We start from the raw sequence: 72089 nt of genomic DNA, 5'->3' as shown, positions 1-72089 counted from the left end.
ATACGGAAGACATGGTTATGAAGATGAAGCTATTGATCCTTGCGAACAAAGTGAATAAAGTAGAAGTAGTTTTCTACTTCCAGTACCTCTCAATGAACTCTACTATCAAAATAGGCATGTAGTTTTCGTGAGTTTCAATTGGTATGGAAGTAGGGACTATTCTTACGTTATATAGCTAGGGTTTCAACCAATTTCTCCCTATTATCGGAAAGGATATCAACCCAAACCATATCTAATTAATCAAAGTCCCATCATGACTCTTACTCCTTGTATTTATTTAATAAAGGTCTATAATTGATCGCATTTAATTAGGACTCCAATATGTTTATTTCCTTAAGACACCGAGAGTCCTAGAGAATTTCATTAACTTGATTGTCCAAGTTAATTATTCCCTCATTTATTCTCGGCATAATTCATTGTCATTCACAAAATGATTTTACAAACGTGTCACACTTATAGGTATATTAATATATATATATATATATATATATTATAATTTAAGTAAAATAATAATATCATATGACGGTAATCATAATACACTAAAAACGTCTAAATCAAGAAGAATGTTCGAGGAATCCTGGGCTATAAAATGGAGCCAATAATAACCTACATCGAAATTTTTGTTATTTTTGTAATTAATTCATTGTGAAAACCTGACTAGACGAGCAAGAGGACCACTGATGCATGGAGAAGAAAAGGTCCAAGTTCTTGGGTCAACCATTTCAAGCTCTACAAGTCTTGTATATCTCCTTCTTCAATATAATTCCCTTGCCGCCCAAATCAATCTCATTGACAAAAATTATATTATAGCTAGTAGTACACTCTAGAATCTCCAGCCAAACGCGTATAAAATACTTTTCTAATTATGAGAAGTACTAACTTTTTTAGAAAGACTATGTAGGAATATTTGTGTTAGAAGACTATATTTAATATACGAAAAGAAAAAAATATATATATGAACAGAGAGATCCAAACTTCGGACTTTAGATGACTCTCTCATTGGAGAACAAAGAAAGATTAAAATTTGAGTGAAAGAGAACCATACAATATTTTAATTAACCAATCTAATTTAGATTTACGTTAAGAAATATTACAAAACTATTAGATTTATCTTTTTGTGATTAACCACAAGCTATTAATAAGTAGAGATGTGAAAGAAGCCAATAATTAGTAAAAGTTTATGGTAATGCAATGAAAATCAGTGGTACATAGTTTCGTCTCGTGGAAGTCACTTCGGCCTCTGTCCCCACTGGCCAGAAAATGAATGACCTCTCTCCATCTATTTTGCTTTCAAATAATTAATAAGAAAACAAATGAAAATGACTTGAAAACTTTAAGTTTTAACGATAAGGACAAAATAAAAGGTAAAGTGAATAGTACCATGATTAACTTTTTAGTGTAAAAATATGGTTTTTCGTTAAAATAAACAGTACTATGAGCTTTTCGTTAAAGTTCCATAATTTAATTACTTCACTCACCAGAAATACAATAACCCTAAAAATTAACATTTAGTAACTTTTTATTTAAACTTTTCTTTGTGACTCCTCTTTTGTTTCTTTTATACAACATAAGTAACTGAAATAATTGGGTTTTGGTTCTTGACCCTTATATAGTATACGTATTGTGTTTAGAAAGATACTCCAATTCATCATATATATGAGTTACACTGGCCGTTTCGTTAAGAGGGTTATTTTTCTTTGTCATTATATTAATCTTGCAAAAGAAGAAATGTTACCCTATATGATTGGATGAACTGAAAAGTCAAATGTTACCCTATACAATTGGATGAACTGAAAAGTCCTCCCACATGGTGGGTTTTTGGGGCGGGGGGCGCAACAAGTTCTGGAACCCTACTCTTTCTCTTTTAGTATGTGAACTGCAAAGGGATTAAGGGTCAAACTGCCAACTGCATGTCTCAAGCACAAGGCATTGGAAAGTCTGCGTAGTTTGTGGTACCTTGCATTTGAATTGTCTGAGTTTTTTTTTTTTTTTTTTTGACCTTCGACATGTCTAATTAATGTCTTGGGGAAGAAGAGGAGAACCAGGCATCATGGCCCATAGGCCGCAGGAGGTGCCTTTGTTGAAGGGACCGAAGGTTCATGTCCTAAAACTCTTGGAACCAATCAAGTCAAATAACATCCGATTCTAATTTTCTTTTGACATCGGGTTATATTCTAAACTACTTTAACTTATGTAAAGAATGCTCGAGCGAAACATCTAATTATTATAATCTATTGATTTATTAAGTGTTCAATAATAAGAAAACAAATTTATCATTTGATTCAAATATAAAGAGACCGACAAGACAAACTAACCTATTCTGATTTGGATGCTAAATGACATTGGATAGCATTCAGAAGTTGAATCTATGTAAAAGTACAAATTTAAAACTAAAAACATTTCCGACCTACCGATTCGAACCAGTGACCTAGGAATAAGTAAAAGTACAAATTAAAAAAAAAAAATTCCGACCTACCGGATTCGAACCAGTGACCTAAGGATATCTGATGGATATTACCAACTACAGTCCTCCGCTCTACCAACTGAGCTAAGGTCGGCTTGTACTCATACCTTAAGTTTTAGTTTATTTATATCATTATCATGTTATTTAAATAAAACATACTGCCTGTTCTGACGATTTTTTGGGGTATCGTCATGGTTCAAATATGCTATTGTATTACTAGTTATGTACTTTTAAAGAAAAAAATTACGAAAAATATGAAAAGAAGAACAGAAGAAGTAGCAAGTTTCACAATGTGGCCATACGAAATCAAAGAAATCCCGTATGGTGAAAAAGAAAATCACTAATTTGTCATATATTCATTCCCAATACGATTAAAGTACTTAATCACATGAACATCCATACATAGTGCATGCTACTAGAAGATCAAGTTTCTATCAAATCCAACCTATACGTAAAGGGCCCAAATTAAAATAAGAACCGAAAAATAAATCCAAAAACTAGGACCGATTGATCATCAAGAAACTGCAACCTCATTTCTGTTGTTATTCATTGGCTAGGAAGAACCTGGTAGGCCTCGCCTGGAACTTTCTCCTTCTCCGAGGATCATGTTCTGAGGGATTCATTTGAAGGAGGAGGCATCCCTTTATGGCACCAGATTTTTCAACGATTGCAGGATCATTACAAATTATGACCTGTTTATGTGAATTTCTGTGCAAACTGCACCGGAAAGATCCTGGGTGTGTGGTCGGTGAACATGAACATGTACGGATTGAGGTGTGTGATTTTGGATTGGCGGTTGCTTTTTTTGAGGCCATGGAATAGCTCAACCACTAATGACTATCTTTTTTTGTGATTAAATTTTTTTTTTATATCAAAACTAATGACAGGTTTGGAGTTCGGGTCTTTTATAGAGCTTACTAGGGTTTACAATTACCTTAGTAACCTTGTCTATTTGTTATATTAGCCTATAATTTTCTTTAATCAACTGATGATATTTCAAGTAATTATAAAATGGATATCCAACAAAAACAACAACAACAACAACAACAAAGCCTTTTCCCACTAAGTGGGGTCGGCTATATGAATCCTAGAACGCCATTGCGCTCGGTTTTGTGTCATGTCCTCCGTTAGATCCAAGTACTCTAAGTCTTTTCTTAGAGTCTCTTCCAAAGTTGTCCTAGGTCTTCCTCTACCCCTTCGGCCCTGAACCTCTGTCCCGTAGTCACATCTTCAAACCAGAGCGTCAGTCGGCCTTCTTTGCACATGTTCAAAATCACCGGAGCCGATTTTCTCTCATATTTCCTACAATTTCGGCTACTCCTACTTTACCTCGGATATCCTCATTCCCAATCTTATCCTTTCTCGTGTGCCCACACATCCCACGAAGCATCCTCATCTCCGCTACACCCATTTTGTGTACGTGTTGATGCTTCACCACCCAACATTCTGTGCCATACAACATCGCTAGCCTTATTGCCGTCCTATAAAATTTTCCCTTGAGCTTCAGTGGCCTATGACGGTCACACAACACGCCGGATGCACTCTTTCCATCCAGCTCGTATTCTATGGTTGAGATCTCCATCTAATTCTCCGTTCTCTTGCAAGATAGATCCTAGGTAGCGAAAACGATCGCTTTTTGTGATCTTCGCTAGATTGCTCCGGTCATTAGTGTGGATAAGTATATAAATGGATAGAGATAGGAAAGCAAACACAAGATGTACGTGGTTCACCCAGATTGGCTACGTCCACGGAATAGAAGAGTTCTCATTAATTGTGAAGGGTTTACACAAGTACATAGGTTCAAGCTCTCATTTAGTGAGTACAAGTGAATGATTTAGTACAAATGACATTAGGAAATATTGTGGGAGAATGATCTCGTAATCACGAAACTTCTAAGTATCGGAGTGTGGTGTCGTCTTGACTTGCCTTATCTGTCTCATAGGTAGATGTGGCATCTTCTCTGGAAGTACTCTTCCTCCATCCAGGGGTGGTATCTTTAACTGGTGGAGATGCACAAGGTAATGTATCAATTTCACTTGAAGCTTACTTGTAGTTTCAGGCTTGGTCAAGCGCGATACAAACCATGTAGTAGGAGTCCCCCAAGTCGCCGAGCTAGGGGGTCTGCTGAAAGAGGTGACAGACAAGGTAAGCAATCAGAGCTCCGACTGATTATTCACCTTCTCCCCATCTTGCAGCAGCATGAAGGATAAAGAGAAGAAAAATGAGAAGAGATGATATGAGATACTTTTGCTTTTGAAGAAGTAACTTTCCACAGGCTTATTCTTGAACTGAGCTGGAGGGTTTTCTGGTTTCCTCCAGAGTATAAGGCCGACTGAAGAATTTGAGGGTCAAAACAAGTCCATCAAATCTAGAGTACGTTCCACCCTGCTGATATGGGATACTTTTGCTTTTGACAGAGTAATGAATGTATCGGCACGTGTGCTGTTACGCTTGTCTCCACATGCTTCCTTGTATCCTTCGCACTTGCCCTATCTGTTCCTCAAGTAGATGCGGAATCTTCCCTGGAAACATAAGATGTTGAAGATGAGTACTCGAGAGCAATGCCAGGTAAGTAATCAGGTAAGGGGTTCCAGGCAGTCAGTTCCTGGCTGGAAGCTTGATTCCAAGTGCTGACTGATTGCTCTCTTTCTCCTTGTCTTGCAGGTAAAAACAAGGCCAAAAGAAAAGACAGGGAAAAAGCATGATATGGGATACTCTTGCTTTTAACCCTGATGATATGAGATATTCTTGCTCTAGTATAGCTTGTTTGCAGAGGTATTATCGGGGGGAAAGAAAGCTGAATATTTCGAAAGGCTTCGTTGGGAGTGCCCTCTCAGATATGATGAAGGGTTGAGCATTTTTGCAGGTCTGCCTGTCCGTTGGGGATGGAGGTCGACATATATAGGAGTCTCCCTAACAACAAGTAGTAATGCTATTCCTTTACCCTGCTTGGTCATAGCACGGTAGTGGGAGCTGCCAGTTTCACATGTTTTAACTCTGTCAGAGCACTTTGAAAAAGTGGTATGTGGTATTTGGCTCTCGAGATTCGGAGAACGATGCCTCTTCGATTTTTGAGAAAGCAATCATGCTGGGGGTATGACTCTCGAGATTCGGAGAGCAGTGTCTCTTCGATTTTTGAGGAAGTAATCATGTTGGGAGTCTGGCTCTCGAGATTCGGAGGGCGGTGCCTCTTCGATTTTGGAGCAAGCAATCTTGTTGGGAGTGTTGTCTCGAATGTGAGTAAAGGTTGGGCATGTTTGCTAGTCTACCTTGCCACGAAGCACAAAGGTTGACACACAGGGACTTTCCAATTATCCAGCAATGGTACTGTTCCTTTACCCTCTCTTCGATTTTGAGAAAGTAGTCATGTTGGGAGTCTGGCTCTCGAGATTCAGAGGACGGTGCCTCTTCGATTTTGGAGCAAGCAATCTTATTGGGAGTGTTTTCTCGAATGTGAGTAAAGGTTGGGCATGTTTGCTAGTCTACCTTGCCACGAAGCACAGAGGTTGACACACAGGGACTTTCCAATTATCCAGCAGTGGTACTGTTCCTTTACAGTTGTGGGTAATAATATGGTAGCTAGACCTTCAAAATTTATGTGTCTAAACTTTTGTTAGTGCTGTTTCTTTGCTATTATTTTACCTTTCTTGGTCAGAGCGATGTAGTGGGAGCTGCAAGCTTCACGTGCTCAACTTTGGCAGAGAACTTTGGCAAAGTTATTTGTGGTACCCATGAGCTATTGTTGCGTGTGGGAAGTGGGTGATTGAACAGTAAGATTCATGTGCTTTCTACTTCACCAGAAGTCTTCGACAGAATGCCCATAATTTCTGCAAAACTGAGTGTGCGTGTGACAGGTGCTGACAAGGCTAGAAAAGTAGGTGCCTCTTCGATTTCTGAGATCGGCCCTCGTGGTCTCTGAGCAGCCCAACTTTTGAGAAAGCGAGCGCCTCTTCGATTGATTCGGAGAACGATGCCTCATCGATTTTTGAGAAAGCAATCATGCTGGGGGTCTGGCTCTCGAGATTCGGGGAGCAGTGTCTCTTCGATTTTTGAGAAAGTAATCATGTTGGGAGTCTGGCTCTCGAGATTCGGAGGGCGGTGCCTCTTCGATTTTGGAGCAAGCAATCTTGTTGGGAGTGTTTTCTCGAATGTGAGTAAAGGTTGGGCATGTTTGCTAGTCTACCTTGCCACGAAGCACAGAGGTTGACACACAGGGACTTTCCAATTATCCAGCAATGGTACTGTTCCTTTACCCTCTCTTCGATTTTTAAGAAAGTAGTCATGTTGGGAGTCTGGCTCTCGAGATTCGGAGGACGGTGCCTCTTCGATTTTGGAGCAAGCAATCTTATTGGGAGTGTTTTCTCGAATGTGAGTAAAGGTTGGGCATGTTTGCTAGTCTACCTTGCCACGAAGCACAGAGGTTGACACACAGGGACTTTCCAATTATCCAGCAGTGGTACTGTTCCTTTACCCTTGTGGGTAATAATATGGTAGCTAGACCTTCAAAATTTATGTGTCTAAACTTTGTTAGTGCTGTTTCTTTACTATTCTTTTACCCTTCTTGGTCAGAGCGATGTAGTGGGAGCTGCAAGCTTCACGTGCTCAACTTTGGCAAAGTTATCTGTGGTACCCATGAGCTATTGTTGCGTGTGGGAAGTGGGTGATTGAACAGTAAGATTCATGTGTTTTCTACTTCCCCAGAAGTCTTTGACAGAATGCCCATAATTTCCGCAAAACTGAGTGTGCGTGTGACAGGTGCTGACAAGGCTGGAAAAGGCTGGAAAAGTAGGTGCCTCTTCGATTTCTGAGATCGGCCCTCGTGGTCTCTGGGGAGCCCAGCTTTTGAGAAAGCAAACGCCTCTTCGATTTCTGAGATCAACCCTCGTGATCTCTAAGCAGCCCAACTTTTGAGAAAGCAAACGCCTCTTCGATTTCTGAGCAGGCGCCTCTTCGATTTCTGAAGCTTCGTCGAGTGCAGATTTTTATAGGGGCTGGCATTAAGTTCCAAAGCACACTTGAATCTCCACCAGTAGAAGCTTTATTCTTGCACTTCTAAGATCTTGATTTGTCCGACCTCTTCTCTCTTCAACACCTTTGAAAATGTCTGGCCCCTCCGACCGTCGTTTTGACTTGAACCTTGTTGAAGAGGCAGCCCCGCCTTCTCCAGACAACATATGGCGCCCATCATTCGTCTCCCCTACTGGTCCTCTTACCGTTGGGGATTCCGTGATGAAGAATGATATGACCGCTGCGGTGGTGGCCAGGAACCTTCTCACTCCCAAAGATAACAGACTACTTTCCAAACGGTCTGATGAGTTAGCTGTTAAGGATTCGCTGGCTCTCAGTGTTCAGTGTGCAGGTTCTGTGTCTAATATGGCCCAACGCCTATTTGCTCGAACCCGCCAAGTTGAATCATTGGCGGCTGAAGTGATGAGTCTCAAACAGGAGATTAGAGGGCTCAAGCATGAGAATAAACAGTTGCACCGGCTCGCACATGACTATGCTACAAACATGAAGAGGAAGTTTGACCAGATGAAGGAAACTGATGGTCAGGTTTTACTTGATCATCAGAGATTTGTGGGTTTGTTCCAAAGGCATTTATTGCCTTCGTCTTCTGGGGCTGTACCGCGTAATGAAGCTCCAAATGATCAACCTCTGATGCCTCCTCCTTCTAGGGTTCTGTCCAGTACTGAGGCTCCAAATGATCCCCCTCCGGTGCCTTCTCTTTCTGGGGCTCTACCGACTGCTGAGACTTCTGCTAAGCAACCTTTGTGAAGGCTCCCTCTTGTGTGCTTATTTTGACTCATGTATATGTACATATTTGTAGCTTATCGGGGATATCAATAAATAAGCTTTCCTTCATTTCAACGTATTGTGTTAAATACACCAAAGCCTTCTTCGCTAAGTTCTTTGAATTTTCTTTTGTTAAAGCTTGTATGTTGAAGCTTTCTGAGTGGAGCATGTAGGTTGGGGTAGTGTTCCCTTAATTTCCCGAGTGAGGAAAACTTCTCGGTTGGAGACTTGGAAAATCCAAGTCACTGAGTGGGATCGGCTATATGAATCTTAGAACGCCATTGTGCTCGATCCTGTGTCATGTCCTTCGTTAGATCTAAGTACTCTAAGTCTTTTCTTAGAGTCTCTTCCAAAGTTTTCCTAGGTCTTCCTCTACCCCTTCGGCCCTGAACCTCTGTCCCATAGTCGCATCTTCTAATCGGAACGTCAGTAGGCCTTCTTTGCACATGTCCAAACCACCGTAACCGATTTTCTCTCATCTTTCCTTCAATTTCGGCTACTCCTACTTTACCCCGGATATCCTCATTCCTAATCTTATCCTTTCTCGTGTGCCCACACATCCAAGGAAGCATCCTCATCTCCGCTACACCCATTTTGTGTACGTGTTGATGTTTCACCGCCCAACATTCTGTGCCATACAGCATCGCCGGCCTTATTGCCGTCCTATAAAATTTTCCCTTGAGCTTCAGTGGCATACGGCGGTCACACAACACGCCGGATGCACTCTTCCACTTCATCTATCCAGCTTGTATTCTATGGTTGAGATCTCCATCTAATTCTCCGTTCTTTTGCAAGATAGATCCTAGGTAACGAAAACGGTCGCTCTTTGGTATTTCTTGATCTCCGATCCTCACCCCTAACTCGTTTTGGCCTCCATTTGCACTGAACTTGCACTCCATATATTCTGTCTTTGATCGGCTTAGGCGAAGACCTTTAGATTCCAACACTTCTCTCCAAAGGTTAAGCTTTGCATTTACCCCTTCCTGAGTTTCATCTATCAACACTATATCGTCTGCGAAAAGCATACACCAAGGAATATCATCTTGAATATGTCGTGTTAACTCATCCATTACCAACGCAAAAAGGTAAGGACTTAAGGATGAGCCTTGATGTAATCCTACAGTTATGGGAAAGCTTTCGGTTTGTCCTTCATGAGTTCTTACGGCAGTCTTTGCTCCTTCATACATATCCTTTATAGCTTGGATATATGCTACTCGTACTCCTTTCTTCTCTAAAATCCTCCAAAGAATGTCTCTTGGGACCCTATCATACGCTTTTTCCAAATCTATAAAGACCATGTGTAAATCTTTTTTCCCATCTCTATATCTTTCCATCAATCTTCGTAAGAGATAGATTGCCTCCATGGTTGAGCGCCCTGGCATGAACCCGAATTGGTTGTCCGAAACCCGTGTCTCTTGCCTCAATCTATGCTCAATGACTCTCTCCCAGAGCTTCATTGTATGACTCATTAGCTTAATACCCCTATAGTTCATGCAATTTTGTACGTCGCCCTTATTCTTGTAGATAGGCACCAAAGTGCTCATTCGCCACTCATTTGGCATCTTCTTCGTTTTCAAAATCCTATTGAAAAGGTCAGTGAGCCATGTTATACCTGTCTCTCCCAAAAGTTTCCACACTTCGATTGGTATATCGTCTGGGCCTATTGCTTTTTTCTGCTTCATCTTCTTCAAAGCTACAACCACTTCTTCCTTCCGGATTCGACGATAAAAAGAGTAGTTTCTACACTCTTCTGAGTTACTCAACTCCCCTAAAGAAGCACTCATTTCATGTCCTTCATTGAAAAGATTATGAAAATAACCTCTCCATCTGTCTTTAACCGCGTTCTCTGTAGCAAGAACATTTCCATCCTCATCCTTGATGCACCTCACTTGGTTTAGGTCCCTTGTCTTCTTTTCCCTTGCTCTAGATAGTTTATAGATATCCAACTCTCCTTCTTTGGTATCTAGTCGTTTATACATATCGTCGTAAGCCGCTAACTTAGCTTCTCTGACAGCTTTCTTCGCCTCTTGCTTCGCTTTTCTATACCTTTCACCATTTTCATCAGTCCTCTCCTTGTATAAGGCTTTACAACATTCCTTCTTAGCCTTCACCTTTGTTTGTACCTCCTCATTCCACCACCAAGATTCCTTTTGGTGTGGGGCAAAGCCCTTGGACTCTCCTAATACCTCTTTTGCTACTTTTCGGATACAACTAGCCATGAAATCCCACATTTGGCTAGCTTCCCCCTCTCTATCCCACACACATTGGGTGATTACCTTCTCTTTGAAAATGGCTTGTTTTTCTTCTTTTAGATTCCACCATCTAGTCCTTGGGCACTTCCAAGTCTTGTTCTTTTGTCTTACTCTTTTGATATGTACATCCATCACCAACAAGCGATGTTGATTAGCCACGCTCTCTCCTGGTATAACTTTGCAATCCTTACAAGTTATACGATCCCCTTTCCTCATTAGAAGAAAATCTATTTGTGTTTTTGACGACCCACTCTTGTAGGTGATCACATGTTCTTCTCTCTTCTTAAAGAAGGTGTTGGCTAAGAAGAGATCATATGCCATTGCAAAATCCAAGATAGCTTCCCCATCCTCGTTTCTCTCCCCAAAACCATGGCCACCATGAAAACCTCCATAGTTGCCTGTCTCCCTGCCCACGTGTCCATTTAAATCTCCTCCTATAAATAACTTCTCCGTCTGAGCAATTCCTTGCACCAAGTCTCCAAGATCTTCCCAAAATTTCTCCTTCGAACTCGTATCCAACCCTACTTGAGGTGCGTACGCACTAATCACATTGATAAGTTCTTGTCCTATTACAATCTTGATTGCCATGATTCTATCTCCTACCCTCTTGACATCTACAACATCTTGTACCAAGGTCTTGTCCACGATGATGCCAACACCGTTTCTCGTTCTATTTGTGCCCGAATACCAAAGTTTAAACCCTGAGTTTTCTAGATCCTTTGCCTTACTACCAACCCACTTAGTTTCTTGTAGGCACATAATATTTATCCTTCTCCTCACCATAACTTCCACTACTTCCATAGATTTTCCCGTTAAGGTTCCTATATTCCACGTTCCTAAACGCATTTTGCTCTCTTGAACTCTACCCTTCTGTCCTAGCTTCTTCACCCTCCCCCGTCTAATAGGATCAAAGTACTTCTTTTGTGTGTCCCGGGTAAAGTTGATAGGAGCATATGCTCCCAAACAACTTTGAGTGGAGTCGTTCGAAAAGAAGTTTCTATGGCCCCCTTGCTCATTTAACACTGCATCCGGGTGCCGATGGAGATACAGCGACCCTTGCTCACTTATCACTGTGCTCAGGCCACACAGCGCGCCACTTACGGGTGACGCCCTAGCTTTAGCGCGATTTTGTTCTGGATTCATTTTCATAAGGATTCGACGTGATCATGGAGTGCCGGCTGTCGACTACCTGACGCCCTCCCCCTCCTCCTTTATCCGGGCTTGGGACCGGCCATGTAAGACATAGGCGGAGTTATCCAACAAAAAAAAAAAACAAGTAAAGAAAATAGATATATCGAATTTGTATGAAGTTACTTGTAAGTTGGAACTTGCAAACTACAAACCTCGGTAATTCAGTCTTATGGTTCGTCATTATCTGCATACGGCCTTTTTTTCCTAGGTGCTCATTTTGTATGGGCTTTTAGTTTAATGTTTCTATTCAGCGGGCGTGGTTATTGGCAAGAACTTATTGAATCCATCGTTTGGGCTCATAATAAATTAAAAGTTGCTCCTGCTACTCAGCCCAGAGCCTTGAGTATTGTCCAAGGACGTGCTGTAGGAGTAACTCATTATGCTTGAATATAGGCAATTTTGTTTCTCTCATTTTAATCTTTGGTACACAAATACTTTTAAAACGGTTATGGTAAAACGTAAAAAAGCATCCTAATTAAGATTATACATAGGATTATACTGTACCTTTCTAAACGCCTGCCTGTGCATGTTAACGTAGATAATTAGTTAATTTGTTGTTTACATGTCAAGAAATCTGTTAGGGCAAGCTAATTGGTTTCCTTATGTTATTCATAATGAAACCATTTCGTGGTTGTTCCCGGAATTTTGAATTGAAAGGTGTTTTTTGAAGAATATTTATGGCTATTAGTTCAAATACTTTGCTGGATCAGTCGCTGGTTACATGAGGAATACACAAGTAATATTCTCTTACCAAATATATACAAAGAGTACGGAGTACGGACACGAAATCTCTTAACACTCTTATGTTCACTTTGTATTAGAAGATACGCACTCTTAGCTTACAGCTCACGTTAAGGAGAAATTTTTCATTTTGATAGGAAAACGGGTAGTACATTACATATTTTTATATAAGTGGTAGAAAAATTTTATTTATTAACTTTTTAACTCACATTTCACACAATTTGTATAATCCCGTGTTCTGATCACACTGAGGATATGAGATTTTTTTTAAGGAAAACTAATGAAAATGACTTAAAAACTTTGAGTTTTAAGTTAACGATACTGACAAAATAAAGGGTAAAGTGAATAGTATCATGATTGACTTTTTAGTGTAAAAATATGGTTTTTCGTTAAAGTGAACAGTATCGAAAGCTTTTCGTTAAATTTTTTTTTTTTATTGGTTTATTGGCCAACGACAATGACAATAATGCACGCTATAGGCGATTGTTCAACCATGCTGCTAAATTAAAATCCTATAATACGCTAGCCAGCTGCTCTAATTGGATAAGATAAACATGATACTCTCTTAAGAACATCAAGAATAACGAATCCTAGGTTTTCAATTAAATTAAGTATACATGTTTCCAAAAAAATAAAATAAAATAATATTGTTTTGAGATGGGATTACAAAATAAGATAAACAGGCAGCAAGAGAACAAACTGTTCCCATTTGAGTCAAACTATATCCTTATATGATTATCCTGTAACGTGGATTGTGGCCAATGAACTCCACTTTCTTTTCTTATCACTCAAATAACTTCAATGATGTTGATTGACACTAAAACCTAGCTAGCAGCACTATCTGTAATTTTTTCTTTCATATATTCAACGGTTGCACTAGAAGTCTTTCATATATTCAACCTAAACGGCTGGTTTTGGATAACATATAAGGTATAAGTTATTCATTGACAATTAAGATTGGCCAGTCCCACATTATATAATTTTTGTTCTAAGAAATATGCATAAATAAAATCGATTACTTCTTATAAAAGTAGAAGTTCGGAACAAGAAGTTGTATGTAAATTGAGATTTATCCTCATTTATTGTTTATTTTGTGTTTATCCCGACCTATTTTTATTAGAGTTTGTAACTGATTATATTTTTTGTTTTTTTTTGTTTTTTTTAAACAAATGATATTATTTACACTAAGGGGAAGGGGATGAGCTTAGCATCACAATGAGCTAGCAATAATGTGGTTCAAATTCGCTTTTGGTGAGAATCGAACCTAACACCTCTCACTTACAAGCGAAATGGAATACCACTAGACCATAATACTAAGTGGCTAATGGAGATTCTAGCAATAAGTAGGTATAATATACAAAAAATTGAGGGTACATTACTCAAATGTAGATCCAAGGAAAAAGAACCAAAAAAAAAAAAGGAAGCTTTGCTTGCTTGTTCTATATGCAAATTTAAATGTTATGCGCCCTATCATGGAGTCCGGAATGCATGGGAGTTCTCGTGGAGGAGGACCTGGAATAAGTCTGAGACAGCCCCACCTCTGCAGGTTGTTCTAGCCAAACCCTAGAAGACAAAACCTTTTTGGTATAGACACGGTGTCTTCGTTCCCGGGCATAGATTACCCAGAAGATCAAGGACAACATTACAGCTGCAGATACCAAAAACAAGCCAATGTACATCCAGGCACTATGTATTCGCAAAGCGGGGCAATGATCTCTACTTATGTCCGAGAAAGCATCCCTAACAAATGTGCAGTCTATAAGATCAAGAAAGAAGGGACTGTAACGATAGAGAGCGTAGCTAACATTGACGAAGGCGGACAATTGGTCATAGTAGTTTGGAGTTAACCGACCAGGAGTTATACAAACATTCGCTGGCGAAGATTGACACACATACTTCTTCCACACCTGTTTGAGGCAATTATTACAGAAGGTAAGTCAGATTTAGACACTACGAAAAGCTATAAAGCTTATACTTTGTGTCTAGTGATTGTGTAACATGGTATCAGATGTCTGGTTGCAGCTAGGAGGTCTTGCATTCAAAACTTTTGAATAACTTGTGACACAAGCAAAGAAATCCATATATGCTTTAGCTTAGAAATGGATGCTAGCTATTAGGCTTCTTCCATTCATTACTCCTATTTTTTATTTGTACCTCTTGAGCATCTTGCATTTGAATTTCACCATCGACACACTTTCGCTCGTTGCGTTTTTCATCAAAGGGGTTGCAAAGAAGCGGCAATGGTGGGCCGGTCTGGTTGAAGTGCAAGGGACCATTAGCCGGGGAATTAGTATTTGCAATATCGGTGACAACACGGTTGAGCACAAAAACAGCATAGAAGGTTGCATCCCTAGTCCGCGACAAGGCCTCCTGGGCCATGTTTTTGTTCACACATGGAAGTATATCATCTAAGGCAGTATGAGCTGTGGGGCTCTTCTGCACCCACTCATTCATTGAAACACATGCATCTGCAAACACACTAACAATTATGCACATAGGAAATGAAGTCAGAAAACCAGAAGAACGAAAAATAAAATTAGCAAGTAATCTTACTGACATCGGTGGCAGATGAGGTGACAAAAGCTTTTAGCCTGATAACATGTCCGTTAATTATAGGGACTGGTACTGCTTTAAGCCACCTTATTCAGTGCCACTAATGTCAGTGATTATGGATGATGTTTTCTTGCAACGATTAAACAACACTTACTTATGGACAAGGAGAAATACACCACACAAAATGAATGTTCCTGTGACGAGAATCCACCCAAGAATCACCAAACTGCATCAATGTGCAAGTGTTTGTTAAAGGACAAAGACATACAAATTCTACCAAAATTTGGACATCTGGAAAATGAACACGAAACAGTTACAGGTGTATACGTCACTTACATGTATACAAGACATTCCATCCCAAAAATGGAAACCACTGCAACAATTTTAGTCCAAAAGAAGAACAGAGAGATTAATAAGGGATAATTTTAAAAGTCAATTTTTTTGGAAATTTCTACCTCAAAACGAAAAGAAAAAAAGGACTTACAAAATCCAACGAAGACCAAACAAAGCATAACAGCAGCAAGAACAATGAGAGCTAGTCTCCTGCAAAACATAGCAACAGAAAAATTAATGTTATCCAAATTATTAAGCATTGTGAGCAAAACTTGGAAGAAGTTGCAGTAGAGTTATATGGCTACATGATATCCAAGCCATCTTCTATACGTTTCGAATTCTTTTCGGTTGTATCAGAGAGTATATCGGCAGCATTTTTTATGGTTCCCATAACACCATCAATGCTCTGCTGAATGTCTGCCGGAAGAACAATGGCGTCGATACCAATCTTCTTAGCTGCATTGAGATAGTCTGACACGTTCCTGAGGTTTTCGGCAGTCCTATCTGCCTGCCCCACGACGTATCCAAGCGTGCTGCACGTGCTGCCATGGAACCTGTCCTGGCCAGTGTAGAGCACAGCACATCCCAAAATTGCCATGAGTGTGAAGAAAATGAGGATGGAGAGTGAGAGAACATATGCTACTCTAGAATAGCCATACGGCTCTTTCCGACAGCAGCAGTAGCAGAAGTAGATGAGCAACAGGCTTATCCCGAACAGCACGAACCACACAACGGCGGTGACGAAGAAGGGCGCCGCTGTGAAACCAACAGACTGCGTCATAAAACAAAACAATAATCAATGTAAAAAATTGAGCAGCAGTGTAACCAATAATCCATACGTTTAAAATTAAACAACACTATGAAAAGCATAAAGAAAGAATAGGAAACCACATTATATCGCAAAAACTGACAAAAGTTATTAATTCATGAACATTCTTGACAGAGCTCTCTCTCTATATACATCATTAACGAAATTAAAAATTTGCATATACGATATCGCGACTTACATTTAGGACTAGTTTGGAATTGCTCATGTAAAATTTTTTTTCGCTCATAAGCGCTTCTATTAGAAATGTTTTTATTAGAAACACATTGCACAGTTTATTAAACATTGTGATTCCTAAAGAAGCACGAAATCATTTTTATCATTTCAATTTTTTCTGCTAAACGCAATCAAAAACACTTTTAGTTGTCATAAAAGACTTTTAACATTTCTAGAAGCAATCTCTGCAGGTTATAAATACTAAAACCTATTTAAAAATAAACAAGATACCCCAATTAATTTTGAAACAACGACAACATGAGATAAGCAAAAGAACAAAACAATTCCAGAAATTTATTAAAATAGCAAAACAACCCTCATACCATGTTTTTTATTCATAAATTGATAGAAATTAACCCAAATAACAAAAAGAGAAAAAATGTTTCAAAAGCAAGAACTCACAGCCCAGTAATGCTTATTGCTGATATTCCAGCCACCATTGTATTTCTTGAACGCGTCGAGAGGGTCTCTCCGCCGTGTCCTCTGCTCAGCCAATAACATGACAGTCCTGTTTTCTCCATCTTTTCCTTCAAGAAACCTCCTTGCTGCTGTGTCCCATCCCACCACCCCGTGAAACCCTACGCTCCCTCTCTCGCCGCCTACCTCTACCGCTGCAAACCAAACCAAATTAAACCCAAAAAAAAATTAAACATTAAAGAACACGTAATCCCTACAATTTTTACAAGAAAATAAAAAACACGAAATCACAACCATTTCGACGAAAGTAAAAAAGCTGGGCATGAATGTCAAATGTCATGCATGGGTACCTGTTCTTCGTATGATGTCGAAAAGGTCAGGAGTACCGGAAATTAAAGGAACGAAGAGGAAAATGGAAAAACAAAGAATGGATATTTTCCATGTGTTTGATCTGAGGCATGACATTATGTTTTCGATTTTCGGTTTTTTCTATGATTTTTTTGTTGTTGACGTGAGTGCCGAACGACGTCGGATGATGATTTCCTCGACCCACTGTGGTTTTTGAGGTGGAGCTGGGGAGCGGGAGAGAGACGAGGACCAGCGTACATTTTGTGCAGAGGGAGCTATTTGTATGACGCGGTTTACACACATAACTAACTGCACATAAATTCTATGGAATGAAAAACACAGAATATATAGACTGTGCGAGAGATTAACTATTTACTATTATTTTTCAGCTGAAGTATTTGTTTTCTAAAATACAAAAAAGAAAAAAGAACAAATTCGTATGAAATACAAACAAATCCAACGGTTCACGTATCTATAACCTAGTATGGAAAAGTGATCAAATCCGTTAAACTTAAACTTGTCTTCGTGTCTAATACGAGTTTTGCACACGTAAACTTTTCAAAAGGATAATGAACAAGATTTTGAAGTAAAAAATAAGATTACATTTTTTACAAAACGGTAACGAATTTATTGAAAATTAAGGGGAAATTACAATCTTCAGTATAAGATGAATTTATTGAAAATTAAGGGGAATTACTATTCTCAGTAAGGTGATTTTACTGACAAAACACTATTATTTAGCTCAAAACATGAATTACAATAACATCTCTAGTCATGCTCTCTATTTTCAAATCAAATTTTAGCTAAAGGGACTAAAAATTTATTTTATGAGCTACCTATAAAATTTTAACGCCAACCATATTGTCTAATTTAGGGAGTCATAAACATGAATATAATGATGATGAATACGACGATGATGTTTCATTTTTTAGGCATATCCACTCGGTTTATATATTTCCATCTTTTCATAGTTTTTATGTTTTATTTTTCCAGGGTTTTTGAACGTTTAGAGTTTCATATTCTGAATGGCAATATGATCAAACCCTAATTAAACATTCTGGACTTTTCTTGTTGATAGCTCAAGGAAAACCCTAGAAAATTTGTTTCTGTTTTTGCTGAAAAAGTTATCACAGAAGTTCTAGTTGCAGCATTAATGCAAACCCTAAATGGGCCCAATCTTTATGGGGCCTAAATAAGAACTTTGTACAGAAGATGCATGAAGTTTCATTCTATAAGAATTCACCAAAAACAAATAAATATTTGCATCTCTCTATACAAAGTGAGAAGGCAAACAAGGTAAAGCTTTCAAAATCCAAAGAAATTCCCCTCCCTAATTAAGAATATCAAAATAAAATAATTTAATTAACAGGGGTAGTCACTTAGTACTACGGTCTAGTGGTATTCCTCTTCACTTGTAAGTGAGAGGTCTTAGGTTTGATTCTTGCCAAAGGCGAATTTGAACCACATTATTGCTAGCCCATTGTGAGGCTAAACCTACCCCCTCCCGTTAGTGTAGATGATATCGTTTGTTAAAAAAAAATAATTAACAGGGGTAAGCCGCTTAAAACTATGGTCTAGTAATATTCTTCTTCACTTGTAAGTGAGAGGTCTTAGGTTCGATTCTCGCCAAATGCGAATTTGAACCACATCATTATGGTTAGTCCGGTGTGAGGCTTAGCCCACTCCCTCACACCCTTAGACCTACTCCAACATTCAAAGTAAAACTCAAACTTTAGGTTCTAAACCTACCCCAACTTGCTCCAACCCTTGGGGCAATTATGAGTTTTAACCAAAACCTCTTTTCTGGGGGAAAATTTAGGCCAGGATTCCCCTCTGGATAAGTGGGGCTGGCCCACTATATATATATGTATCTTTTTTAGTTTTATATTTATAAATTCATTGAATCCAACGGATCAAATTCAACAGTAAAAAAAAATCTAAAGGTCTAAATTTAAATCTAACGGCTAAAGTACTTAAAAGAAATTTCATGTGTTTCATATTCTTTTATAGTGTTCCACGAGTTTCATGATGATGGTTTAGTGATTTTTCAATATTTATTGAAATCTAAATATTTTTAGGTAAAAATGTTCATAAATTAAATTAGGATAGTCTGCATAATTTTTTTTTTTTTAAAGAAGTTACTTTAAGAAAAAAATTATATAAATTCATTATTTAATAATCTCGGGCTAAAATTTTAACCCATAAGGGTTGGAGAAAAACAATAGTTATGGGTGAAAAATTTTAGATTTTAACCTACGGGGTTGGAGATACAATTTTTTATTTAAAAAAAAAAAGGGGGTAAAATGGTAAAATAAATCATTTTGAAAATTTTCAAGCAAAGCACCACTACGTGGGTTGATCACCTTTTTACAATTTTTTCAATAACTAAATATTAAGTCAGTTTTATCTATTTTGATGAAAAAAATACTAATATATTTGACAAAAAAATACTAATAATAAATAATAAATAAATAAAACCAATTAGCACACGCAAGGCTAATTATTCATAAAACATTTATATTAAAATAGTATTAGCACCTCATCATCATCCTTTAGTGAAAATATATTGTTGTATTAATATATATATATTAGGAGAATAATGTTTAATTGTACTACAATACTATAAAAAGTGGAAATGTTTTGCAATTGGTAGAGAGATTAGGCTAATTTGTACAATGAGTTGACCATAATTGGGTATCAATTTTAATACAGACATTATATATCTTTACTAGTTTTGTGAGTCGATAAAAGTGGCTATTTTACGGCTAAATCGATAAAAGTGGTTCCTGAGATTCCAAATCGATAAAAGTGGTCCCTGAGATATGTAAGTGGTTAACCCAATGGTACCTTCTTCCAGCCAATTTCGAAAGTCCCTGAGATTCCAAATCGATAAAAGTGGTTCCTGAGTGTGGAGCCAAAAATATTCACAGGGCGACACGTGGATTTTTGGACAAAAATGACAAAAATACCCTTGCAGTACAACGAGGTTCATACGCGCAAGCAGCGGGCAACCCTCTTTCAACCAAGACAGAAGTGCCCAAAATAGGTAACAATTCAAAGTCCATCTCATCAAATCCTTTCTACAAGGTAATTCCCAAACACATTCCTTTTAAATTATGTTAATTGGCTAATTAATGGGTTTATTGCCTAATTAACCCATTAATTGTCAATTAAACCATCCATTATATCCAAATAACTACAAAATACATCCAATTCAACCCTAAAACACCACATGGCCGGCTATCCCCATTTCAAAACCTAATCCATCACTTTTTTCTACCTTTTTCACCATTTCTTCCTTTTTATTACCCAATAAATTCAAAAACCACCAAAACATTCATCTTATGTTTAATAGCCAAATAAATTGGCTAATTAAACCTAAATTAAACCTAAAAACCCTAGCCACCTCCTATCCCTATAAATATACTCCCCTTCTCACTAAAAAGCTAATTCCAACACTTTGGCAAAAATCCCAAAATTCTCTAAACACTCTTTCTCTCTAAATTCTAACTTTGGCATCGGAGGTTCTTCGGCCAAAGCCCCCCCATTCATCGTGGGCGCGTGAGGCTCTTGGCCTTAACCTAAGGTGTTAATTGTTTTGTAGGTGCAAAATTGTCCAAGATCAAGGAGGAAGAAATTTGCATCCACAAATTGGTGCTTTCATTGAGAGTTGAAATCCATACTCGTAGAAGACTCTCGCACAAAAAGGTTTTTTCTTTATTTTCTAGTCCATTTGAATATTTTTCATACGTTCTTATTATTAGAATTTTTTACTTGCAAAGGTTCTTTGATAAAACGTATAAACAAAATATAATGGCTAGAAATTTAGAAAATTCCACAAGTGAAAATTCTAATGTTCAAGAAATGGGATTGCGGAGATCCGTGAGGCTAAATGCGACAATAAGGGGAGCGGCATCATCATCACGAGCTTCCACCATGGGAACCACCGTGGTGGCTACCTCGGTAGCCACCCGCGGCGAGGTCCATGGTGCCTTCACCACGACCACCATGGGAACCACCGCGGTGGCTACTTCGGTAGCCACTCATGGCGAGGTCCATGGAGCCTTCACCACGGCCCGGAGATCCGTGAGGCAAAATGCAACAATAAGGGGAGCGGCATCATCACCACAAGCTTCTACCATGGGAACCACCGTGGTGGCTACCTCGGTAGCTACCCGCGGCGAGGTCCATGGTGCCTTCACCACGGCCACCATGGGAACCACCGCAGTGGCTACTTCGGTAGCCACTCATGGCGAGGTCCATGGAGCCTTCACCACGGCCCGAGCCGTGCCATCCAAGGCTCACGGTACCAAGACCACGATCCAAGCCGTGCCATCTAAGTTTACGTGGACCCAAGCCCAAGCCTCGCATTCACATGCACCGCGCATTGAGCAGCATGCTCCCGTGATCCAGCCTACTCCCGTCAAGCAACCCACTCTCACGGCCCAACCTGCTCCTGCCGAGCAGCCTGCTCTCGTGACCCAGCCTGCTCCCGACGAGCAGCCCACTCCCGTGGCCCAGCCTGCTTTCGTCGAGCAGCCCACTCCGGTGGCCCAACCTGCTCCTGCCAAGCAGCCCACTCCCGTGGCCCAGCCTGCTTCTGCAAAGCAGCCTGCTCTCGTGACCCAGCCTGCTCCCGACGAGCAACCCACTCCCGTGGTCCAGCCTGCTTCCGTCAAGCAGCCCACTCATGTGGCCCAGCCTGCTCCTGCCAAGCAGCCTGCTCTCGTGACCCAGCCTGCTCCCGACGAGCAGCTCAGTCCCGTGGTTCAGCCTGCTTCCGTCGAGCAACCCACTCTCACGGCCCAACCTGCTCCTGCCGAGCAGCCTGCTCTCGTGACCCAGCCTGCTCCCGACGAGCAGCCAACTCTCACGGCCCATCATGCTCCAGTGGCTTTCCAAGCAGCCCAAGTCGACCCAAGACTATCTCAACCATCCGGACCTACCATCGAGCCGGGGGCATTCTCACCATATTTTTTCGCGGATTTGACATTTCCCAATTCAAATCTCGCGCCCGGAGTCTACCACATTTCCACTGCCCAAGGAGGCGCATTCCTTCCAAGCTCTTCCAATCCAAATGGCGAACAACACTTGTGTCGACAAGTCATAGAGTTGACGAGCGCCCTTGCACAACAGACAACTTTGGTGAATCAACTTTTGCAACGCATCGGGATCCAACGTGCCCCGGACGAGGTATCCCGAAGTAGGACAAGGGCAGACGGACATTTCCAGCAGCGTCCCGGCAAGCAGCCACGAGCCGAACGTTTGGGCAGTGTACATTCCCGTCTTAAAGCGCGAATGAGCATGCACTCTCGACTAGGCTCACGGAGGAGCATACATTCACGGTTGGGGTTATACTCAGATAGTCAACATGAACAACCTTCCGGGCAAAGTGTTTATTCGCAGCTAAGCCCACAAGGAGCGTCCTCCACCTCACATCAGAGTAGGCAGCACGACGGACGGAGAGAAGCAGTCACTCAATCCAGCTCAAGTTCAACCAGCAGCATGCGAAGAACTCGCTCGCCTACTAGGAACGCATCATATGCACTGCATCCGAGGCATAGACGAGCCAAACACATGGAAGAGCAGCCTAGACCAGCAAGTCATGACTGGGGGCAGCCGAGAGCTCCGCTACCCCAACAAAGGAAAATTCAGGAAAAAGTAGAGAGACTCTTGACCAAGCGATTGCATGATTTCCAACGCAACGAGGTCACCAACGAGGCACTACGACGGAACATAACCAACATAAGCAGGTCACCCTTCACGAAGGAGATTGAGCAGGCAGAGCCTCCACGCGAGTTCAGCATGCCATATTTCACATCTTTCAAAGGGGATGAAGACCCGGAGAGACACTTAAAACGTTACCAAAGTGCAATGATCCTTTATCGAAACAAAGATGATCTCATGTGCAAGATATTCGCCACCACTCTACAAGGCGAGGCGCAAGATTGGTTCTACACCCTGCCGTCACAATCCATCCGGAATTTCTACGAACTTTCTTTGGTTTTCACCAAAGAATATTCATCCTATCGCTCGATCAAAAAGAAGTCTGACCATTTGTTCGACGTCAAAAAGAACCCAAAGGAGTCGCTTCGCGATTATGTGAGGAGGTTCAAAGTAGAGAAGGAAAAAATAGTCGGATGCAACGACTCGATAGCTAGAGCAGCCTTCCAAAAAGGACTTCCAGCAGACCACCCGCTATTCGGAAAATTGATCATGAAAGAAGATCTAACTCTGGCAGACTCTTTTGCTTTAGCAGAGAAGCATGCACTTTGGGATGAGGCTCGCCAATGCACATTCAAGGACTTGAAGAAGTACCCGACATCACCTCCCTAGAAGCAGCGGAGGACTTATTCGCATGTTTGACGGTATCTAAAGTAGCAATAAGCTCTACCATCATGCGAAAAGAGCTGGTGGCCCGACTACCTGTATTCCACAGTTACCTGTATTCTACAGTTCAAAAGCTCTCCTCGATGTTATTAAAAATTCAAAAGCTAACTTTGGTGATAGTTGTTGCAACCCAGAAGCACAAGTTTTACTTTCAAACGCATGCAATCATCCTAATGACGTACTATTCTGCCCAATCCAAACGTGCGATGATAAAGGCGTAGACCCTGGCGGATGTAAAGTTTTCTGACAAACGCAACACTGGAAGGACACACTCGAAAGCAAGTTTTGTCCTCGTCACCCTAAAAGATTCTACATAGGAGCAACATGTACCGGCAGTTGAGTACCATTTCTTGCTGCGCATTACACGACCCTAGCCGACCCTTGCTCAATGATTCAACTCTAGAGTGGCCCAATACCGGCAGTTGAGCATCTCTTGTTGCGTATGACATGGCCCCATCTCCACAGCTCCCTACTGCGTCTTCACGCCGAGCCTAGGTGACGCAACAGAGCGGCCCAACGATGCCTCAGAAGTAGCCGAGCACACTCTAGCTGCGCTTACTCCACCCGATGGAGACTTCTGGCATTTGCATGTCGACGACGCAGAAAAGCCTTCATCACTGCCGGCAGAGAAGGCTCCAAAAAGATGGATCCCATCTGGGAAGGTCCGTACAAGATCAGCAGAGTAAGGGGCAAGAGTAATTACACCCTCACCACCATGAAGCGGCAAAAATATTGAAAAGAAATGGATGGCCTACAATCTGAAGAAGTACCATGTGTGACCTCCCACTACATCAAAACCCGAAGACTCAATAAGCTCGACGGGCACCACCTCACAAGCTGAGGACTATCCAGTTGTTATGCAGTTCCTACCTTACAGCTAAAGTTCTCGTTCGTTTCACTCGTTTTTCAATGAGGAATTTAGAAGTAATCACAACTTGGCTTGGCTGCAAGCATTCAACAACTAATCACTCCTGCACTTCAAAAGAAGACTGTGCCATTCTTAGGGACTCATCGCAGGAATTGCGCCCCCCGAGGGACCAACCATGCTCTCCAGTGCGAGAGGGTAAACCAATTCTCCGACACCCATATGGGTCAGCTCTCCAAGACGGGAGGATAAACTTTACACTCCGAATATCCAGACGTGGATGAGCCTGGCTGCCCTAGTATAACTAGATGCACGATGGCTTGCGCCGGGATTCCTAGAAGTAGCCGCAATGGTCTTTTTCAAGGCTTAGCTAACTGAAGGATTTTGGGTCTCTTGGCCTAATCCGTGGGGAACCGGGCCCTAGAGACGGAGAGGGCACATTACGCAGTACATCCGATGGACGGCTGCCCTGGAATCCTAAAGCTACTACCGAGTGCACTAAGGTAGCCTACGGATTCCGGAAGACTGCCTACGGCTTGCCCTTCGAGCAGTGAAGCCGCACTAGACTTATACAACCGCACATTCTTGTGAAAGGTTAAACAAGCTAGCGCGCATATACGAAGTTTTATCCACTGCCGACATGCTACGTAGTTGATAAGCTTCACCTCTGCCAAGCGCGGAACAACCTACACCAAGTCCTAAAGTGTTGTGATACTTGCTACGCAACCTACGGAATTGAAGAAAGTCAAGGTTAACAGCCTAGTGGTTACGCAGACTTGTCTGCTTCTGTAAGTAAGGCATCCGGCTGCCAACCCTATGGCTAACAACTTTGCAAAGTTCTACACCAACACCTACGGCTGCATAGGCTACGCGAGTTTGTCTGCTTATAAAAAAAGTAGCATGCCTGCCACTGGTCTATCAAGACTAAAGGTTAGGGCATGAACAAAAGAAGTGAAGATGAAGAAAAATGAAGGAAAACATGTTTATAAACAACTAGCAAAGGCCGAAGGAGTTCAAGCAAAACAAAAGCTACAAGGAAAAACAAAGAAAATCCTAAAGGCTACCTAAAATACTACACTACAGCAGCTTGGACATCCCACGACTACTCGGTCGCCACACCTTCAACAGCCGTAACGCTCTTAGCAGCGGCATCATCCGACGCTTCACCCCTGGCTGCCCCAGTCTGGGCACTAACTTCTCCAACTACTTCACCAATGGAAGCCTTAAAAGTAAAAGCAAGCAAGTCTTCCGGAGAAATAGAGAAGGTCTTAAAACCTCAAGCCCATCCTTCTCACCCTTCAGTTGCTTATTCTTCTTAAGCAGACTAACACGGACGCGCTGCAGCTCATCCACTCTCTTCTTAGCATAAGTAGCGAAACGAATCTCAGAAATTGCAAGCTTAAGATCTTGAATCTGAGGCGAATCAATCTCAGCAGCAAAGGGAGCAGGCTTTGGCGCCACTTTAGCAGCAGAGTCCACCTTACCACTCTTCATAATAGCAAGTCTCTACAAAGGTGAACCGGACTTGGCTCCCAAAGAACGTCCTGGTACAGACTTCGGCACTCGGGGCATGATAAAACCTTCACGCTGAGTAATCTTATCCACAATTGTACTAGCCATTCTCAACATGGAAGACGCCACATGCTCAGATCTAGCAGCCTTACATTTCTTCCCATTGGAAGAAGTCATGTCAATCACATACCTTTTGGTAGCAAACGGACCCTCATAAGCAGCGAAAGAAGTCTTTGGTTTTTTCTCAGCCGGCATCTCTTGAGCAAGCAGAGAAGATCCATTTTCCCACCTTCACTTGCAGCAGGATCCACAATAGTGATTGGACGAGCCAGTGCATCCGCTTTGATCCTATTCCCCTCATCTTTTGGGAACAGCCCACGTTTCTCCTGACGAAAAGAGTTAAAGTAGCCAACGTCATTCGTGGTACCTAGCAGGGAAGTTCAACCCAACATTCCAGCAGTTCATAAGGTTCGCAACCTCTTCATTTCTCTCAATCACCAGCCTAGCTCGAGTCATGTCCAAAAGCCTAAAAAGACATGAGCCATGTGACTTGCCTAACACTGCGCCCCAGTGCCACAATTCGAGGTCCCAGCCACACAAGCTGCTCTTGGTTCTAGCCAAGTCGAGCAGCTTAAAGCAGTGGTCCCTGCCACAATACCTCATCGGCCCATGCCGAGTTGACTCCTGGCCCATGCCAGCCGACGTGCCGCACCACCCCGACGACTGCCCCACGGTAGCACTATCCACGAAGAAGATGAAGAAATCAACGAAAGACGGTCCTTTGCACGGGCAAGATGTAGAAGATTGCTAGAGGAGGGGGAACAAATATCCTCTAAGCTATCTCTCTCTTGTAGGGTAGAATAAATCGCTCTCCAAAGTTGATTTAATAACCCACTTAAGGTGGATTTAAATAGGCTTTGAGAGAAATTTATTTCCCTTTCCTAGAAGGATCTAATTTCCTATTAAAGAGAGAATCTACATCAAAATAGGAAGCAGTCCTAAGTTTCCTAAAGCAAGAAGATCTCTACACCTGCTGCCCTTTTCTGCGAGTAGCCCAACAGGTGTGGGGGCATTTGTGGAGCCAAAAATATTCACAGGGCGACACGTGGATTTTTGGACAAAAATGACAAAAATACCCTTGCAGTACAACGAGGTTCCTACGCGCAAGCAGCGGGCAACCCTCTTTCAACCAAGACAGAAGTGCCCAAAATAGGTAACAATTCAAAGTCCATCTCATCAAATCCTTTCTACAAGGTAATTCCCAAACACATTCCTTTTAAATTATGTTAATTGGCTAATTAATGGGTTTATTGCCTAATTAACCCATTAATTGTCAATTAAACCATCCATTATATCCAAATAACTACAAAATACATCCAATTCAACCCTAAAACACCACATGGCCGGCTATCCCCATTTCAAAACCTAATCCATCACTTTTTTCTACCTTTTTCACCATTTCTTCCTTTTTATTACCCAATAAATTCAAAAACCACCAAAACATTCATCTTATGTTTAATAGCCAAATAAATTGGCTAATTAAACCTAAATTAAACCTAAAAACCCTAGTCACCTCCTATCCCTATAAATATACTCCCATTCTCACTAAAAAGCTAATTCCAACACTTTGGCAAAAATCCCAAAATTCTCTAAACACTCTTTCTCTCTAAATTCTAACTTTGGCATCGGAGGTTCTTCGGCCAAAGCCCCCCCCCATTCATCGTGGGCGCGTGAGGCTCTTGGCCTTAACCTAAGGTGTTAATTGTTTTGTAGGTCCAAAATTGTCCAAGATCAAGGAGGAAGAAATTTGCATCCACACTGAGATTGTCTACTATCCATCATTTTGGTCATTTCGTTAAAAACTCCGTTAAGTGTTCCAGAGCTCTTGGCCGGAAGTTTGGGCAATTTTCAAAGCTTCGTAATTCAATCGTTTCTTAACCAAATTCGACCCATAATATATCAAAATAAAGATAGGAAAGTGTAAAATAAGATTATACCTATTTCGAAGCCCAATGATTGCCAGAGATTGCCGTAAAATAGCCTCCAATTTGACTGGTCCGAGTGAAAACTCGCCGGAAACTGGGTAAATTTTAAACGTTCATAACTTCTTCAATACTCAACGAAATTAAGTGATTCAAAAATCATACTTCTCGACGAGACGAAGAGAATGGTACCTTTTTTATGGCTAAATCACTGTGGTTTGCCCGAAAAACGGCTCGAAAGTGACTAACTCGAGACCAAGACAGCCACTTTCGAGTCGTTTTCCAGTCAAACCACGACGAGTTAGCCATTGAAAAGGTACCATTCACTTCATCTCGTCAAGAAGTATGATTTTTGTATTTGAATCACTTGATTTCATTGAGTATTGAAGAAGTTATGAACGTTTAAAGTTTACCCAGTTTCCGGCGAGTTTTCAAGTTTTCACTTGGACCAGTCAACTTTGAGGCTATTTTACGGAAATCTCCAGCAACCATTGGGCTTCGAAATAGGTATAATCTTATTCTACACTTTCCTATCTTCATTTTGATATATTATGGGTCGAATTTGGTTAAGAAACGATTGAGTTACGAAGCTTTGAAAAATGCCCAAACTTCCGGCCAGGAGCTCTGGAACACTTAACGGAGTTTTTAACTGAATGACCAAAATGATGGATGATGAACAATCTCAGGAACCACTTTTATCGATTTGGAATTTTAAGAACCAAAGTGATGAGTTATGAAATCTCAGGGACCATTTTAGCGATTTACCCATAAAGAAAAATACCTCTGACTCTAATACTAGTTAGTAATCTTCAACAAACTTCGGTGAATTACTTAATTAATTTTGTGATTAAGTACTGTGTTTGTATCTTTTCAATTGAAGGATTAATCAAACAATTGACATAGTACAATATGTGCTACAAGATATGTACAACTAGGTTGTGACTATGCTTGTTACAGCTAGTAATAGCTAGGATTAGTAATTCTTATCACAGCTAATCCCGGAAGGTTTGACTGGTCAAAATTAATTAAATAAATTCTGTCTCTTTTGTCTGTCACACACAAAATCATGCACACACGTACGATATTGTTTTATAATTACAGTCAAAGTCCAAGGAATACCATTTAGGCGGGTACTCATTAGGCCTTAAATTAAATCTGTGAATTGCATATTGAGTCGTGCAAGAACAGGGCAAATGTACTGGTAACCGGTTTGTGATTCAACCAGTCATGATAACCTTTCTGCACATAAAAAATTATTATACATATTTATAATTTTTTTATTTTAATTTTTTTTTTTAAATGACGTATTTTAATTCATTTAAATTATTGAAAAGAATTTCAAACTTAAATATAAAATCACGAGCACAAGTAAAATCCAAATGTAGTATCATATAATTAACTGTTCTCCTGATTTTACTTGTGCTCCTACTAGAAAGATTAACTATTTAGATTAAATGTGCTCCTAGATCTAATGCTAGAAAGATTAACTATTTAGATTAACTATTTAAATCATATGACGTGATTGTTAATGATTGAATTATTAAATGTTAATTAACGTGTTTATTTTTTATTGATGACACATCGCATGATTTACAAATTTAATCTAAAAATTTAGCCTACCTAGTATAACTCCTACTATGAATATACTTTAATTGTAATACACAGTTGTACCATATAATATGAAGCATATATGATCACAAGAACTAGAAGAGCCTCATCAAAATTCATGAGTAATTGAATCAATGATGAGATTAGTAAAATCATGAATGAAATATGACCTTGTTTTGGTCTAGTATAAAATATGACTTAAAAAAGAGTGATAAAAATGTACAGAACAATAACTTGGAATTGGGAACCACGTGATCACCTTAAGACAAAACACCCCGACCAAGTGATTAATTAACAAGAATTAAACTTCAAATTCGAGAAAGAAAGAAAGAGCTAATGTAATTATTTAATTAATCAAAGCATTTGAAGAGTTCAATTCAGTCAATTAAACTGAAAATTGTAATATTGAGCTTTATTAAAAAGTTTGTTGATTATACTAACACAAAGGAGATCTATGAGGAATGCGTTTTCTTCTACTAATCATGCTTGTGGCCATGTCCTCGTCGGAAACTTTATGAGCCGATCTTCCACATAACGACGCGTAATTAAGCCCGCTTCTCTTTTTCCTGACGACATCATGATGCATGTACGCCATGTGCATGGTCATGCTCATGGTCTCAGACCCAGATGATGATGACGAGCTCATCGGGTCATCGAGGTCCACAATTGTGGAATGAGGGTTGGTCTGATCACTGGTTATCTCCTCGTCTCCCATATCGGAAAGTGGAACTAAGAAGTCAGGACTCAGTTGAAGGGACTTGCATGTTTTCAAGTAAGGAGAGAGGTCTTTCTTGAATTTAAGCACGTAATCCACCTGATTAATCATTAGAATCAACATGTTCATTAATTAATTAAAGCGTATTAGTATTCATAAACCAGGTAAAATTTTCAGCTATATAAGTCATTTTCATAAACCATGTAAAATTCAACTATATAAGTTGTTTGTTGTCGCATAAAATATAGATGCAAAGGTTTTAGTTATTTATCTGCATGCACGGAACAAATTAAGGCCAAAAAGTAAGTAAATACGTTGGGAAATTGGTTAAAAAGATCAAAAATCAAAATCTCAATGGTTAAGGCGATCAAAATTAAAATATCAACAATATATGATCAAAGTTCGACGACATAGCAATTAGATAACGATGACATATTGAAAAATGATTGTTTCAGTAACTAGGATTGGAAAAATGATTATTTTAGCGAATTTTCAAATATATTCGTAGTTTTCGTTACCTTGCACCCGAGAGAGCAATGGATATAAGGCTCTTGAAGACTTCTGTCACACGATGTGCAGTAGTTTCCGGAACCCTTGAATTGCCGATTTTGAGGTCTTTTCTTGATGAACACTACTTTGGCACTATTGATTGTATATGCCTAAAACAACAAACAAAGACTTCTATTGTCAAACCAACTGAATTGAAATGGCAGAAGTCAATCAATTAAGCTAGACTGATCATTTTTTGGGCACTAACCTGAACGTTGGAGCAGTCGATGAGCTTCTGAAGATCTTCCAATCGGACAACGTCATGGTAGACATAGCGGCGAATTTGAAGGAGCCTGTGGAATCGATGGGAGGGAAGACAATGGGGGCATATGCTGATGCAACAATCCAAACAGCAGATGTTTTTTTCGTTCTTTTTCGCAGTTTCGTGGAATGAGCAGCCGGCGAAGAACTTCTCAGTGTAGAGGGCTTCCAACCATGCAGGCTTCTGAATTCCCTATCAAAACAATTAAACTCAATTATGCTCAAAATACAATGAGAACTATGCAACAGAGACAGAGAGAGAGAGGTTGGGCAGAGACAAACCATGATCACATAAACACTTGAAAGAGAGCGCCCTTCTTTGAGCTGTTACCAGGACAGTGGTGTAAACAGGAGAGAGAGAGAGAGAGAGAGAGAGAGAGAGAGAGAGAGAGAGAACAAGGGATGGAGATAAGTGTATTTATTGAGCTTCACAAGAGAGGAAGGAGGTATATATTTATTCCTTGGGGAGGTACACAACATTTTGTCAATAGGGAGACCTATAACATGAGAGAGATGTTTGAAAGTGTTTTTAGATCACTAAAAATGTGTATGATAATATTGACGTAAAAGAAAGTATTTGAAGTATTTTCTATAAGAAACAAATGTTACGTGCTTTTACGAAAAGCACTTTAAATGTTTTTATAGAAGCAATTGATTTTTGAAAGTTTTAACGAAACACTTCTGGTGCTGTTTATTTTTAACAAAAATGACATTTTTACTCTAAAAAGTCACTCATGGTATTATTCACTTATAACACATTTTTGTCATTTTAATTAAAATTCAAAGTTTTTAAACCATTTTTATTAATTTTCTTTTGATTTTTATTAGAAGTACTTTTGAACATAAGTGCTTTTTAAAGAAATATTTCACAATGGAGAGAGAGAGAGAGAGAGAGAGAGAGAGGAAGTAAGGTATGAGGAGAACGTGGGCGCTGTTTCCGTGTCTCCCATTCTCTAAAAACCCTATAAACAAATGCTTGCTCATCTCCTTGGCTGAAGAGCTCTAATGCTAAACTAACCAAGCCACCTTCTTGAAGGAGCTGCTCAGCCAATTTTTTTTACCTGTTTCCTTCATTGATTCCCATCACTTAGAATTGGTGAAAGAGTATTACGTGCTATTTGCACTTATTTTTATTTTTCATATATTTCTCTTAATTTCTAAACCGTTTGATCGGATGAATTGAAAAAGATCAATGATAAAAAATTAACAAAAGTATGTGAGAGATAAAAAATAAATGTGTAAATAACACTACTCGAGATAGAATCTGTAGAAACTAGCCACTTCTTGTAAAAACAAAACCTAAAAATTACAGATAGTTAACAGCCACCCCTGATAATATATTTCCATCAGTCCATTCTTTGCGTTCCACTTTGTTGCTGTCATTCAAAATAAACTTTAGCTCTGGAATTTTCAAAATTGAAAATTCATCATATGCCAAAAAGTCGGCTAATAAGTTTGTCTTCTTTTTTCTGTTCTCTTTTTATAAAATAAAAAACAAGTGGAGGAAGAGCAGCAGAGCAGAAATTAGGCATCCCTTTCTTGCCTGTTGCTTTTTGATGTCATTTCTGTAACTCACATCACTTGAAAAGATAAGTAATTAGGCCTACAAAAGGAATGATTTTTACAGTTGTAACTTAGTCTAATCATCTGAATGTTTCATTTTGCTACCCATGTAACCAATTTAAGATATCATGTCTCAGTATTTGTGTTGGGGAGGGACTTAGCTATATATAAGAATGATAGTGTGTTCATATTTAAAATTAATCGAGCATTATTTGATTATAATGCGTTTAATTTCTTGATATGTTATAATGATATAAAAGTGATTGTATTTGTGTTGGCTAGTATACTTCCAACATACTATTATCTCTCTCGTAAGTGTCTACGTGTATAATGTAGGTCGAGGTGCTTTTCTTATTCATCTTCCAAGGCCCTAGTAAATTGCTGAGGGAGAAAGGAGAAAAAATAAATAAAATTTGAAAGATTAGAATTTGGGTTTGGAAATAATAGCATGTCAAAGTACGTGCAGCTGTCTACTCATTGGCTTTTGGTACCTCAACTGTGACTCATGTGACTCAAGTGGTAAAATTGGTTGAATCGGTAACTTGGTACAACCTATGAGGAATTAAACAGAAAGGAGGTGGATTGTATGACTTCTCATTTCCATAGTTTTTTCATCTCTTCCTATTTTATGTAGTCACGGTTAAACTACGTCAACATTTTATATTTCTATTACCTTTTGTTTTATTATTTTTATTAAAAAAAATCAATATAAAATGTTGACGTGACTTAACCGTGACCACACAAACAAGAAGGGATGAGAAGAGTATGGAAATGGGAAGGCAGACAATCCACCTCCAAACAGAAAAAGGTAATTCGTAAAGGAATTAGAGGATTGTTAACAACCTTCTCAACTTTCTTTATAATGTTGCATGAGAATCAGTCATTTATCTCGCAAAAGAAACAAAATTATTGTAGTATAGTTGACTCTAATAATGTCGTTTTATTGGAATTATTTCAAATAAGTTATGTTAAAATCAAATTTTAATTAATTATTTAAAATAAAATTTAGAAAAGATTGATTTTGTGACTTAAAAGAAGAAAAAAAAAAGAATTTTAATAAGAAACAATTTAAAGGAATCAGCAAAGGTAAACTAGAAAGTAAACGATTCAAATCATAATGCACAATGTAATATTGAAAAAAGAAAATTGTTATTAGCACTCCAAAAATCTCTTTTAGCACTCCAAAAATCTCTTTTGGCACTCCAAACTCTTTATAATTAGAAAGAAAAATACATTTATGAGGAGTGAAGAATGATATTTTTGAAATACTAATAACAGTTCCCTAAAAAACAAACAAAATAAATAAAACAATCTAACTAAGAAAGTTGATAGCATCTCCCAAATTAAATTTTAGTGTGGTTTAGAACAGTCTTTTAGTGGCATATCCTTTGCATCTGGTCAATACAATTGTATGGCAGCATGCCTAATATGCTGATAACAGAGTCCAAGCAAGACATGTACGAGAAAAAAAACCCGGTTTTTAGGGAACGAAACATGTCAACAATCAATCAACAGCTCCACTAATCGCAAGTCCTGCAGCTTGCTTCAATAATAATGTGTGCTCTTTTTTTGCAAACTGACAGACAAGCACAACTCATTGAGCACTAGTCAGGAAAACTACCGACCTAATTAATTAGAGGCTCCCCGGTGTCCTATTTTTGAGGAAGACCTTGCTTCTTGTGCCTCTCAGCTCCAACCAAGAGTCATCTTGGGTTTGGTACAAATCTTGTATCATTTTTTCCCTTTATACCGTTCATGCCTACCTTTCAGTTTCGAAATTCCACGTCGTAATATTGTTTTTTGATGCACAAAATCGAAGGTTTTGGAACAACATAAATCCGACCGTGAATCTGCAAGAAATGTAAATGATACAAGATGTATCATGATTCACCCCAAGGTTTGGGTTACGTCCACACTAATTGTATTTCTCTGAGAGTATTTGTGAGGGAGAGAGTGTGAGAGCTTTGCTCTAGATAGGAGAGGTTTCGGGTTTGTGAGGGTGAGGAGACCCTTTTATAGAATAAGGGCTCCTCCTTTAATTACATATTTACTCCTTCCTTTATTACATAATTATATTTGAGTCCCCCGAGTATTTATACGAGGTCTAAATACGGAGGCCCTAAGTATGGTATAAACAGTAATCCCCAAGTTTTCAGTTAAGAGAGTCTTTTGGCTGGAGACTTGAAATTCAGTCCATGTGTGGGCCGAAGTAACTAGATGTTGTCTTGAACTGATGCTCGATATAAGGCAGTGCACAATCTGAAATGATGCTCAACTAGAAGTAGCACACGCTGCGAGGCTGCTTGGCTCGTGGCTTATGTTGCCTTGGTTGGCTCGGCTTTGTGGTGTTGAAGGTGAGGAAGTCCCTTTTATAGAATAAGGGATCGCTCCTCAATACATAAGTGATGGGTTAGGAGTGATGCTCGCGGCGAAGCGGTTGCTCAGCTGGCGGTGATGCTCTCTAATGAAAGTGAGGGAGTCCCTTTTATAAAATAAGGGCTCGCTCCTCAATACATAAACGATGGGCTAGAGTTGATGCTCTCTAATGATGGTGAGGGAGTCCATTTTATATGATAATGGTTCGCTCCTCAATACATAAGTGATGGGTGCTTTCTAATGAAAGTGAGGGAGTCCCTTTTATATAATAAGGGCTCGCTCCTCAGTACATAAATAATGGACTAAGTCGCCCAAATATTTTTCATGAGGCCCAGTTGAGGCCCAATATATGCTACATAATGTAGTCCCCCAAGTCTTCGGTCAATAGAGTCTGTTGGCTGGAGACTTCAAATTGAATCCATGTATGGGCCGAAGTGGCGGTTGTTCGAAGGCGGTATTTGTATACCTTGCACTGAAGCTTTGTAGGTGAAGCTTTGCAAGTGAAGCTTTGCAAGTGAAGCTTTGAAGCTAAAGCTCTGTAAATGAAGCTTTCGAAGCTGGAGCTTTTGTAAATAAAGCTTTTGAAGCTAGAGCTCTGTAAATGAAGCTTTTGAAGCTGATTGACATGAGTGATGCTCATGAATGTTTATGTTGATTGACATGAGTGATGTTCATGGATGTTGTCATGAGTGATGCTCATGAATGTTAACATGAGTAATGCTCATGAATGTTGAAATGAATGATGGTCATGAATGTTTATGTATGATTGTCATGAGTGATGCTCATGAATGTTTATGTATGAATGACATGAGTAATGCTCATGTATAATTTGGAGTACTGGGCGTACTTTTGATCACCTGGTTGGTGGCATGAAGGAGAGTACGGGTTGTACCTTTCATCACCTGGTTGGTGGCATGAATGACTAGTTGCCAAATGATATTAGAGTACCGGTTGTACATTTCATCACCTGGTTGGTGGTAATAGTGGCAGGTTGCCGAATAATTGTGGAATACTAGGCGTACTTTTGATCACCTGGTTGGTGGTAATAACGGCGGGTTGCTGAATAATTGTGGAGTACTGGGCGTACTTTTGATGACCTGGTTGGTGCTATTTTGGGCTTATGGGCCTTCGCCCTCTATACAACATTCCAACCCATTTATTTTGGGCTTTGACGTTTTTTTTTAATTACCCTCTGATGGGGTTTATACAGATGTCTCTGAAAGATAAAAATGAATTACATCATTCTGGTGGGGTGTTTATTCCTTGCTTTTGCTTTCTCTTTTGCTTTCTGCTTTTGCTTTCTCTTTTCCTTTTTGGCAGATGGCAGACAACGCTTCCATATTGGTTGAGGAAGTGCGCAGACAATTATCAGCTATCACAGCTGGGTTTCTTGGGTCATCATCGGGAATATTTCTTTCAACCTTGCCGACAAGATCTGCACCGACATAAGCAAATTTGGTATATATGCCTCTTCATTTTTTCTTTAACAAGATGTTTGAACATAAGCTAGTGTACTCCAGCTGTAAAACCCCATCAAAGCGTTTTTCTTTCTTTCCATTTTACCTTTATTCCACTTTTGCTTTCTCTTCAAAAAAAAAATATGATTTCACATGGCCCTGTAAAGAAGATGCAGAGACCCGGTTTTGGCCTCTCCCACTCAATCGGGAAATCGAGAGGGTTGCGGCGGGTGAGCTTCTCCTCCTCCGGTGCCATACGTATCACCTGACTCCTCCGATGCCGGCGAGGATCGAACCATAGGGCGGAGGAAGGAGACGATGATGGAGGAGGCCATGGATGCTCTTACAGTCGTTCCATGTTCCATGAGTAAAGAGACGAAGTATATCGATTTATACAGCATATCCCGTTCCTTGAAGCTCGAGCACATTGGGGACAGCCAAAATCTTGGAGAAAGCGAAGAAAAAAGAATGAGAGGTGAGTTGAACTATAAGGTTGACGAGAGAGGACCCCTGGAGACTAGAGGCTTGCTTCATGAAGTGCTCGATCACTTGGGCTTGCTTCCGCTCTACCTCCATTGAAAACCCTCTTTGAGAACACAGAAACAACCCAGATTTTGGTGGGCTTACTTCGGCCCACTTTCCACTGCCAGGGTGTTTTCCACGCGGCTTCGTAATCTTCTTCAAAGTCCCATCTCCTTTTAGCTGTCTCCAATGTGCTCGAACTTCAAGGAACGGGATATGCTGTATACATCGATCTACTTTGTCTCTTTACTCATGGAATATGGAGCAACTGTAAGAGCATCCATGGCCTCCTCCGTCGCCGTCTCCTTCCTCCGCCCTGTGGTTTAATCCTCGCCGGCATTGGAGGAGTCAGGTGATGCGTATGGCACCGGAGGAGGAGAAGCTCACCCGCCGCAACCTTCTCGATTTCCAGATTGAGTGGGAGAGGCCAAAGCCGGGTCCCTGCATCTTCTTTACAGGGCCATGTGAAATCATTTTTTTTTTTTTTAAGAGAAAGCAAAAGTGGAATAAAGGTAAAATGGAAAGAAAGAAAAGGGCTTTGATAGGGTTTTACAGCTGGAGTACACTAGCTTATGTTCAAATAGCTTGCTAAAGAAAAAAGGAGGAGGCATATATACCAAATATGCTTATGTCAATGCAGATCTTGTCGGTAAGGTTGAAAGAAATATTCCCGAGGATGACCCAAGAAACCCAGCTGTGATAGCTGATAATTGTATGCGCACTTCCTCAACCAATACGGAAGCGTTGTCTGCCATCTGCCAAAAGGGAAAAGAGAAAGCAAAAGCAGAAAGCAAAAGAGAAAGCAAAAGCAAGGAATAAACACCCCACCAGAATGATGTAATTCATTTTTATCTTTCGAAGACATCTGTATAAACCCCATCAGAGGGTAATATGTATACCCCATCAGAGGGTAATTAAAAAAAAAACGGCAAAGCCCAAAATAAATGGGTTGGAATGTTGTATAGAGGGCGAAGGCCCATAAGCCCAAAATATCACCAACCAGGTCATCAAAAGTACGCCCAGTACTCCACAATTATTCGGCAACCCGCCGCTATTACCACCAACCAGGTGATCAAAAGTATGCTCAGTACTCCACAATTATTCGGCAACCCGCTACTATTACCACCAACCAGGTGATGAAATGTACAACCGGTACTCTAATATCATTTAGCAACTAGCCATTCATCCCACCAACCAGGTGATGAAAGGTACAACCCGTACTCTCCTTCATGCCACTAACCAGGTGATCAAAAGAACGCTCAGTACTCCAAATTATACATGAGCATTACTCATGTCATTCATACATAAACATTCATGAGCATCACTCATGACAATCATACATAAACATTCATGACCATCATTCATGTCAACATTTATGAGCATCACTCATGTTAACATTCATGAGCATCACTCATGACAACATCCATGAGTATCACTCATGTCAATCAACATAAACATTCATGAGCATCACTTATGTTAATCAGCTTTAAAAGCTTCTGTTTGGGCCTAAAATTACACAATCAGCTCGAGTGATCGAAGCCGTTGAGTGTTACAGATTTTCTTCCATGCGTTATGCATATGCGTGTGGGTGAGGGACTTTCCATGCAATTTGTGTATGCGTGGAGTGATCAGCACAAAGATATGTAAAAGGATTAGCATGTTCTGCATGGATGAGAATGGATCAAGTTGGAACTTGACCAAGCAAAAAGTTAGTGATAATTACCATCGAAAAGTGATAAGTGCCGTCTGAAATGAGATATAATTTGAAATGGATATGGTCTCTTGGGGCATGTGAAAGATAAGAGATGGTAAAGAATAAAATAATATTCTTTTGTTTTCCTACATGGTCAAAACAACAATGTGCATTGAATGTTGCCAATAATCTAGCCAAAGCAAGATTGCGTCAGATAAATCTTTGAAAGCCGAATTTGGTGGAAGGTTAGGTTTTCAAGATTACAGCGGGTTTTGAATGATGTGATAAGGTGTAGGGTTAGCAACAGATAAAGACTCAGATTCACGGTGTAATTAGGATTGGTTTCTGCGACTTAGGCACTCACATTTCTATAAATACCAAGCGGCAGACAACTAAAAAGAGACCTCCAATTCAACACACAATTGCCCTGCGCAAACTCTCCCAACAACTTTGAGATTTTTTATTTTCTCTTTTCGCTGACACATCTTCCGTTGGCATCAACAGCATTGTGAAAGCAACCGGTGATATCTTCAATCGGCATAGATAGCTCTGTCGTCGTAGAATCAGCCGATCTCGCAGCATCTTCTGTTGGAATCAACAGCACTGCGGCGAGGACGGTTGGTTATCTATCCAAGTCTCGGTCGAGAAGAATTTCTGAATCCTTATTGGTCGAGGTCATCTCATTAGCCTTCTCGGCGAAGTGAGGTGTTACAAGTTATTACATTCGGCACATTGAAAGCTGAATTTGATATTGAACTTCACAGAATTAGCAGCCTTGTCTTCAGGCTCTAGAACCCGAAGGCCGAGAGTGTTCCTTCCTCGGCCGCAGTCGCGAGATTCAGAAGTCAGCAACGCACCCAACGCAACATCAACAAATTTTACTCATCGGCCGAGCTCGGCCGACGAGTTGGCACGCCCTGCACACAATCGAAAGACGTAGTTAGCTTACTAATTACTCGGCCTGTGCCACGTAGGCTTGGTAGTTTTTAGGGTCAACATCTTCATTTATAAAGCTCTAGCTTCAAAAGCTTTATTTACAAAAGCTCCAGCTTCGAAAGCTTCATTTACAGAGCTCTAGCTTCAAAGCTTCACTTGCAAAGTTTCACCTACAAAGCTTCAGTGCAAGGTATACAAATACCGCCTCCGAACAACCGTCACTTCGGTCCATACATGGATTTAATTTGAAGTCTCCAGCCAACATACTCTATTGACCGAAGACTTGGGGGACTACATTATGTACCATATATTACGCCTCAACTGGGTCTTATGAAAAATACTTAGGCGACTTAGCCCATTATTTATGTACTGAGGAGCGATCCCTTATTCTATAAAAGGATTCCCTCACTTTCATTAGAAAGCACCCATCACTTATGTATTGAGGAGCGAGCCCTTATTATATAAAATGGACTCCCTCACCATCATTAGAGAGCATCAACTCTAGTCCATCGTTTATGTATTGAGGAACGAGCCCTTATTTTATAAAAGGGACTCCCTCACTTTCATTAGAGAGCATCGCCGCCAACTGAGCAACTGCTTCGCCGTGAGCATCACTCCTAACCCATCACTTATGTATTGAGGAGCGAGCCCTTATTCTATAAAAGTGACTCCCTCACCTTCAACGCCACAAAGCCAAGCCAACCAAGGCAACATAAGCCACGAGCCGAGCAGCCTCGCAGCGTGTGCTACTTCTAGTTGAGCATCATTTCAGATTGAGCACTGCCTCATATCGAGCATCAGTTCAAGACAACATCTAGTTACTTCGGCCCACACACGGACTGAATTTTAAGTCTCCAGTCAAGACTATCTTTTCTGAAGACTTGGAGGACTACTGTTTATACCATACTTAGGGCCTCCGTATTTAGACCTCGTATAAATACTCGGGGGACTTAAATATAATTATGTAATAAAGGAAGAGGCAAATATGTAATTAGGGGAGGAACCCTTATTCTATAAAAGGGTCTCCTTACCCTCACAAACCCGAAGCCTCTCCTATCTTGAACAAAGCTCTCACACTCTCTCCCTCACAAATACTCTCAGAGAAATACAATCAGTGTGGATGTAGCCCAAACCTTGGGGTGAACTACAATACATATTGTGTCATTTACATTTCTTGCAGATTCACGTTCGGATTAACGTTGTTCCAAGATTGTTAATCAGAGCATACCATATTATAGATTTTTATCATATAAATTAACGGTTGATAATCATTCATGTATACACAGACAATTATCTCGAGCAAAGTTCTTATCTGCCACTAATCTTCTCTGAAGAGTTTTGCTCTTGGAGCTGGACGCTGGAGCTGCGGGACGTGTGTGTGTGTGTGTGTGTGTGTGTGTGTGTGTGTGTGTGTGTAGCATAAGAGGTTTTGGCATAACCAAACCTATAAACATGTTGTCAAAAGATTTTCCAATATTATAATTTTGGAGTCTAGTCCAAAGCCCTACCCTATTTTCACCTAGGCTCAAATGCATGTTATTTATTCTTTTACCTTTTTAAAACAAGAAAATAATTATTTTGTGGCAGTTCAGTTTGTCCTTCTCTTTTCTCCTTTTCCCCTTTTCTTAAGCAAGGATTTGAAGGTATCTTGGAGGCTTGAAGCTTCCGGAATGGTAAAATGAAGTGTTAATCTACTGCTCCCATTCACTACTAATGTGATGAGAAAACTTTCTAAAGATTAATCTCAAAGAATAATTTACAGGTTTGTTTAATAACCATTTTATCTTAGTTCCTAGTTTTTATTTTGAATACAAGGAAAACACATGAAAGAAATACGGAATATGAGAATCAAGGAATGGTATTGATATAGATGTGAGATGTAGAAAAAATTTGTATGAAAACAAAAACTACACAGGGCATCTCCAGGAGATGCTGTAAAACAACCAAAACTCTGTTTTAAGGAGCCAAATCTTAAAAAACACATATCCAACAGACTATAAAAAAAAGTTTCTTCTATAACAAAACAGACTGTCACTCTTTAAATTTATAGAACAACTGTTCATTAGCTAAATATTAAAATATTCCTTGAGCAAGAAGAAAAGGAAGAGAGAGAAGAATATTTTAGAAATAAGTGGGTTGAGTTTGAATTGTTAATAATAAAATATTCAAAGTTTGCTAGAATAAATAGTGTTGTTTGAGATGAAATAATTTTTTGACAATGATTACTTGCTAGTTTAACAAAAAAATGAGAATTTCTCTTAAATATGTCTTTGGTGTTAGGGTTTAGCTCTCATCACCCTTCTTTATTGCTTTTCTCTTGTACACTTTTTTTCATGGAGAAATTAGGTTCTCATCCCTCATTTTGCTATTCCATTGATTAAAATCTTATTTCTTTTCAATTTTTAATTAAGATCATTGGGTATTAATAACATTATTAATTATTTCAATAATAAAATATTTTTACCTAAAATTATTCATTTAGTATTAAAAATGTTACAATTAGTATATTTATATTTTTAATTTGCAAACCTTTTTTAATTTGTACTAATTTTCTTTTCAGTTTTAATTTGTACCCATATATTAATTTCTTTTTGTGCCCATATTTTTTAAAGTTTTATTTGTATTTGTGCCAATGTGTTTGCCATCACGTGACATTGTCTAATTAATCAATGATAGAAAAATTTCATATGGTATATTTATGTTTTATGGCTAAACTTTGTATCATATATTTTTATTTTTAGTTTGTACCCACTTTTAATTTGCAACCTTTTTTTTTTTTTAATTTGTAGTATTTTATTTTTAGTTTTAATTTGTACCCATGTATTAATTTCTTTTGCGCCCATATTTTTTAAAATTCCATTTGTACTCATAATTTTTCAATCTTTTATTTGTACACTAATTTATTTATAATGTACCCATTCTTCTTTATTAATGTACCACTTTATTATATGTGAAATGTACCACACTATGGATACATTCTTTTGCCATTTATTATTTCTTATTGTGACATAGTTTTTATCCATTATATTCAATTAAAATGTTTGAATTTTTTTATTGTAACCATTTCTAATACTATTATAATGAGGTATTTTAAATTTATAAGATTAGAAATCTCATAAAATAGCAAACAATTAATGTCAAAACTATAAAAATATAAATATTAATAGTAATATAATGAGGTGTACAAAGTCAAGGGACTTTGATCAAACTTTGAATATCATTAAGGTTTTAATCAAAGAGTGTTAAAGACTAGAGACCGCATCCAAAGTATCCATTTTTTCATACATCAAACACAAAAATTAAAAACTAAACATAAAAACGTAATGATTCTCAAATGAAAATAAATTCCGATGAAAATAGCCACCCAATCAAGCACAAAGTTCATATTATGTTTTCTTAACCGAAAACAAAATCATTCATGCAGCTTACCCCAAATGTCTACCATGAATGAATATTACCATGCACGTGCATGCCTGATGAAACGACACGACTAGCAAAACCCTAGCAGTTACTGCCAAAACAAAAAGAAGAAAAGCAAGCTCATCACAGTCACAGAACAAACAGAATCAAAGAAATAGAGAAGACAGAAGAGGATGGCCATGGCCAACCCCACGTGCCATGAAAAGCAGAAAGGTATTATAGTAAGCAAAGAAGGTCACGTGCAAGGGATCCAAAGGAAACGCCTGGCTTTCAAAATATAAACCCTAAACAAATTTAAATTTGCAGCGTCCAAAAGCTTAAGTGTGACTTGGGACTGTTCACTCAGACTGACCAACCAATTATTCATCCTTTTATCATTCAAAACCTAAACGAGAAATGTTTCCAAAATAATTGTCTGTTGATGTATTATGTTACGTATTATAATACAGGTGACCGACTAAGTTGATATGTCTCATTTTTAAAGTATATTAACAAAAAAACCAAAAAAAAAAAAAAATATTATAATTTAAATAAAAATAATAACAGCAAGTGATTGTATAAAGAATGCGAAAAATCTCAGTTGATGGTGGTCAAGGGTCAAAGATCCAAAGTGAACGGGCTATTTAGAAGAACAAATAGAGTTGCAGGGTCAGCGGATGAGCCGCACGAGGGGATCTTCCTGCCTCTCTCTGCCCTGTGTGTGGTCTGAGTTAGTTCCATTTGCTTTGTTTGAAAAGGGTTTTCTTTATTCACCATACCCTATTATATATTCATGCCCTTATTTTTAAGGTATACATCTCACATGGGGAGCCTTTTTCCCAAACAATAAACCCTCAAGAGTCAAGATCTTGTGAGTCCAAGGCTACAATCAGGGCCGACTTTGAGAATTTAGGGGCCCTAGACAAGTCTTCAAAGTGAAGCCCTAAAGTTCTCGTACCTCCGACTCTTTGCATATTGGTATGTAGTAAAAAGAATTCATTAATTACATAAAAAATCTATTTCTTCATCGAATATTATTAAAAATTAATATCAAAATAAAAAAGATATACTAACATTACTTAATATTACATGTCACATATATTTAGACACAAATGCACTAAGTGTTTGCAATCAAGAGTCCAAGTACTGTTTTGGTACTGAGGTGTTTTATAAAAAGTGGGTATAAACACTAGTAGAAAAAAGCTCATCTATCACGGTCGATGTCTGTGGTAGATTGCAATCCACCACGGACATTGTGCCCGTTAGTAATATGGATGTGATAGAAAGTCATAGATTCTACCACGGGTCATGCCCGTTGTCAATTGTAATATTACCACAGATTGTGCCCGTTATAGATTATGATCTAACACCACATGCACTATAACCGTTGTGGATTACAAATTGGTCACGGCTAATGGCCATTATAAAAAAAAAATCCAAAAAAAAATAACAATAATAAAATATTGTTTAATAAATGTATTATATAATATTTAGAAACAAAATTACACATTTACTACAAAATAACAATAAAAAAATCATAGATTCAAACATTACAGTTGTACACTAAACTAAAGCTAACAAAAAAAACGATGAAATATACAAAGAAATACCAAACTATCCAAAGACCTCCAACAAACAAGGACATTGTCACTTTGAAGACTTCACATTTCTTTGAACACCTTCAAACAAAGGACCTTGAGACAATGTTAGGAAGATAAACCATGTTATATAAATTATCAGCAATGACAAATAAAAAATGTCAAAGTAAGAGCTAATACAATCAAATAGGCTACTCATAAGAGTTAATACAATCAAATAGGCTACTCATTAGGCGAGAAAGAAATTGGAAAAAATAGAATGATGAGCCAAAAGTACAGATATTCAAGGTCCCTTCAAATGTTCCAGTCATTAACTCTTTAATTTATAGATTAATTTATCCTAAACAATCATTGACTCTTTCTCTCTCTCTCTCTCTCTCTCTCTCTCTCTCTCTCTCTCTCTCTCTCTCGTGCCTTTTTCACACTATAAAACCCTCGTCTCATGGCCAACCTCTCCATCCCTCACAGTCACACGATACAACCCAACTTGCTCTGCCTCGGCCAACCTCCCCTAGCACAAACCCCACGAGCACAAAATAACTAATACCAGTTTAATTGAAGCAATTAAGAAATGACCAATGTAACTTCATCATAAAGTATTCAATGAAAGGTGAAAAAGGCACCAATTTTAATAGGAGGAAAATATATCAGAAAGTGTAAGTGTGAGAAGGAGAAAAGAAAGAGAGTAAAGGCTGGTTTGGTATTGCTGTGCTTTGAAAAAAAACTGCTGTGAGAATAAGCGGCTGTGAAATAAATCAGCAGAGTGTTTGGTAAACTTTTTTGTAAAAGTGCTTTTGGAAAAAAAAGCAGTCTGATAGTGGGTCTTTTCATTAAAGGAGCACTATAGCTCCGTGTGCTTTGAAAAAAAGCCAGTTTTCCAAAGCTGCAAATAGCTGCTTCAGCTTTTTCCTTTGATTTCAGCTTATTCTCACAGCAGCTTCCAAAATAAGCCATTTTTTTTAGTTTACCAAACACCTAAAACCCTCACAACTTTTTTTCATGGGTGCTTTTTTTTTAAGCACCTCACTCCCAAACCACTCCTAATATACCTCTGAAAATGGTGACAAAAGACCCATGCAAGACTCTGCCTCGTCTTCACCATCCTTTTAGATTTTATTGTGATTCACTTGTATCCATGGTGTGGAATGAAAAACCATGCACTAATTTTTCAATTATATAAGATGAGGGTGGTTGGTAGTTTTACAGCAGAACGTGGAGTACGAGTAGTTTCTTTTCCTCTACAGTGGGTTCTTCACGTTCGATTTTTATTCTGATTTTGATAGTCGTTGTTTTATATTTGTTTACAGTAATACCCTTGCTAACTCTTGTCTTCTATTTTTAGTTGGTTGTAGATATCCCCAAATATTATCAAGGCGCTAACAAAAAAAAACGAAATAAAAAATCATTAAAAATATCAACCACGGTCAAGATATGTGGTGAAATTTAGAAAGGCGGTGTGGTGGTTTTAGTTAATGACCACAAGCACTACACGTGGTGATTTTTAATTTCAACAATGGGCGCTAATATGACCGTGGTGAATTAATCATATCTACCATGGGCCGACTTTGACCGTGATAATCGATTCCTTTCTACCATGAGCCCCTAAAACTCGTGATAAAATTGTTGTGGTAAATATAATGTTTTGTTGTAGTGAAAAAAAAAACTGAGTTCAAAAAAGTGTTTGGTAAACACTTAAAACAACTTATTTTCATAGTTTTGGGTGAAAATAAGCTGAAAAAGTGAAGCAGCAAAAATGAACTTATTTTCATAGCACAACAGAAAAGGTTTTTTTTTTTTTCAAAGCGCAGCAATACCAAACCAGATTGAGAGTGAAGAGCAATACAACTTGATGATCAAGAGAGTAAAAAACAATAAAACTTGATTGACAAATATAATAATTCGACAATGCCAAGTGGTTCTCTTGTGTTCTTTCTAAAATCAACACACACTAGCGAATCAAATTTTAGAATAACCTAGTTTAACAATAAATTATTGAAAAAAAAATTTAATTCAAAGTTATGGTTACCTCAAATTACAATCTTCAGGACCAAGTGATAGAAAGACTGGGAAGTTGAAAGAAAAATGATTACAAAGTTATGATTATTTTGGTTTTTGTTAATTTTTTAGGTTATTTTCAAAAGCAAAAGAAAAAAAAATGCATTTGGACAGATTGAGGCCATTAATTTCACTAGCCTCTATGTGACAATTGGCCTTTGTATATTTTTTATTTAAGAAACTCAAGTTTTTTCTATTTATACAATTTAAATTTAAAATATTTTTTAAAATATTTTTTAAAATAAATAAGAATTTAAACAAAAACCACCCAGAGGTTTTGTTATTTTTTTTCTCAAGTTGAAAATTTTAAATTCATTCAAAATTAATATTTGTTGAATTATTTTAACTCTTTTTTATTCTTGTAATTTTAAAAATTTTAAAGAGCAATTTATCTTTAATTTCATAGATTTGAAAAAAGCAAAAACTATTGTCTACAAGGTGTTTTGAACTTCCCACCCCAATGAAAACGGAGTGGAACCGTTTCCACTGCACCAATGAAATAACTGTGATGTTCTTACGTTTTCTTTATTTATATTTTATATACAGGATGTATAAAAAAAATTGCCCCCCCTCCCCCGAACTTGGGGGCCCTAGGCGACCGCCTACCTCGGCTACCCTCAGGGCCAGCCCTAGCTACAATACACCATGATGTACTACAGTACTAGTTTTATTCGAGGAGAAATTTTGAGCAGGGCTTTTGCATAGAGCAACTCTCGCATAGGGACGTGATCAGTGTGGAGCCAGATGAAACTAAAATGAAGGGGATTGTATTTGTTTGTGTGGTTGGTTGGACAAGACACGTTGTCAGCAGCTTGATCGAAGATTTTCATGTTCTAGTTCTGTGAAAGTAAAAAGTAACATTTTCATCGGTTTTAGAAAAATTCAAATTTATAGGTCGAATCTTGTCATAAACACAAATGCTCAAGTAAATTGGGTTCAAGTCTTCTGGTAATTATCAAATGGAGTAATGTTTATATTCTTCTTCTTCGTGCATATTTTATTGTTCTTGTTATGTGATACAGTGATATAGTGGTAGCCTAGGTAATAGCAGCTGTACGAGTAAAACCATATACTGGTACAGTCTGCTTATGAGGGAGTTGTTTATTAACTGTGCGAGACACCTTTATGCCATAATCAACACAGCCTAATTAAGATTAAAATGGCCGTTAATCTGTCATTACTAATCAGAAACCACTAATTAATAGAGTTATTGATAATGTTAGGCACTGCTATCATTCTTTATACAGTTAATTAAATACTTATCATTAACAATGAATACTTTACATCTTCCCCAGATTATCCACCTTTTCAGGTTTTTGTATTCTTCTTTTCAAAAGTTTATATGTACTTACATATAAATACACTATACAACAAATCATCAAGAAATATGGTAAATACATGCACGGAGAAATGATATTCGAATGGCTCAAACCTAGTCTCAACTCTTAAGGTTTCTGAGCAGAAAACATGATGAAGGATTGTTGAACGTTGCTCGTGTAGTTGGTGAGACCGCATGATGTACACAAGTCTGCAATCTCCTCCTCCGTTAAATAGTTATAGCTCTGACGAGCCCTCTGCCATATTAACACCTTCATATTAACACTTGTTTAAGTTTATAATCACCCTTAAACAGATCTTAGCTGGCTACTGCTAGTGAGTCGTCTCTCACGAAAATTCAACTATTTGGACCACAGTAACGATTAGGTTTCCTTCATTCACGACAATTTATATGGAACTAGAAAAGAAATGTGGATATTACGCAATTGTTGTTTTGAACACACATTCTATGACTAGCATATACAGATAGAAAATTGACAGGTCTGACCCAAATCTAGCATTGATCACATTTGGTAATCATTGATTAAGTATTACCTCTCTGAGTTGCCGGGGTATCCAGGAAGTAGATGGAGTATACCGCAGAAAAGTGGTTCCGACAAAGACAGCACCACTTCGTAATATGCGAGTTATTTCAGCAATCTGAAAATTAAATGAGATATGAGTTCAAAATTAATAGAAGCTTTGTTGCATCCAAACACATCTGCATGGAGTAAAACAAAGAAAATTTTACAAGATTCGACAGTGTATGACTTTCAGATGCAACAAATAGAGGTTTACCAGAGAACAGGTGCTATAAGCAAACCACCCGAGAGCTAATTTCATTAATTACACCCGAAAAGATGTATCTAATATGGGAGCCAAAGACGAGAACACCAGAATTTGTGGAGTACTATCTTTCTTCTATCGAAAACTGCAGTGTGTTCCATGTGAACTAACTCTGCAATGGGGCACACACTATGGCATGTGCATTAATAGAAAGTTTGTAATTCCACAAAAGCTGAAATCTTTTACCTAAAGGTTAGATTACTGATTCCAATTGACCCACATACAGTATAACTAAGATTGTTAGGTTCGTTAATCACTACCTGCTCTCTCTTCCTTGCTGACCAGGTATGTACTGCCACTAGCCTGTCAGATTACTCAGCTAATCTCCTAGCAAGCGTAGTCCCCCATCCAAAACACTCCACGCAATAATAAAGGGTTTTGCATTAGCATTCAAAATTGGTGTCCAAACCCAAGTTGAAGAGCTACTAAGACAACACCCTCGGGTCTGACGTGAGCAATTTCCGGAAAGAACAGAAGAAAATTATCAGGGTCTATTTTATAACATGCTGGAATTCTCAAAAGGTATCATCCATCTATTTCTCACACACCATGGCACCATAAGATGCCTACTTCTTTTGGTCACTTGTAAGGAGCCATGGTGTTTACTCACCTCTAAGTTTTACTCGCTATTTCACATTTCATCTCATATTCCTAATTACCAATCAGTCCAGATTTCAATGGTTCAAAGATTAATTCCCCATATGGTGCCTTTCACCGTGAAATTCTCACAAGTTACCAAAATAGCAGGCGACTTGCGTTAGACACTACGCAGTTCATCCTCTGACTTCACATACTAGCACCTCCAATACCATAAAAGGTACGTAGCCAACACATTTGTTTTGACGCACAAAACAAAATTGTTTTGGGGAATCTGGAAACAGCAGGGAAAGTCAAAATTAATGGAAGAGATACAATCCTAATCTTGCTGGTCTTAAACCATCCAAACCCAACCACTCTTAATAGACATACAATCCTAAGCGCTTGGTAACTTGAAGGAGAAGAAAAACACAGGAAACAGAACTCACAGCATTGGAAGGAGAAGGCCAACAATGTAATGCTGCGCCAGCATGGACAGCATCAACTGAACCCGAAGGGAACGGAAGCCTAGCAACTGTTGTGCTAGGACAACACCAAACCCGTTGGAACCAACTCAATCTAACCCACAGATAATATATCAAATGAAAATGCAAGAACAAAATATAAAAGAACACCAAGATTTTAACGAGGTTCCTCAACAGTCAGTGTAACTGGAGTACGTCCTCGGAGCAGTAGGAGCTCACCCAATAATCCACTATCAACCAAATGGGAGTTTACAAAGTGTTGGCAATCTCACAACCCAAATAACCCAATACACCCAATAGCTCTCACACACCACAGAAACAAATAGAGAAAGAAATATAATGTATAATTTCTTCTCTATACATATAGCTCAAAGCTATTACAACAACAATTATGATGGATGATTGCTAACAAAAAGAAGAGCACTTTCTTCTTCTCTTCAACGAAGGGTTGCTGCACCCTTTCTATTTTTCTGATGCACTCCTTTTCTCTGCAGCTCTCTACTCCCTCTTCTCTCTTCTCTCTTTTGCTCTAATCTGAAAATTGAGCTCTCCTTTTCTTTTGCTTCTACCGAAACAAAACAATGAATTATTATTCAAAACAAGCCATCACTTTCGGCTAATAAAAAAACCACAAAAGAAGAAAAACATCATCATGATGCCTCCTCATCATGATGTCTTTATAATTTTATAACCAAAAGTTTTTTCTTTTCCCCAAAACAAGGAAGAAACATCATAATGTTGTCCCTTTTGGTTTGTTTATTCTAAAGTATATGGCCACTTGGCCACATAATCCAACAATCTCCACCTTGGCCAAGTTCCGAAAACGCTATGATAAGCCAACCAACACAATTAGCACACAACATCACTCCCAAACACTAGCAAGAGAACAACTCATGCCGAGCCAAATGCTCCAAAACTCCTACTGCTCAACGCCTTCTTTATATAGGCATAATGTGAGCCAAGTTCAAACAGTGAACAAACTTGGCTACACCAACAACCTTAGTCAACATATCAGCGGGGTTGTCTTTAGTTGGAATCTTCTGGAGAATGATTTCCCCTTCACCAACAATTTCACGAACAAAGTGATAACGCACATCTATGTGCTTGGTCCTCGCATGATGAACTTGATACTTAGCCAAATAAATGGCACTCTGACTATCACAATGTACCTCCACCTGCTTCTGATCAACCCCCAAATCTCTAATCAGCCCATGTATCCAAATGGCCTCCTTTATAGCTTCAGCAACTGCCATATATTCAGCCTCTGTAGTAGACAAGGCAACAGACGACTGCAAAATCGACCTCCAACAAACTGGTCCTTTAGCCATAGTAAACACATAGCCTGTAGTAGACTTCCTTCCATCCAGATCACCTGCATAATCTGAATCAACATAACCAACTGCAAAATGACCAATACCAGAGTCATCTCTCTCAAAGCATAAACCAACATCTCGAGTACCATGGAGATACCTCAATATCCACTTAGCTGCTTGCCAATGCTCTTTACCTGGATTATGCATATATCGACTCACCATGCCAACTGCATGAGCAATATCCGGTCTAGAGCATACCATTGCATACATCAAACTACCAACCAAATTTGCATATGGTATATTTTTCATTTGCAGCTTCTCTTTATCATTTTTAGGACACTGTAGAGAACTCAATTTAAAATGAGGAGCCAAAGGGGTACTAACCGGTTTGGTTGAATCATGAACTCCAAACTTCCGAATCAACTTCTCAAGGTATTGTCTTTGATTCAAACTAACCAAACCCTTCTCTCTATCTCGAGTGATCTCCATGCCAAGGATCTTCTTTGCTTCACCAAGATCCTTCATCTCAAATTCATTCTTCATTTGTTTCTTCAATTTCTCAATCTCTTCAACATTCTTTGAAGCAATCAACATATCATCAACATATATCAATAAATAAATGAAAGACCCATCTTGCAACTTCTTGAAGTACACACAATGATCATATTGACTTCTAGAATAATTTTGGTCTCTCATAAATTTATCAAACCTCAAATACCATTGTCTTGGAGATTGCTTCAAGCCATAAAGTGATTTCTTCAATTTGCAAAACAAATTTTCCTTCCCTTTCACTATATACCCATCCGGTTGACACATATAGATCTCTTCATTCAAATCACCATGTAGGAAAGCCGTCTTCACATCGAGTTGCACAAGCTCAAGATCATATTGTGCAACAAGAGCTAACATAATACGAATTGAGGAGTGCTTCACAACTGGAGAAAATATTTCATTGTAGTCAATGCCCTCCTTTTGTGCATACCCTTTAGCAACTAATCTTGCTTTAAATCTCACATTGTTTTTCTCATCAGCATCTTCCTTCTTGGCATACACCCATTTGCAACCGATAGCTTTCTTGCCCTTAGGCAATTTAGCTAACTCCCAAGTCTTATTCTTCATGAGAGAATTCATCTCATCACCCATGGCATTGCACCACCTCTTCTTCTCCTCACTCTCAATGGCTTCCTCATAATTGGATGGAATCTCTTCAGTGATAATAGGAAGAGCAAAAGCAACATAATCACTATACCGAGCTGGCTTGGTAATTTGTCTCTTTCCTCTGTTCTTGGCAATAAACTCTTGAGGTGAAACTTGCTCTTCAACTTGAATAGAATCTTCAAGTTCAACTTCTTCAACATCTTCATGGTCTCCAACTTCCTCACTTGTAGTGGCTTCGACATCAGCGGAAATAGGATTTGAAGTACCAGAGGCAACTTTCTCAAGCTCCACCTGTTGGACATTTTTGACATTCTTCTCAGAGCCTTTGTACATACTTTCTTCATCAAATGTCACATCTCTACTGATTACAAGTTTTTTCATCTCTGGGCACCACAACCTGTAACCTTTGACACCACTACTAAAACCAAGAAAGATAGCCTTTTTGGCTCTAGGATCAAGTTTATTTTCAGTCACATGAAAATAAGCAGGTGAACCAAAAATACGGATATAGTCATAATCAGAAGAAGGTTTTCCAGTCCATACCTCCATTGGTGTCTTACCCTGAACAGCAGCTGAGGGTAATCGGTTGACGATGTGACATGCATAATTAACTGCCTCTGCCCAAAATGACTTGCTTAAACCCGATTGAGACAACATACATCTAACCTTCTCAAGCAAGGTTCGATTCAATCTTTCTGCAACTCCATTTTGTTGTGGAGTTCCCCGAACACTGAAATGTCTCACAATTCCTTCCTCTTTGCAAACTTTAAAGAAATGATCGGATGTGTATTCACCACCATTATCCGATCTCAAAATCTTAATCTTTCTCCCAGTCTGGTTCTCAACCATTTTCTTCCAACCCAAGAAAATGTTTAACACCTCACTCTTGTGCTTCATAGTGTAGACCCAAGACCTTCTTGAATAATCATCAACAAAGGTCACGAACCAATGTCTACCACTCAAAGAGGGAGTCTTTGTAGGACCCCAAACATCTGAATGCACATAATCAAGAATGCCCTTCGTCTGATGTACCGCAGTACCAAACTTCACTCTAGTTTGCTTCCCCAAGACACAATGCTCGCAGAAATCAAGCTTACAAGTCGTGGCACCTTTTAGAAGACCTTTTTTCACAAGCCCTTGTAGAGCTTTCTCACCGGCATGGCCTAATCTCATATGCCACAATCTAGTAGTATCAGAATCGGATGTGCCCATATTTTCTGAGACTACAGATGCTTCACCTGTCACAGTGCTTCCTTGCAATAAATACAAATGACCACATCGAGGAGCTTTCATCACAACAAGTGCACCATAAGTAACTTTCAATGTCTGTCCATCTGAATGAAACCTGAAACCCTTGGATTCCAAAGTACCCAAAGAAATAAGATTTTTCTTCAAATTCGGTACATACCGGACACCTGTCAACTCTTTAACCATGCCATCATGCAACTTCAAACGAACTGTACCAATCCCTTTTGTTGTGCAAGGATTGTCATCTCCCATGAACACAACGCCACCATCAAACTCTTTCAAGCTTGAAAACCAATCCTTGTGAGGAGTCATATGATGAGTACAACCCGTATCCAACACCCATTTAGTAGCACAATCAAATGATGAGGAAGTGGTTAAAGCAAAATCAGAAAAATCTGTTTCAACCTCAGCAATATTAGCTTCAGAACTTTCTTTGCCTTTGGTCTTCAATTTAGGACAATCTTTCTTCCAATGACCCTTATTATGACAAAAGGCACATTCATCCTTTTCCAAAGGTTTTCTACCTTTAGAGTTTCCTCTAGGTCGAGACTGTGATTTTTTCCTGCTAGAAGATGACCTCCTTTCCGATGATCTACCTCTAACAAATAAAGCTTCAGAGGTACTATCATGATTTTTATCTCTATGCCTCATTTCATAATTCATCAAGGCATTTGACACATCTTCAAATTTCACAGTTTCTTTACCATGCATAATAGTGGTAACAAAATGCTCATAAGAGTCCGGCAAGGAATTCAACAATATTAAGGCCTTATCTTCATCCTTAATATCCTCATCTAAATTTAACAAGTCGGCAATCAACTTATTAAAAGCATCAAGGTGTCTAATCATTTTTGTACCTTCTTTGTATTGGAAGCGGTAGAGTTTTTTCTTCAAGTGTAGCCGATTCTCTGCACTCTTTGTCATATACTTGTCTTCCAATTTTTGCCACAACACACTTGCTAATGTCTCCCGCATCACAAAATACTTCTGAGTTTTTGCAAGGCACAACCGAATTGAAGAGCAAGCCCACAAATTTAATTTTTCCCATTCCGGCTTCGACATAGTTTCCGGCTTCTCTCCCAACGCGGCAAGTAGATCTTGTTGAGCCAACACATCTTTGACCTCACATTGCCACATCCCGAAGTTGTTTGTGCCATCAAACTTTTCCACTTCGAACTTTGCATTTTGCACCGTAGTTCTTGCAAACCCGGAGCTGCTTCCAAAAGGATTTTCATCTTGCCCGTCTGACATCTTTGGCAACTAGACAGTACCCAAGAGCAACCAGTGCTCTGATACCAATTGTTGTGCTAGGACAGCACCAAACCCGTTGGAACCAACTCAATCTAACCCACATATAATATATCAAATGAAAATGCAAGAACAAAATATAAAAGAACACCAAGATTTTAACGAGGTTCCTCAACAGTCAGTGTAACTGGAGTACGTCATCGGAGCAGTAGGAGCTCACCCAATAATCCACTATCAACCAAATGGGAGTTTACAAAGTGTTGGCAATCTCACAACCCAAATAACCCAATACACCCAATAGCTCTCACACACCACAGAAACAAATAGAGAAAGAAATATAATGTATAATTTCTTCTCTATACATATAGCTCAAAGCTATTACAACAACAATTATGATGGATGATTGCTAACAAAAAGAAGAGCACTTTCTTCTTCTCTTCAACGAAGGGTTGCTGCACCCTTTCTATTTTTCTGATGCATTCCTTTTCTCTGCAGCTCTCTACTCCCTCTTCTCTCTTCTCTCTTCTGCTCTAATCTGAAAATTGAGCTCTCCTTTTCTTTTGCTTCTACCGAAACAAAACAATGAATTATTATTCAAAACAAGCCATCACTTTCGGCTAATAAAAAAACCACAAAAGAAGAAAAACATCATCATGATGCCTCCTCATCATGATGTCTTTATAATTTTATAACCAAAAGTTTTTTCTTTTCCCCAAAACAAGGAAGAAACATCGTAATGTTGTCCCTTTTGGTTTGTTTATTCTAAAGTATATGGCCACTTGGCCACATAATCCAACAGCAACATCCGCCCTCACAAGGGCAAGATTACTGCACTTATTCCAGTGAACCGTAAGGATAAACATCTCATTTTACTTATAAAAGCACCCGGTACTGTTTACTTTAACGAAAAACCACATTTTTACACTAAAAAGTCAATCCTGGTACTATTCACTTTACCCTTTATTTTGTCTTTATCATTAAAACTCAAAGTTTTCAATCCCTTTTCATTAGTTTCCTTATAAACATTGATCACTCAGAAGAACAGACACAAACTTACGTATCTAAAAGAGTAGGATCTCTCTTAAAAAATTCATAACTCTGCCGAAGCATGTTCTCCGAAAAATCAAGTGCAACAACTCCAGAATATGTCCCGGATTTCGCAAACTTCCTCGAAAACAAGCCGCTCCCACAGCTCACATCCACCAAAACACCGCCTTCGGCGGATTTAAAGTAGTCCTGAGCCATCTTAAACTGCAAACCACATAAGAATCTAAACTTGCTAAGCAATCCAAAACTCAAAATTAAGCAAGAAAACAAACCTAATTCACCAAAAACCGCGCAGAAAAAGAAACCACATTTACTGATTGACCTCTTCATCGGGACCCGGAAATCCCCTGCGGTTAAAATTCTGGCGCCAACCCCTTTCATACAAGAAGGAAACAATAGGGCTCCGGAACAACTCGGTCCCGGCCGGTTTTACCTCAACGTACTCCTTCAACCCAGCAGTAACAGTAAGGTCCAAGTAAATGTCTTTGCTTGAATACGACTTGTCGCATTTCCTGCACTTGAACCCCGACCTGTAAATTGCTCGCCTGCACAATTTGCAAACCACAAAACAAAATTGAAACATTTACGACACCGATTTCAAGCAAAAGACTGAGGCTTTGTGTCGTATTTTTACTCACAGGTTGAGACCCGGCGGGCCTTTCCGGATGAGCGGCTCGTAGCATACTGGGCAGGCTAGCAGCTCGAGGTCAACGCCGGAGCTTTGACCTTCCTCGGCGGTCGACCGCCGCTCCTGCAAAATCAGAACTTTGAAATTTAAAGGGAAAGTGGAAGCGTAAATTGGGGAGAGGGGGGAGAATGAGGCGGTACCGGTTGGAGAGTGACGGTGGAGGTGGCGCGAATGGGGTGGGAGGAATGGCGGGAGGTGAGGCAGAGATGGGGAGGGCGGAATTGAGTATTGTGATGGAGGGGAGGGTAGCTTAGGGATAGAAATGTTTGGTGGAGAGGGTGGAGAGTGGAGGAGGAGGGTGTCGTCGCCATTGGAGATTTTGATCTCTGCCGCTGCTGCTTCTTCTTTTGAAATTGGCGGAGAGTGAGAGTTGAAACAGCAAAAATTTGGCGGAGAAAGAGACACGGAGGCAATAGTATACGACGTCACTTTCAAACCAAACTTATCCTAATACATTCAACATAATTTTTTTAATACTACTCTCACACCTCACATTTTAACCCCGCACAAAATTACGTGCTCGTCCTAGAAACTCGGTTTTTCTTCCCAAATTTTTAACTACACATAACACTACACATAATAATTCAATGTAATCTCTTGCCTGCTATATACAAACGTATGAAATAGATTCCTAAGGAAATTACCATTATTTGGAAAATCTAGTTTTTCTTGTTTCTCAACTACCTGATCTACTCCTTACGTACAAAAAACAGAAGATATCGAGGATTGAGAAGATGTAGTCCTAAAAGGAGTGTACAAGACCTCCCAAATTTGTTGAATATGAGAGGAAAGAGATTATTTCTTTGCAAAAAAACACAGAATCCAAAATATCTATGTAGATCCATCTTAAAATTTATAATTCAATACTTTCAAATTTACGAATTGGATCAACTAAGAAAGAGTGGTTCTTTGTATCAATAGTAGCATTCGAACTTTGTTGTGATCTCTATTTTAACTATTTGAGTTACAAGACTTCTTGCGTGGTCTATAATGATGGCCCGCACGCTGTTTGCTACACAGCCGGTTTCCGAGCAGAAAACATGATGAAGGATTGCTGAACTTTGCTCGAGTAGTTGGTGAGACCGCATGATCTACACAAGTCCTCAATCTCTCTCTCCGTTAAATAGCTATTGGAGCTCCGTGACATCTTCTGTTCATCACATATATATTAAACATCTTGATCAGATACGTTAATCATTGAATTAGTGAGAATAAGTTACAGTTAGTAATTAGTATACCTCCCTAAAAGGCTTGAATATCCATGGAGTATAAGGACTAGAACGCAGAAAAGTCGTTCCCACAAAGATGGCGCCACTGCGTAATATACGAGTGATTTCAGCAACCTAAAAAACAACAAATTAATTATCAGGAATGAGGGACTCCGATTTGTCTGCCAGGTCGAATTACTCATCACACGTAAAGAGCCAAGTACTTTCCCGTAATAAATTTAGGGTGGAGATCGACTAGTTCCGTATTTACATGACCATGAGAGTTCATGTAAAATTCTGAATTGTAACAAAAAAAAAAAAATTCGAGTAAACATAATTAAATGCTAGCTAGCCAGTTGGCCGCCGGCGAGTAACACACTTACGGCGTTGGATGGAGACGGCCAGCAATGCAATGCAGCGCCGGCGTGGACAGCATCAACAGAACCTGATGCAAATGGAAGCCTAGAAACATCTGCCCTCACGAGACCAAGATTGCTACATATAAATTTGTTCCAATTAATCATGTCTGAGAGTACAAATTTGAAATACATGGGATTTTTATTTTAGGTTGAGCAAGAGCATACGTACGTAGCAAAAAGGGAAGCAGGATCTGCCTTCAGAAAATTGTAACACTGGCGAAGCATACTCTCAGAAAAATCGAGCGCCACTACTCCAGCAAAGACCCCGGATTTGGCAAATCTTCTGGAAAATAAACCGCTCCCACAGCTTACATCCACAACTACACCACCACTACCGCCACCTTCACCTTGATCAGTAGCGGATTGAAAGTAGTCCATAGCCATTTTAAACTGCGTATGTACGGAGGACATAATTAACAAGTGTATTACGAACGTAGTGCATGTAGAGAGTACTCTTATGTATAGCGCGCATTGCGTACCTCTTGATCAGGTCCAGGGAAGCCGCTTTGGCCAAAATACTGACGCCAACCTCTTTCGTACAAGAAGGAAACGAGGCGATATCTGAAGAAGTCAGTCCCGGCTGGATTGGGCGCAATGTACTCCCTCAATCCACCGCTAACAGTAAGATCCAGGTAAATGTCTTTCTCTTTGCTCTTACTACTGCTGTTATACAACTTGTGGCATATCTTGCACTCGAAAGCCGACCTAAATATTGCTTGCCTACAAAAACACAAACAAATTACAAAATGGTACAGTTACGATGTTAATGAAGTCAGATGGAGAAGTACTACTTACAGGTTGAGACCGGGGGGGCCTTTTCGGATGAGCGGTTCGTAGCACACAGGGCATGCTAACAGCTCAATGCCATCGCCGGAGCTTTGATTTTCGGGTTGGAAAGTAAGTAGGGAGCTTGCATTTCCGGTTTCCGTTGCTTGGTGAAGAGACGAAGAAGCCATCGCCACGAAAAACTAGTACTTCTTTACTTCTTGTTTTTCTTCTTCTAAACCCCAATTATAATGTGTTTCATCAAAATAAAGTTTACGTCGGTGTGGCCATAACCAAAACATGTCAGAATCCGTGGACTTTGGGAAATCTGCATTCTACAGAAACCCCATGACTGAGATAGACTTTTCGGTTTACCATAAATATATACCGAAATATCAAGTGACACAAAACAATTAAGTAGATACTTAAAATAAATTTTTAAACAATTATTTTATAACACTTAATGTATCAAGTTGTATTCTCGGTACATTGAAAATTTTCTTATGACCGAATACATGTCTGAATCAACCCTTGGACTTGGTACCAAATCTTCTATCTCTCTAGTTGTGCCATTCGAGGACGAATTATGACTCTGCATTCTGCCGCAGCAATTAGTATGCAAACTTTGATGGTTACAAGATAGAGAGCATATGTTGAGGCTGGTAGGACGCATGCACCATGCTATTTTCTTTTGAATTTGAAAATAATTTTAATTACTAGCTGTTAGACTAAATAAATTAAACAAAAAGTCGAAGACATAAAAAATGAAGAAGTGCAAGAGGGTAATATGCGAAAATCATTTTACTAAATGCATATTTGAACTTAAGAAGTTCTTTAGCTTTTGATCCATCACCTTAAAATTACAAGTTTATGTATCTCATTTTTCTTCTAAAAGTGACATTAATGTAGAATATTTAGCTCATTGAGAGTTTTGAGCAATAATAATTGATTGCTATACATGAAGTTTTGAGTTCAATTATCTTTCTAATATTGTTTGTGTCAAAAAGAACACGGGACTACTACATAATACACTAATCAAATCTTAAGATAACTAGCATAATGTACAAAAACAGAACTTAAAGATAAAATCACTCAAATTTACTTGAAAAAACGAAAAAAAACAAACAGATTTAGAAAACTAATTAGATGCTTAATTACACACGAAAATGTTTAAATAACCACCCTCCTTGTCTTGGAATTCCCTTTGGCTCTCTTCAGAAAGCAGTTTTTGATTTGATGTAAAGACATTGCTTTCTTTCCCTCCCGTAGATAAGCCAGAAGACCTCAAGAGCTGCAGGCACCATTGCCAACCCAATTGCAAATCCAGCTGCTGTGCTTTTCCAAACCATGACACTCCCCACTACTTATGTCTCTGAATGCAACCATAACAAATCTGCAGGTTTGCAGATTCGTCGAGAATTTATCATAGCAGTAGAGAACGTAGCTCACATTTGCTGCAGCTTCCATTTGTCCATACAATGTGGGAGTCAACCAGCTGCCGGATTTTGTACAAGTAACAGCCTTTGAAACCTCACAAACATATTTTTTCATACCTGCTTGGAACAAAAATGCCGGTCTTAGGCCGTTTGGGGAATGTTTTTTTTAGAAAACTTTTACTCGTAAGTGCTTTTGCTAAAATCATTTGGAAGTACTTCCTAAGGCCTTGTGCAGAAAGCAATGCCAAGTTCGACCTTTAACAACTCTGGAACATTCTCACGAGTTAGAATTGAAAGTACTTTCTATGAGAAGCAATAGGAAACACTTGGACTTTTATTAAAATTTAACATGATTATATTAGAAGTGTTTGCAATAAAAGCGCTTATTACCAGACTTGAAAAAGACACAAAGTAACAAGCTCGAAGGCTGCATCCTTGGTACGTAATGCGGCCTCCTGGGCAGGGCATTGTCTCCACATGGGAGTATATCGTCTAATGCAATATGAGGTTTAGGGTTCTGAACCCATTCATCCGTGGCAACACATGCATCTTCCAGCCGCACTAAGCACCACATAGGGAAAAAGTCACATGGAGTACAAGCTTCTAAATTAGAAGTGCTTCCTACAAAAGCTAACAAAAGGTACTTACTTGCGGAGGACAACAAATGCACCGCACAACATTGATGCGAGCGTGACAATAATCCACCCAACAATCACCAAGCGGCACACAATTAAATGTTTGAGGACGTTTTTGGCAAGCAAGCAAACGAAGAGCAAAGATTTCAAGGTTAATGATCAGAGCTGCCACAAATTCCATGTTTTATAGCAGCAAATACATATGTTATCAAATTCAAATAATTTTTCAACTAATTTCAAGAGCTTGCAGATTATATATCTATTTACATGGTATTCAAACTGTTTGTACCATACTTGACCAAATCCGAAATTACTAAGCACCGGTCAACGTTATACCGTCAAGGACCCAAAAGAGTTTCCCTCCAACCAGGAGACCAATCACAGCCCGACACGTGTTGACATCAGAAGCCAATCATAGAGTGACACATGTCAACATCAGAAGTCAATCACAACACGACATGTGTCAATGTCAAAACAAAGCTAGAAACTTTTTTTTATAAAAGGAGATCATTCTCCCACAATATTTCCTAATGTCATTTGTACTAAATCATTTACTCACAAAAGGAGAGCTTGAACCTATGTACTTGTGTAAATCTTTCACAATTAATGAGAACTCCTCTACTCCGTGGACATAGCCAATCTGGATGAACCACGTACATCTTGTGTTTACTTCCCTGTCTTTATCCATTTATATATTTATCCACATTAGTGATCGGAGCAATCTAGCGAATGTCACAAACTTAACAATTTCTATTAAACCAAAGTCCTCACTAATTTTATGCATCAACATTTGACGCCGTATGTGGGAATGACACTTATTCCCACTCTCTTCAGCTTTGTTAAGCTAGTTTCCACCATTCGTACACTCTCTTTTGATCAGGCACCCCTTTCCAACATGGGGAGTAAAGGAAGCCACAACACACAGAATGACACCCCTCTTGCACCTGGTGCAAAGCAACGAAAGAATGAACAAAAAAAGTTTGCTCTTCAGGCTAAAGTCGATGAGTTGGAGGCTCAAAACAATAAGATAGCGATGAAGAATGAAATCCTCCAAGAGCAGTATGAAAAGGTCTTCAAGATGCTCCACGAGGCTAGATATATTAAAACACACGAGCTCATCACCCATGTGGAAGTCAACGATCAATTGGGTGCCCCCCAACACGGAAGGTCATTTGCCCTCGACATGGGTATTCCCGTTGAGGAGCGAGTTACTCATCGAAATGGCGACCAATATGAGACTTCTCTCAACCCAGCTGCTTCGACCCAAAGCAAGAGGAGTGGAGGAAGGCACCTCCTTACAGAAGGAGTGGAAGGATCGAAAACCGTCTTTCGCGACTGTCGAGACTTTCTAAAGCAACGTCGAGACAATCTCATCCATCACGACTGTCGAGACTTTCTAAAGCAACGTCGAGACAATCTCATCCATGTAAGCTCGAAAATCAATAACCCAAGGGTTTCTGAAAGACTCGGTCCCCTCCCATGTCCCAGGCCGGCTACCAATTTGGGGAAGGGACAACAAGTCCTAGAGAAACACGAAGGTATAGGGGACTCAGAGATGTTCCGACAGACATACCTTGGAAGTCAGTAGGGCGAGTCCAGGGAAAAATCACATGCTCTTGATCAAACCTTCCTACTTCCAAGAGGAGATGGAGATTTACGAAAGAAAACTCCAGTGGTACATGACTCCACTCAGGACCCTATTATCCTACAGCTCCTTAAGGAAGTAAACAAGTTGAAGGCCGAACGACAAGCTGAGATACCTGATTGAAACCAACCTAGGCTTGGCCCTCTTACAAGGAGGATCCTCGACACCCCTTCCAAGCAAAGACAAGGCAGAAGCTTGGCTTGCAATTCTATACTGGAAGGGAGGACCCGATTGAACACCTTAACCTCTTTGAGTCCACCATGGCATACTGGATGCACACTGACGAAGAGCGATGTTTCTCTTCCCCTCCACCCTCTCTGGCGGAGCTCTAAACTGGTATTGCCGTCTTCCACCTGAGACGGTAGACTCATTTGAGGAATTGAGGAAACTATTTGTTTCTTAACACATTTTTCAGACCGATCGCTTGCACTATGCGGATGACTTGTACACTATTTGCCAGAAGCCAGACGAGTCATTACGCATGTATGCTGGCCACTTCAGCCATGAGTATTTCCGTTGTGCTGAGGCAGACGACAAAACTGCCCTCAAAGCCTTCACGACAAGCCTACGTGATTGTTTCGTCAAGTACATGATCAATGCCAACACTTGGAAGACTTACTTTGATGTGATGGCACAGGCTTACAACCATGTCTCCGCTAAGGCAAGGACATATCAAAGGAAATCCCCCACAGCCACCCCTTATCAGCAAGTAGGGAGTGGAAGCCAGATCCAACTAAATAAGAAGACCTCGATCTTCCAAACGGTAGCAGTGCTTCATCCTGCCTTACTTAATATTTCGCCAAGTCAACAGACATATCAATCTTAGGGCAAAAGGAAATATTTTCATCCTCACCAGTCCCATTTTAATAAAATGAGTAAGAGACACTATCGCTATAACCAAGGGTATCACCACGATAATGCCCGCCCCTAGGCAGTCAACACAGTAGGCCAAGCACATGTCAGGACAGGCCCTACCCCGAGGTATGAGACATACACACCTTTGAACGCCATATGTGTGGCCATTTACCCCAGCATAGCACACCTGATACCGAAGCCAATGTCGAGGCAGTCAGGTTATAAGCCCACGAAGAACACGGGCACATTTTGCTGCTACCACGAGCATAACGGCCATGACGGCAAGAAGTGTATCACCCTTCGTGATCATATTGAAGCTTTGGCACGTGAAGGAAAAATTAATCAATTCCTCATTCACCCTCCAAGGGGTAACCGTAACCAACGCCAGGTGAATGTGATATATTCCATAAGTGGTGGCACACCCATATCTAAATCTTCCAACAGGGCCATGAAAAATAATGAACGAGCTTTAAGGTCTGGCCACCAAGTGTTTCACGTGGAAGACATCAGGGGAGGCAAGTATCAAAAGCCTAACTGGGATCCAATATGTTTCTATCCTGAGGAAGAAAAATGTATCATCTACCCTCACAACGACCCACTGATCGTGGAAGCTCACATAGCCAACTTTGAAGTACGACGAATCCTGGTAGACATGGGGGCTTCAGTCAATATTATGTTTGCTGAAGCTTTCAGGGCACTTGATGTAGCTGAACACTTGCTCGATCGCTCGATTTCTCTTTTGATAAGTTTCTCCGGTGATATCGTGCAACCTTTGGGGAGCATACACTTACTTTTCACTATTGGTACAGGCCCTTGCACAGCTACCATTACCACTAACTTCCTGGTGGTTGATTACCCAACGACATACAATGTCATCTTCGGACGCACAAGCATCAATGATCTCAAGGCTATGGTATCCACACATATGTTGTTGATGAAATTTCCAACCCCCTATGGCAATGGTTACATCAGAGGAGATTAACTTAGTGCATGATCATATTACAACACTTCGGTCAAGCAACATCACATGTATATGCCCAAGAAAACCCTTTCTATACATGACCAAGTCATAAAGACCAACCCAGACTAAGTTAACTTGGATCTTCACGGTGGCAATAGTCAACCCGACGATCCTCGAGATGACTCTTTCACCCGGCAAGCACAACCCGCTGAAGAGTTAGAGAAGGTCTCTGTCTCAAAAGATTATCCGAATCGCATGGTGAAGATTGGCACCACCTTGTCACCACCAATTCAGTTGGCATTGATCTCTTTTTTGCAAGAGAACACTGAGGTCTTCGCCTGGTCATACGAGGACATGCCAGGCATCTCTCTCGATATCATCTGTCATCACTTAAGTATTAACCCTAAGACCAAGCCAATGAAACAGAAACAAAGATCTTATGACGCTGAACAGTACGAGGCAATGAAGGCAGAAGTTGAAAAACTCAAAGGCATAAGCTTCGTCCGTGAAGTCAATTATCCAACATGGGTAGCAAATGTTGTCCTTGTTAAGAAGAATCTGACCAAGGAAAGTCTCCTGCTCCAAAAGGTCTTGTGAAGAATGTGTGTCGAGTACACCGATCTAAATAAAGGATGCCCGAATGATAGCTTTCTTTTTCCTTTCATAGACAGACTTATAGATTCTATGGCAGGGTATGAACTCCTTAGCTTCATGGATGCTTACTTAGGATACAACCAAATCCTCATAAACCCTCCGGACCAAGAACACACAGCCTTCACTACTGACACGGGACTATATTATTATAAAGTCATGCCCTTCGTCCTAAAGAATACATGAGCGACTTATCAGAGACTGGTCAATTCAATGTTCGCCGAACAGATTGGGAAGAGCATGGAAGTTTACGTTAATGATATGCTAGTCAAGAGCAAACATGCTGACCAACACATCACCAACCTATCTAAAACTTTCACCATTCTGAAGAGGTATTGAATGAGGTTGAACCCCAATAAATGTGCCTTTGGCGTAGGCTCTAGTAAATTCTTAGGCTTCATGATAAGCCAACGAGGCATTGAAGCTAATCCTAAGAAAATCAAAGCAATCATCGACATGAAAGAACCGGTAACTTCTAAAGACATCCAGAGCCTTACTGACAAGGTGGCAGCCTTAACTAGGTTCATCTTTAAGGCCACAGACATATGTACTCCTTTCTTTAAAGCACTTAAGGGAAGTAAGAAGTACATTACATGGACTGATGAATGTGCCGAGGCATTCAAGAACCTTAAATACTACATAAGTAAAGCCCATATGCTCTCCAAACCTGAGGTTGGTGACACTCTCATTATCTATCTGTCGGTATCAGCTTCAGCAGTAAGTTCTGTTCTCATTCGAAAGGATGGTAATGTTGAACGGCATGTCTACTACGCTAGCAAAGCCTTACAAGATGCGGAGACACGATACTCCAACATTGAGAAATTAGCTCTAGCTTTGGTCATGTCTTCTTGAAAACTTCGCCCTTACTTCCAAGCACACTCTATCATCATGTTTACCAATCATCATCTTCGACAGATACTCTAAAGTCCTGACACTTCCGGGAGAATGATCAAATGGGCGATAGCATTGGGTGAGTTTGACGTCTCCTACCAACCAAATCCAGCTGAGAAGAGTCAAGCAGTGGCAGACTTCATCACCGACTTCACATATCCTGTTAACATTGTTTCTTCGCCTAAAGAAATGGTTTCATTACCCTCGGAAACTCAGAAAATAGAACCAATAGCCCCATCATGGAGTCTATATGTTGATGGCTCGTCCAACCAACAGGGTTGTAGAGTATGACTAGTCCTTACGACCCCTAAAAAAGTGGCGATGGAGTATTATCTTTGTTTCAAATTCAAGGTGTCGAACAATGAGGCCGAATATGAAGCCCTTCTAGCAGGCTTACGTTTGGCCAAACACCTTGGGGTTAAACGAATTGATATCTTCAGTGACTCCCAATTGGTAGTTAACCAGGTCATCAACAACTTTGACGCTAAAGATAGCTCCATGGCAGCATATCTGGCACAAACACAATTGTTGCTTAAGCACTTCCACTACCAGATCACCCAAATTCCTCGAGCGGCAAACAATCATACAGATGCTTTGGCTCGCCTCGCCTTAGTGGTGGAAGACAAGATTGGGAGAAAAATTCAGGTCTAATTGTTGGTAGCACCAAGCACCATGGCTGCGGAAGCGTGCAACTTACAACAGAGGAATAGTTGGATTACCCTAATTTATAGATTTCTTACTCATGGTACCCTTCCAAATGACAAAGTCCAAGCTAAGCATATTCAATACAAGGCTACCCGTTACTTGATCATTAATGACCAACTCTACAAGCGGGGTTTTAACCTACCATACCTAAGATGCCTTACGCTTGTAGAGGCGGAAACTGTCATTCGGGAAATACATGAAGGAGTCTGCGAATATCATACTGGATCTCGATTCCTAGCACACAAGGCTTTTCGCCAAGAATATTACTGGCCAACACTCCACCAAGATACCATCAGAATATCTCGCTCATGTAATAAGTGTCAATGTTACGCAACTATTCCTCACTCCCATCTCGAGCAGCTCACTCCTATGATCAGCCCTTGACCTTTCGCCCAATGGAGACTTGATTTGATCGGCCCAATGCCTATAGGGGAGGGCAAGGTTCAATATGCAATCGTTGCAGTTGACTACTTCATAAAGTGGGTCGAAGTGAAACCCTTAGCAACCATTACTGAGGAAAAAATAAAAGACTTCGTATGGAAGAACATCCTTTGCAGATTCGGCATTCCCAATGCGATAGTCACTGACAACAGGCGACAGTTCGACAACAATAAGTTCAAGATGTTCTGCTCTAAGTTCAACATCAACTTATGTTTTGCCTCCCCAACTCATCCTCAGTCTAATGGACAAGTTGAAGCCATCAACAAAATAATCAAGCAAACTTTGAAAACCAACTTGGACAAGGCTAAAAGTTGTTGGCTAGAATTTGTACCCCAAGTTCTTTGGTCATACCACACTTCGTATCGGACATCAATAAGAGAAACCCCATTCTCACTTGCCTTTGGTACAGAGGCAATTGCCCCAGTTAAGCTTGAGCAAGCAACATTCTGAGTCCAGAACTACGTGCAAAGCGAAAATGACAAACAATTTACCCTCAACTTAGATATAGTCGAGGAACACAGAAACCAAGCTCACTAGTAGCACATCTCCAACTACTATTACTCAAGGGTCAAACCTCGTTCTTTCAAAGTGGGGGACTAGGTATTGAAGAAAAGATTACTCTACGACAGGGTCCCGAGTAAATGAACACTTTTTCCAAACTGGGATGGACCGTTTGAAGTTGTTGGCATCAGTCGCCCTGGCTCCTATAAGCTTAAAAGCTCCGATGGCAAGACCCTTGGTCATCCATGGAACACTGATCACTTGAAGTACTATTACAAGTAAACTTACATAGTACAAGTGTTAAGCTTCAACCGTTCGACATCCTATGTAACGAAGACTTTTTAGCATGAATTCAATAAAGAAGTGATTTAGACAACATGGTCCTAATCCTCTTACATTCCTAACAATGAAACACTCAGGTTCAAAGCTTCAGCATGAATGCTTCCAACATGAAACAAAGTCTAAGTATATTTCAACAAGACTATACAAATAAACAAACAGTTTCACAGTATATTCTTTCAATCATACATTCCAACACATTTATAATAAGCCAACTGTGCTTCGAAAGGGTTCAACATACTTTGTGTTATTCAACACTTGCTACAATGTGCCTCAACACCTTGCCCTTATTCTCACTAACCAGGTGATGAAATGTGAAGAATGAACTCATCTTCATGCCACCAACCAGGTGATGAAATGTACAACCCGTACTCTCCTTCATGCCACCAACCAAGTGATGAAATGTACAACCCGTATTCTAATATCATTTGGCAACTTGTCACTCATGTCACCAACCAGGTGAAGAAGGAACTCGTCTTCATGCCACCAACCAAGTGATGAAATGTACAACTCGTACTCTAATATCATTTGGCAACTTGTCATTCATGCCACCAACCAGGTGAAGAATGAACTCATCTTCGTGCCACTAACCAGGTGATGAAATGTGATGAAATGTGATGAAAGAACTCACCTTTGTACCACCAACCAAGTGATGAAAACAACTCACCATCCATTCCACTTACCAGAAGACAAGTGGTACAACTTGTACATGTGAACTCCTAGCATTCACAAATAATCAAAAACCCTCAAGCTTGACAACTCAACTAGGGGAGCAATTATGCCCAACAAGAGTTATAGTCACCAACGAAGTCTTATTGCAAGCCAACAACAACTTTAGTGCATGGCATACGAAGATCAAGCTATTCAGCCCTCTTGAATGTACTTCAGACATTTCTCCTCTGTAACAATGCAAACACTACAACTCGTAGAAATCTTCACACGCTCTTGATCAAGATAGTGTGAAGCAAAACCAATTTATGGTGCCAACAAAAGCTTTATCAAAGGAGTTCAACCACAATTCTCAAAAGCTTCACACACTTTTGGTCAAGACAATGTGAATCAAAACCAATTTATGGTGCCAACAAGAGCTTCATCAAAGGAGTTTAACCACAATTCTCAAAAGCTTCACACACTCTTGATCAAGACAGTGTGAAGTAAAACCAATTTATGGTGCCAACAAGAGCTTCATCAATGGAGGGCAACCAGAATTCTCAAAAGCTTCACACACTCTTGATCAAGACAGTGTGAAGCAAAACCAATTTATGGTGTCAACAAGAGCTTCATCAATGTAGTTCAACCACAATTCTCAACAACTTCACACACTCTTGATCAAGACAGTGTGAAGCAAAACCAATTTATGGTGTCAACAAGAGCTTCATCAATGGAGTTCAACCATAATTCTCAACAGCTTCACACACTCTTGATCAAGACAGTGTGAAGCAAAACCAATTTATGGTGTCAACAAGAGCTTCATCAATGGAGTTCAACCACAATTCTCAACAGCTTCACACACTCTTGATCAAGACAGTGTGAAGCAAAACCAATTTATGGTGCCAACAAGAGCTTCATCAATGAAGGACAACCACAATTATCAAAAGCTTCACACACTTTTGATCAAGATAGTGTGAAGCAAAACCAATTTATGGTGCCAACAAGAGCTTCATCAATGGAGGGCAACCACAATTCTCAAAAGTTTCACACACTCTTGATCAAGACAGTGTGAAACAAAACCAATTTATGGTGCTAACAAAAGCTTCATCAAAGGAGTTCAACCACAATTCTCAAAAACTTCACACACTCTTAATCAAGACAGTGTGAAGCAAAACCAATTTATGGTGCCAACAAAAGCTTCATCAATGAAGAGCAACTACAACTCGTAGAAAGTTTCACACACTCTTAATCAAAACTGTTCGAAGCAAATTCAATTTATATGGTTCATCCAAACCTTCAACTACTACAAAGTGTGGCTTGCATCACAATCTCTTGCTCAACAGTGTTGAAGCAAAATTTGTATATGTTGTCTCTCCCACATTTTCAAATTTCTAGTTTTCCAAAAAAAAAAAAAAATTGGGAAATTCAACAAAGCTTAACCAATGAAGGACAACTATAAATTCTCAAAAGCTTCACACTATCTTAATCAAGATAGTGTGAAGCAAAATCAATTCATGGTACCCAACAAAGCTTCACCACAAAAACTTCACCAACAAAAGCTTCATCAACGGAGGACAACTACAAATTCTCAAAAGCTTCACACTATCTTAATCAAAATAGTGTGAAGCAAAATCAATTCATGGTACCCAATAAAAGCTTCAACTTCAAAGCTTCACCTACAAAAGTTTCAACACAAAAGCTTCACCTACAAAGCTTCAACTTCAAAGTTTCACCTACAAAGCTTCAACACAAAATCTTCACCTACAATAGTTTCACCCATAAAAGCTTCACCCACAAAAACTTCACCCACCACAAAAGTTTCACCTACAAAAGCTTCACCAACAAAAGCTTCACCCACCACAAAAGCTTCACACTATCTTGATTAAGATAGTGTGAAGCAAAATCAATTCATGGTACCTAACAAAGCTTCAACGTCAAAGCTTCACCTACAAAACTTAAATATATATATTTTCGGAAATTCAAAAATTCAAAAATTTGGATTCGAAAAATAAAATAAAAAAAAATTGCCTAGGCTCCATCTTTTTTGGGCCTAACAATATAAAGAAGGAGTTTTGGGCTACCAATTAGAAAGGAAATGCCTCATTCGTCAACTCTCTCGACCAGAGACTTGGGGGACTCCTACCATATGCTACTACACCTTGATACTCGGAAGTCTGACGACCACCTAGTGACTTGGATTTTTTCAAGTCTCCAACCGAGAAGTTTTCCTCACTCGGGAAATTAAGGGAACACTACCTCAACCTACATGTTTCACTCACAAAGCTAACATACAAGCTTCGACAAAAGAAAAAATTCAAAGAACTTAGTGAAGAAGACTTTGGTGTATTTAACACAATACGTTGAAATGAAGCAAAGCTCATTTATTGATATCTCTGATAAATTACAAATATGTACATATACATGAATCAAAATAAACAAACAAGAGGGAGCCTTCACAAAGGTTGCTCAGGAGAAGTCTCAGCAGTCGACAAAGCCCTAGAAATAGAAGGCACCGAAGGGTGATCATTTGGAGCCTCAGTATTGGGTAGAACCCCAAAATGAGGAGGCACCTGAGGTTGATCATTTGGAGCTTCATTACGCGGTACAACCCCAGAAGAAGAAGGCAATAAATGTCTTTGGAACAAACCCACAAACCTCTGATGATCAAGTAAAATCTGACTATCAGATTCCTGCAGCTGGTCGAGCTTCCTCTTTATGCAACTGTTTATTCTCATACTTGAGCCCTCTGATCTCCTGTTTGAGACTTATCACTTCAGCCGTCAATTATTCAACTTGGCGGGTTCGAGCAAATAGGCGTTTGGCCATATTAGACACAGAAGCTGCACACTGAACACTGAGAGCCAGAGAATCCTTAACAGCCAACTCATCAGACCATTTGGAAAGTAGTCTGTTATCTTTGGTAGTGAGAAGGTTCCTAGCCACCACCGCAGCGGTCATATCATTCTTCATCACAAAGTCCCCAACGGTAAGAGGACCAGTAAAGGATAAGAACGATGGGCGCTATATGTTGTCTTGAGAAGGCATGGCTGCCTCTTCACCAAAGTTCAAGTCAAAACGACGATCGGATGGGCCAAACATTCTTATAAATGATGAAGGAGAAATGAGGTGCAATAAATCTCTGAAGTGCAAAAATAAGGAGAAAATTCCTATAAGCAATAACTCTATGAACGTACTTCTTGCACATAATTGGTGCCCTTATAAAAGAAAGGGCAACAGGGCCGTTGGTTCAAAAATCGAAGAGGCACCACTCTCTGGATTTTGATAAGCAGATTTTCCTGAGTAAAATATGTCAACAATCCCCACACGCAACATCAGCTCATCGGGTACCACAAATAACTTTGCCAAAGATCTCTGACAAAGTTTAGACACGTAAATTTTGAAGGTCCAGCTACCCTACTATTACCCATAAGGGTAAAGGAACAGC

At 39.5% G+C, this 72089-nt stretch overlaps 4 protein-coding genes and 1 non-coding gene across 9 annotated transcripts; all 5 read right to left on the bottom strand.

The window, feature by feature from the left end:
• Positions 1-2466: 2466 nt before the first annotated feature.
• On the bottom strand, positions 2467-2558 carry TRNAY-GUA (transfer RNA tyrosine (anticodon GUA)). Its single transcript is given in 2 exon segments — positions 2467-2502; positions 2522-2558. It is a non-coding gene; the product is annotated as a tRNA-Tyr (tRNA).
• Positions 2559-13772: 11214 nt separating this feature from the next.
• On the bottom strand, positions 13773-17433 carry LOC126602391 (uncharacterized). Its single transcript, XM_050269236.1, has 8 exons — positions 17137-17433; positions 16772-16980; positions 15633-16099; positions 15479-15537; positions 15331-15367; positions 15149-15220; positions 14596-14920; positions 13773-14348 (listed from the first exon to the last, which is right to left on the bottom strand). The coding sequence occupies exons 1-8, from the start codon at positions 17249-17251 to the stop codon at positions 13893-13895; spliced, it is 1740 nt and encodes a 579-aa protein (XP_050125193.1). The 5' UTR covers positions 17252-17433; the 3' UTR covers positions 13773-13892.
• Positions 17434-29822: 12389 nt separating this feature from the next.
• On the bottom strand, positions 29823-31462 carry LOC126602408 (protein RGF1 INDUCIBLE TRANSCRIPTION FACTOR 1). The gene is made up of 4 exons (XM_050269258.1): positions 31299-31462; positions 30964-31209; positions 30725-30865; positions 29823-30305 (listed from the first exon to the last, which is right to left on the bottom strand). Exons 1-4 carry the CDS (start codon positions 31299-31301, stop codon positions 29928-29930), a joined length of 768 nt encoding a protein of 255 aa, XP_050125215.1. The 5' UTR covers positions 31302-31462; the 3' UTR covers positions 29823-29927.
• Positions 31463-47850: 16388 nt separating this feature from the next.
• Positions 47851-57181, bottom strand: LOC126602400 (uncharacterized methyltransferase At2g41040, chloroplastic-like). 2 transcript variants are annotated; one of them, XM_050269247.1, is made up of 8 exons: positions 56682-57181; positions 56492-56604; positions 56176-56398; positions 55864-56057; positions 55610-55634; positions 49804-49890; positions 48488-48592; positions 47851-48204 (listed from the first exon to the last, which is right to left on the bottom strand). In XM_050269247.1, the coding sequence occupies exons 1-8, from the start codon at positions 56850-56852 to the stop codon at positions 48061-48063; spliced, it is 1062 nt and encodes a 353-aa protein (XP_050125204.1). In that variant the 5' UTR covers positions 56853-57181; the 3' UTR covers positions 47851-48060. The 2 variants fall into 2 exon arrangements, with proteins under 2 accessions (XP_050125204.1, XP_050125205.1); XM_050269248.1 differs by having other exon boundaries at positions 47851-48189.
• Positions 57182-57387: 206 nt separating this feature from the next.
• Positions 57388-60246, bottom strand: LOC126602403 (uncharacterized methyltransferase At2g41040, chloroplastic-like). Of its 4 annotated transcripts, none has more exons than XM_050269252.1 (7): positions 60116-60246; positions 58964-59268; positions 58648-58888; positions 58338-58558; positions 58133-58244; positions 57780-57884; positions 57388-57691 (listed from the first exon to the last, which is right to left on the bottom strand). In XM_050269252.1, exons 2-7 carry the CDS (start codon positions 59122-59124, stop codon positions 57554-57556), a joined length of 978 nt encoding a protein of 325 aa, XP_050125209.1. In that variant the 5' UTR covers positions 59125-59268; positions 60116-60246; the 3' UTR covers positions 57388-57553. The 4 variants fall into 4 exon arrangements, with proteins under 4 accessions (XP_050125209.1, XP_050125210.1, XP_050125208.1 ...); XM_050269253.1 differs by having other exon boundaries at positions 58964-59261; XM_050269251.1 differs by having other exon boundaries at positions 58964-60246.
• Positions 60247-72089: the final 11843 nt, after the last annotated feature.

Source organism: Malus sylvestris, chromosome 15 (assembly GCF_916048215.2).
Source record: "Malus sylvestris chromosome 15, drMalSylv7.2, whole genome shotgun sequence".
NCBI lineage: Eukaryota > Viridiplantae > Streptophyta > Magnoliopsida > Rosales > Rosaceae > Malus > Malus sylvestris.
The sequence above is the reverse complement of the archived record's forward strand: the minus strand, read 5'-3'. Positions and strand labels throughout refer to the sequence as shown.

Coding starts and splice junctions, on each gene's coding strand:
- LOC126602400 (XM_050269247.1), bottom strand. CDS start 56,852: ATGGCGACGACACCCTCCTCCTCCACTCTCCACCCTCTCCACCAAACA. Junction 56,605..56,681: donor CCACCGTCACTCTCCAACCG/GTACCGCCTCAT, acceptor CTGATTTTGCAG/GAGCGGCGGTCGACCGCCGA. Junction 48,593..49,803: donor GGCCTTCTCCTTCCAATGCT/GTGAGTTCTGTT, acceptor TTTAATTTTCAG/ATTGCTGAAATAACTCGCAT.
- LOC126602403 (XM_050269251.1), bottom strand. CDS start 59,124: ATGGCTTCTTCGTCTCTTCACCAAGCAACGGAAACCGGAAATGCAAGC. Junction 58,889..58,963: donor GGCCCCCCCGGTCTCAACCT/GTAAGTAGTACT, acceptor GTGTTTTTGTAG/GCAAGCAATATTTAGGTCGG. Junction 57,692..57,779: donor TATTCAAGCCTTTTAGGGAG/GTATACTAATTA, acceptor TGTGATGAACAG/AAGATGTCACGGAGCTCCAA.
- LOC126602391 (XM_050269236.1), bottom strand. CDS start 17,251: ATGTCATGCCTCAGATCAAACACATGGAAAATATCCATTCTTTGTTTT. Junction 15,221..15,330: donor ATGGAATGTCTTGTATACAT/GTAAGTGACGTA, acceptor ACATTGATGCAG/TTTGGTGATTCTTGGGTGGA. Junction 14,349..14,595: donor AAATGCAAGATGCTCAAGAG/GTACAAATAAAA, acceptor TGCCTCAAACAG/GTGTGGAAGAAGTATGTGTG.
- LOC126602408 (XM_050269258.1), bottom strand. Junction 30,866..30,963: donor TCGACTGCTCCAACGTTCAG/GTTAGTGCCCAA, acceptor TTGTTGTTTTAG/GCATATACAATCAATAGTGC. Junction 30,306..30,724: donor ATTGCTCTCTCGGGTGCAAG/GTAACGAAAACT, acceptor ATGATTAATCAG/GTGGATTACGTGCTTAAATT.